Source organism: Hordeum vulgare, chromosome 1H, assembly GCF_904849725.1.
Source record: "Hordeum vulgare subsp. vulgare chromosome 1H, MorexV3_pseudomolecules_assembly, whole genome shotgun sequence".
In the NCBI taxonomy this organism is placed as follows: Eukaryota; Viridiplantae; Streptophyta; class Magnoliopsida; order Poales; family Poaceae; genus Hordeum; species Hordeum vulgare.
Genome location: NC_058518.1, coordinates 511,184,218 through 511,251,198, shown reverse-complemented (window position 1 = coordinate 511,251,198; position 66,981 = coordinate 511,184,218). Strand labels below are relative to the sequence as shown.

General features: G+C 44.2%; 3 protein-coding genes and 1 pseudogene across 3 annotated transcripts in view; all 4 read right to left on the bottom strand.

Moving 5' to 3' along the window:
• Nucleotides 1-8,570: 8,570 nt before the first annotated feature.
• On the bottom strand, nucleotides 8,571-10,171 carry LOC123452269 (protein PLASTID TRANSCRIPTIONALLY ACTIVE 14-like). Its single transcript, XM_045128906.1, has 5 exons — nucleotides 9,850-10,171; nucleotides 9,627-9,732; nucleotides 9,344-9,541; nucleotides 9,193-9,235; nucleotides 8,571-9,087 (listed from the first exon to the last, which is right to left on the bottom strand). The coding sequence occupies exons 1-5, from the start codon at nucleotides 9,916-9,918 to the stop codon at nucleotides 9,009-9,011; spliced, it is 495 nt and encodes a 164-aa protein (XP_044984841.1). The 5' UTR covers nucleotides 9,919-10,171; the 3' UTR covers nucleotides 8,571-9,008.
• A 4,209-nt stretch (nucleotides 10,172-14,380) lies between these two features.
• LOC123402942 lies at nucleotides 14,381-17,034 on the bottom strand (annotated as a pseudogene).
• Nucleotides 17,035-34,808: 17,774 nt separating this feature from the next.
• Nucleotides 34,809-36,939, bottom strand: LOC123452261 (probable pectinesterase 56). Its single transcript, XM_045128893.1, has 3 exons — nucleotides 36,484-36,939; nucleotides 36,019-36,213; nucleotides 34,809-35,739 (listed from the first exon to the last, which is right to left on the bottom strand). The coding sequence occupies exons 1-3, from the start codon at nucleotides 36,878-36,880 to the stop codon at nucleotides 35,201-35,203; spliced, it is 1,131 nt and encodes a 376-aa protein (XP_044984828.1). The 5' UTR covers nucleotides 36,881-36,939; the 3' UTR covers nucleotides 34,809-35,200.
• Nucleotides 36,940-64,655: 27,716 nt separating this feature from the next.
• The window catches only part of LOC123452251 (protein PLASTID TRANSCRIPTIONALLY ACTIVE 14), a 3,998-nt gene continuing 1,672 nt past the window's right edge, over nucleotides 64,656-66,981 (bottom strand). Inside the window, exons 6-12 of the mRNA XM_045128882.1 lie at nucleotides 66,850-66,981; nucleotides 66,509-66,618; nucleotides 65,935-66,003; nucleotides 65,712-65,817; nucleotides 65,429-65,626; nucleotides 65,278-65,320; nucleotides 64,656-65,172 (exon numbers count right to left, since the gene is read on the bottom strand). The exon at nucleotides 66,850-66,981 is cut by the window's right edge and continues 19 nt beyond it. Coding sequence (XP_044984817.1) covers nucleotides 65,094-65,172; nucleotides 65,278-65,320; nucleotides 65,429-65,626; nucleotides 65,712-65,817; nucleotides 65,935-66,003; nucleotides 66,509-66,618; nucleotides 66,850-66,981 — 737 coding nt within the window. The 3' untranslated portion in view covers nucleotides 64,656-65,093. The remainder of the gene's footprint in view (nucleotides 65,173-65,277; nucleotides 65,321-65,428; nucleotides 65,627-65,711; nucleotides 65,818-65,934; nucleotides 66,004-66,508; nucleotides 66,619-66,849) is intronic.

Genomic DNA, 66,981 nt, shown 5'->3' with positions numbered 1-66,981 from the left:
TAAAATGATGCTAGGAACCATGATAGTGCGTGTGAATTGGTTTTCAAATAGAAAAAAACAATTATTGGTCGTGTGAAATTGAAATTTTAATGGTAGATCCCTCGTAGAGAGTTTTGAGATATCCAAACCAATTTTATGACGAGGTCACATTGAACCATTGTATTGATTTGAGATTAGATCTAATATAAGTGTGTACATATGTCCAAGAGTAGTTGATAATGTGCCGCTAATGTTATTCCTGGAGAGGTCCAAAGTTTTATCCATCGTAAATACAGTCCAAAACCGACTAGGTATGGTATGAGCTATGCGATCTCAAACAGAAAAAGGGAAGGAGGTATTCTTTTGTGATTTGAGCCACCAAGGAAATCCCGCCCCAAGACAGCATGATCCCAATCCTAGTGACTGTAGTCTGAACGGAGGGATCCAATCAGAGTTCAGCTCCATGATAAAGGAATTTCCAGATAAGTGCAGCTCATGCAACGTTGTAAGCTTGTGAAAGTGATCTTGGGTGATGAGCCCATCCATTTGATTGCAACCTTAGTGCAGGTAAATCAATATAGAAAGCAAACATATCCCAGTGGTTAGAGCTCCTATAAGCATGTTGTAACTGAAATTGTCATGTGGCCGGTCCAATCTAACAAGGATCTAGTTATATTACTCTGACCCAGAAGCAACACCTGCAAGTGACTCCGAGGACCTCTCGGTGAACTGCCTTCAACATCATTTGATGTTAATAGGAAATGGGTTCGCAACGTTCTGTCTCGTATCAACCTCTTTAGATAGTTACCACTTAGTAGAAGGGCTTCAAGTGAGCTCAAGTTTCACAACTGTGCAATAAACAAGCCATTTATACTCGTAAGCTCAAGGTTGAGATATTTGAGAAGCTAATTCAGGATTGTTAGAGTGAGGGGGCAATGCTCCCCCTCCCATGTATTTTTGTTGAATTAAGACAACCTCATAGCTAAGTGAGGCTATTGCTCCCTCCCCTTGACATGGATTTATATTTAACTAATACAATCTCATAACTAATTAAGACAAACTCAATGCAAATGTCAGTGATGAGAGAAGCAACAACTGATGAAAGTAGTTTGTACCTTCTCACTCGTTGGACCTTCCTGATTGGATTTACACAGACTTTATCTTCGGAAACGGAGCAGCCATTACCATTCTGTAGCCTCTGAGTTTTAATTGACATACATAATGGCATGTGAGATCCTGAATCACTATACAAACATGTTGTGTTATGTGGGATCATTCTTGATCTTGATGCCACGTTTCTGAACATCGAGGGAACTCACATGTTACCATATTATTTCCAGTGTCAAGATATGAAAGATAATTCTAAAATGATGCCAGGAACCATGATAGTGTGTGTGAATTGGTTTTCAAATAGAAAAAACAATTATTGGCCATGTGAAATTGAACTTTTAATGGTAGATGCCCTGGTAGAGAGTTTTGAGATATCCAAACCAATTTTATGATGATGTCACATTGATCCATTGTATTGATTTGAGATTAGATCTAATATAAGTGTGTACATATGTCCAAGAGTAGTTGATAATGTGCCACTAATGTTATTCCCGGAGAGGTCCAAAGTTTTATCCTTTCGTAAATATAGTCCAAAACCGACAAGGTATGGTATGAGCTATGTCGGCCTCAAACATAAAAAAGGAAGGAGGTATTATTTTGTGATTTGAGCCACCAAGGAAATCCCACCCCAAGACGACATGATCCCAATCCTACTGACTGTAGTCTGAACGGAAGGATCCAATCAGAGTTCAGCTCCATGATAAAGGAATTTCCAGATAAGTGCAGCTCATACAACTTTGTAAGCTTGTGAAAGTGATCTTGGGTGATGAGCCCATCCATTTGATTGCAACCTTAGTGCAGGTAAATCAATATAGAAAGCAAGCATATCCCAGTGGTTAGAGCTCCTATAAGCATGTTGTAACTGAAATTGTCATGTGGTCGATCCAATCTAACAAGGATCCAGTTATATTACTCTGACCCAGAAGCAACACCTGCAAGTGACTCCGAGGACCTCTCAGTGAACGCCCTTCAACATCATTTGATGTTAATAGGCAATGGGTTCGCAGCATTGTGTCTGGTATCAACCTCTTTAGATAGTTACCACTCAGTCGAAGGGCTTCAAGTGAGCTCAAGTTTCACAACTGTGCAATAAACAAGCCATTTATACTCGTAAGCTCAAGGTTGAGATATTTGAGAAGCTAATTCAGGATTGTTAGAGTGAGGGGGGCAATGCTCCACCCTTCCATGTATTTTTGTTGAATTAAGACAACCTCATAGCTAAGTGAGGCTATAACTCAATGCAACCCAACAAATATCATAGCCAACTCCCTGCCTAGATCTTCTTTGATGGACCTCCCATTCCTACCTTTTCACTAACCTCCATTGCATCCCCATTCTAGCCTTCTAGCCCCCCCCCCCCTCCCAAAAAAAAAGCCTTCTCTACTTTCTCAGTTTATTTGTGAGCTCCTTTGCCAAAGCTAGTACTTCCTATGTAAACTAATATAAAAGCATTTAGAATAATATTTTAGTGTTCTAAACGCTATTATATTAGTTTACAGAGGGAATACATTTTTAGCGAAATGCTTATGTGGTGTGCATGCATGTTTTCTCCCATGTACATGCAAAGTACTCCCTCCGTTCCTAAATATAAGTCTTTATAGAGATTTCATTACTGGACTACATACGGATGTATATAGACATATTTTAGAGTATAGATTCAATCATTTTGCTTCGTATGTAGACTTTTAGTGAAATCGCTTAAAAGACTTATATTTAAGAACGGAGGGAGTAGTTTGCTTCTTATGACTTCGGTGAACGTCTAAGCTTTGTCTCTGCTTCTCGCAAACCGCACTCAGTCGAGTTCTTGTTTATATTTTGTTTGACTCGAGTTAAAGCTTGGTTGGTTGAGCAAGTACTTCATGAAATTTGCCCGGATAAAATGTATCCAATGTTCATCACAAGTTTGTTTTTATTTTGTGCATGGCAATTGGGCACCTCGATGAAAATAACGGCCTAGCCTAGGGGCGAGGGCTATAATTCCAAGAGATTACACAAGAACAGTGGCATTTTTGCTCCTAGATGTATATACACCTATTATAAAATGTTTATAAAAACCCATTTTAAAATGTTAAAAAAAAAGAAAAATTTCTGCATGTACATCCGGAATGGTTGCTCATAAAATTTCGGTGAAAAATGATTAAAAAAAGCCGCGTGGATAGCTATAATCAAGCATAAAATTTTGTCTTTTTTACACAAATCATAAAAAAATGTCCTTTTCATCAAAACTTGGTGCACGCACATATAATGTCTGCTTTTATACGCATTTTTCTTGATTTTTTTGAAAATTTAAAATGTATATGTAAACAATGTGTATATACACCTATGTGCCAAAGTGAATTTCGAGAAGATATACTTTTTCTACCACAATATTTTTTTTTGGTGAGAGAAGTTACGCCGTTAGATCATATACGAATGATGAGTGCTCGGTATCACATTTCAATTCTTTGAAAGTTACTGAAAATATCAACCTTTTAAGTCGTGCTTACACAAGAGGAAACAAGGTAAGCTAAAGACCTCACACGGTTTCAACTTACTTCGTACATTGTAGGGTAAGTACGGATTGATAATGATTCTATGAAGGGAAACGTTTTCCGCCCGTGCGCCGACCGAACGTTCGACCGGACACACGCGCGTCGTCGATCTTCTCTTTTATCATGCGATCTCCTCTCCATCCCGACGGCTCGCGTGTGGTGCAGCGCATGATCGAAGGGGCCCACCATCTGCGCGCCCCTGCGCTGCTGCCGCCGCTGCACCGGTCCCTGCCCCCGTCGGCCCGTCCGGATCGCCAGTTCCCGCCACCGTCGATCGTCCGTATCGTCGAATCCAGCCTTCGCTCGTCGTCCTCGTCGCCATGGCCGGACGCGTATACAAGTGTTACAAACGTCATCCAAAATTGCTGCAACGACTATTTGAAAAAGCTTCAAAACCCAAAATGAAAAAGCTTCAACCAGGCATATGATAAGCTGCAAGCGGTCATTTGCCATGGCGGAATGTTGCAACCGTTGACATAAAATGCTACAACCATTGATTAAAAAAGTTGCAACCATACATATAAAAAGCTGCAAGTGGTCATTGCCATGGCGGAATGCTGCAACTGTTGACATAAAATGCTACAACCGTTGATAAAAAAAGATGCAACTAGACATATAAAAGCTGCAAGCGGTCAATGCTACGGCGGAATGCTGCAACCGTTGACATAAAATGCTACAATCCTTGAGAAAAAAACTGCAACAAAGACCGACAAGGCGCTCGCGTTTATTGGCTCTACAAGGACGACGACCGATGGCGAGGACGTCCGGCGAGAGGGGGAAACGGGAGAAGGAGCCCTCGACCGCCAGGGGGCAGGGGGAAAGGGAAGGGGTGGGGGGAGCGCCGCTACGTGCTGGATGAGGATGGCCGGCGAGGCGCTCGCGTTTGTGGCTCGAGGTTGAGGACGAAGACGAGATGTGACGGTTCAAGGGCCCCCCGATCCGACGGCTGCTGTGTGACCGGCGCGAGCGCGAGCGCGCCAGCACTGCCCTTCTATGAAACGAATAAAATAATCTAATCATACACATAACAATTTTTAAATTAACTTGTGCACGTAGCTAGCTTTTTTAGGAATGCACGTACATTAGTATTTTTTTAGAAGTTGCCTATTGCAATTACTAAATCTCGCCTAATGCGAGATCTATATTGCACTCGCCTAGAGTGCGAGCCCGTGTAGTCAGGGCCGGTCCATACATATTCGGGGCCCTGGGACGAGACGATAAAATGATGTCTTGTATATAAATAAAAATTAAGAATATATTATATTTCGAAAGAACTATATCAAAATAGTATGAAAATAATATAGTTTTATAAAAGAGGACGCGGAGTATTTGCTCCCGAGCTCATTTGAGCTCGAGTGAACAGTAAAATCACAAAAAAAATCGAAAAATGTTCAAGCAATTCTGAAATTTTTTTGAGACCAACTTTGATAAAAGTTCTAAGTGCATGTAAAAATTTGGCATGAACTAACATTTCTACAAGGACCGGCAAAATAAACAAAATCGATTTGACTGTTCACCCGAGCTCAAATGAGCTCGGGAGCAGAAAGGCACTTTCGTACAAAAGAGCATTCTTTTAAGTTGCACAAAAAGACTATCATCTTGCTCTTCTAAGTATGAAAACATTGTCAAAACTGATAGCAACTTGAACCATTTATGGTTTTTTTTCACTTTCTTTTCTTACAGATAAACATTTGTTAGAACACATGTCACCAAATAATTGCAGAAAAACTGTAAATACATGGAACAAAAGCATTTGGGTAAGGGCATATGGCTTGATGTCGAATTGTCGATGTAGTTTCCATGGATCCAATGAAGGTTCGAAGAACAGGCCAACAAAAAAGTAGGAACTAGAAAGAGAAGAATTGAAGATGTCAGGTGGAGCAATCAGAAGCGAAGAGGCGGGTTGTTTAACAACGAATGAAAAGAGTACTTGATTAGACTAAGGAGGGAGATGTATCATCTCTGATGTGGTGATGCCTCAAACGTCTATTGATGAGGAACACTGAGGATGCTATGAGAGGTTATTGGGGAAGGGAATAGCACCATCAGTCTCCATTAATGATGCATGGGAGCACCATCTCAAATTTGGAAGTGAACGGGAGCGACGACGCTGTTCTCCAGGATTGGAGAATTTGGGGAGGAGCGGAGGAGGCAAGATTTTTTTAGGAGCCGAGGAGGTGAGATGACCATAGGAGATCGATGGAGTGCTGCAGCAACATAGTGAACTAGGAACCGATTCTTTGGGTCCGAAAAACCTAGCTATGTTGTGGGTTTGGGCCTTTTTTCTTTTTCCTATTTTTCTGGGTCTAAATAAAAAAAATACTAATACATATATGTAATATTAAATGGGACGGGCCCCTCCCTCCCAGGGCCCCAGGGCGGTCGCTCGGTTGCCCCTGCTATAGGTCGGCCCTGCGTGTAGTGGCCGTACAGGAGAGCAACGGAGCCACTTGAGCGCGATGATCGGTTTTTTCATGTTATTCCACGTGAGAGTTTTTCTTTGAGAAAAGCTAGCGTCCACATGTGTGGACGTTTGTAATTTGCCTACGTGTCTTTGTTATCATTTATTTTGTTATGTCAAAATAGATGACATCAATGGAATTTATTTTTTTGGATTTTGACTTCAAAATAATTTATCTTTTAATTTAAAATTCAATTAAAAATCCGTTTTCACCATTAAATCCGTCTCGACGAGATCTTCAAAACTAGATTCCAAGTTGATATGTTTCGACGAAAAAAAAATTGGGGCAACAGCTGTCATGATATTACAATGTAGTTGCCATAGTGTTTACACTAAAGCTACCATGACATGTTCTAACTATTTTTTCTTCTAGATTTAAAGCTATCGTTATATATTTTTTCAATTATTATTTTTGGCAATTTTTATTAATTGACCATGGTAAAAAAAATATTAATTAATCACGGAAAATTTAATGAATGGATCATGGTAATTCTTTAGTAATCCATCAAAATTTACTCTTAAAGGTAGAAGAAAAAATACGTGAAACATATCATGACAACTTTAGTTAAACACCATGGTAACTCATGTGCAATAGACATGTCAATTGTTGGGGATATTACCCACCGTATGACCCGTCCTAAGAGGCCGGGTCGGGATAATGGCGGCTCAACGTTCATACCCAAAGATGGGCCCTGATCCATGAAGCGGAAGGCATGAGGCGTGTACCAACGAGAGCCGGTTGCGGCCCAAGACACGAAGATGGCGACTCTTGGCCCATGAAGGAGAAGAGTCGCCATGAATTTCCTTGCTTGAGAGGCAAGACGGTTTAGAAACATACCAGGTCACGAACCATAATGTGACCCGGGCTCTTGTAAACCTAGGGCTCGACCTGCATAGAAAGGCGGGTCTCTAGGGCTGATAGACTTAACTTAGAATCAATCGAGATAGGTTAGGCGAATACGCACACTTGTAATCGATTTCATCATTAATACACACAAAGCGGAACGTAGACTTTTACCTTCATCGGAGGGGCCGAACCTGGGTAAACCCGACTCTCGCTTCCGTTGAGTCGCCGCCTAGGTGCGATGGCTCCATCACTAAGTCCTTTCACGAGGACATCTGCCGTGACAAAACCACGACAACAATTGTTGCCTGAAAAAAAAATCATCGAAACATAACAACATGGGGTCTAGTTTCGAAGATCTCGTCGAGATGGATTTAATGACGAAAACGGATCGTCAATCAGATTTTTCATTTAAGAGCTAAAACATTTTAAAAACTGAAAATCAAAAAATATGCCCACATGCATGCATGCGGTGAAGTGACGCAATGTGTGTGTTATAAGAGTGTGGGCGGATGTTGCTCCCACCACACCTATGGGCGTTAGCACGATCCTTTTCTTTTTATTTGACTACGTGTGTGTTATAGGAGTGTGGGCGGATGTTGCTCCCACCACACCTATGGGTGTTATCACGATCCTTTTCTTTTTATTTGACTACGATTTTGTGGGTGTTCGATCTTTTTTCTGTCCTTTTTTGGTTTCCCTTTCCCATGTTTTTTGTTATTTTATTTTTCATTTTCCTTTTTTCTTCGTATTTTCAGTTATTCCCTTTTTAATACATGCTAATTTAAAAAAATACACATTGAAACTCTTTTGAATACACATTGAGAATTCCTAGATACATGTTAAATATTTTTAAAACTTTAAGATGTTGAAATACATGTTAAATACTTTTCCAAAATACATGTTGAACATTTTTCTAATATATAATAGTGAGAATTTTTAAACACATGAGGAATATTTTTCAAGCACATGTTGAATATTTCACGGCTACACTGTGCACATATTTTAAGATGTAAGTTCAGAATTTCTTAACCACATGCTGAACATTCTTCAAAACATGTACAATTATTGTAAATACACGGTGATTCTTTTTGCAATATCTTGAATTCTTTTAATATGCACATTGAACATTTTTTAAATACATGTTGAACATTTTTTACACACACATTAAAAATTAAAAAAAATAAGAACACTTTTAAAATACACGATTCTTAAGATACTTGGTGACTTATTGTAGTACATGAATATTTTTTATAAAAAATAATAAATTATTAGCATATTTTTTTACACTAATTACATTAAGTTATTTAACAAATAAAAAAGCGAGAAAATGATTTCAAAAGAAAACCGTTCGCTATTTTTGTCCAACACATGTGTGGTGTGTTGCGGGCAACTGGGTAGATTGAGTCACAAATGGTAAGGTCTCGTTTACCGCGAGACCACAACTAGGATCACCTCAAGCATTAATATATAGGGGCGTGCTACATAGGTCTCCATCATTGTAAAGTAGGTCTTGTTGCAGAATTTTATTTCAACTCAAGTTTTGTTGCAGATATTTTTATAACAAAGGTTTTGTTGCAGATTGTTTTTTCATCTTCACCTTTTTACAACATAGCTGATGTTATGGGAAAAACTTGTGAAAACATTTCATGATATCCTCTCTTCTTGTCATCCAAAAACATCACTTTGAACAACCTGATGACTCTGTTAGGGTGCATTTGGAAGTCTAGGAATGATCCATAACAGTCATCAAGAATGTGCAGGAAAGAAGGCTCTCTCTCTCTCTCTCTCTCTTTTCCACTCTTCCAGCCACCTACGACGCTGCAGCCGCCTTGGCAAAGCTCACTTGGCACTTGCTATCCCTCCTTCTGGGCAGGACCCATCCTATTGTCATCTAGCCACTACAGTACCAGTAACCTATATATGAATCTAGGTTTGCTCAAGCCCTTCAAAACAATGCAAGGGTGGTGGTGCCGGTGTCCTTCAGAACACTTGACACACACACCTAGAACTAGCACTATAACCGTCCGAAACGGTTTCCACTCGACACAGGTCCGTACGCTGGCGCCTCCTAAACAGCTATCTAGAACAGAATCCGGTCCTGGTAGATCTCCAGCGAGTCGATGATCTTCTGCAGCAGCAGCTTCCGGTGCAGCCGGTACCTGCGTATTCGACAGCACGAGGAAGGAACCGTTAGGCAAGCCAGCACAGAGAAACTTCAGGGGGCAGCGTCATAAGATGTTTGTTATGTATAGTACATCACGTACTTGATCGCGATTTCGCGGGTTTTCCTGATAGGCTCGTCGGAATCTGGAACACGCATAAAAAGAATCCAGCTTCAGTTTCAGCCGGAGGCGTTTGCAAGACAGCGCCAGTATAAGGTGAATAAACACTTGTGGGAACCAAGAAGCGTGTTACCTAGGATCCCCTCGTCCTGTTGGATCGTGGTCGAGAAAGACTCCGCCATCTTCCGGCATTCCTCCTGCAATGCCTGAGCGGATTTTCTCTCCACGCTCGGTATGGCAGGGAGGTCACCGTCCGACCATGTCGGCAGAGTTCTTGCGGCTGCCACGACTCCTCCGTCGACAAAGGTGCTTTCTCCTGATGTCAATGCAACTGCAAGCAAGCAAACATGAATGAATACGATAGTTTAAGCCAGCTTCTCTGCAAAATGACTTGTAAGAACATTTTGTGCTCCTACCGTTGTGGTACAGCTCATCGTGCAGGCCAGCTATGTTGAAGACTGACAGGAAGGAATCCAGGTGGATCCTTGCAGGGCTCGAGAAGTTTATATGTTCCCAGGGATTCTACAGAATTTGTTGTGTACATAGAGGGCCATGTATAAGTTCAAAAGGTGGGAAAGGAATTTCACTACTGAATTTGCATACAGGGAAATGATAATTAAACTCAAAGGCATGGATTACCGTTGGTGACGAGAAGCCATATCTTTGCATCAATGTGCTGTTCACTGCACTCATATAATCGATCGTCATCTGTGCATGGTCAAATATAAAGATTACATTAAGAAAAGTGGTTTCAATTTTTTTGGGAGAACAGACACAGCGAGAATAGCATACTTTTATGTTGAGTCTGACAGAACAAGGTCCTGCAAAGAACTAGGACTGAACAGACTACTATAGTATCGATTAACTCGCACATGATTACAAAAAAAAAAAACTCAACCTCCAGACACTAGCACCTGAGGATTTTCTTAATTTAAAATTACTACCAAGCACCGTGGGGAGGCCAAGCCTCGAACGCCGATGGGCTGTGAGCATGAAGCAGCCAGCCAACTCAGCGACAGTTAAAAAAGCCAGGTCTTCTTCGGTACAACCCCTAAACGTATAAGGGCAGTATGGTTATTGTACGTTTTGTACCGTATATGTCACGCCGTCCGCCCTCCCGTCGTACGTCCGCCCGTCCGTCGTACATACGCCACGTCACCCACGCGTCGGCGGTTTGGTTGAAAAAAAAAACCTAACTTCGTCACGCCCGACTCCGCCGTCGCGACACTGCCGCCGCTATCTCGCCGACGTGGCTCCCCCCCAACACGTCTCCGCCGACGCCGCGAGTCCAGCACACGTCGCCTCCGCCGCCGACGTCTTGTCTCCGCCGCCGCCGGTACGCCGGCGCACACATCTCCACCGGCGACGTGACCCTCTCCCTCCGCTTCGACGCCGGCGGTTGCAGTGACCGACGTGGCACCGACGTCGATCAACCCTTCGACGACGGACAGTAAGTTTTTTTATTGAATCCATACAATTTTTCACGATTTCATTGTACATTGATACAATACGTATTGAAAGGTTTATTAATAGACCAAGACAACACCGGATATGCTGGCGATGACTCTAGTAGTGATGATGAATCTTCGTCATTGAATGCAAATAAATCACTCGGACACAACTATATGAGTCAGGATGAATCATATAGTGTTAATGTAAGTGTTGTGTACATTGACTATAAATAATGAAAATATGAGACATTAACACTTACAATTGCTATTGAATTTAAATAGGTGCATGCTAATGATGACAATGACGATTATGACAGCGATGATCAATCTTATGCTGAAAGTGGAACCCAGGTATGTTTTAAATATGTTGTTGTATTATTACTAACATACAAATTGTATTACCACTTACACTTTTGAATCTGTACAGAGAAATATCGATGGTGACGCTGAGACGAGAACCTTACATGATGACAATGATGAGAATGATGACAATAATGAGGATGATAACAATGATGAGGATGGTGATAATGATGAGGATGATGATAATGATGAAGATGATGATAATGATGAGGATGATGAGAATGCATCTAATGAAGGAAATATGAGCGAAGTAAGTTATATTACATGTTCAAATTACTCATGAAAACTAACATATCAAAAGACTGACGAACATGGTGATATGTCTTATTTTGGAGGGGGGTGTTGATGGTTCTAATGGGAACGATGAGCATGTTGGCGATCTTGATTTTGACCTTGACATCAGCTGTGATGAATATCAGCAAGAGACATTGGATAGGCATTGGGAAGTCATGGTCAAGACATTCAGGTCAGAAGGAGAGACGTACATGTTCTATAACCAGTACGCCAAAGATCGTGGATTCAGTATCAGGAGGGACTTGAAAAGATTTGGAAAAGGTTCACAAAAAGTTTTACGCATGAGGAGGTATATCTGTTCCAGGGCAGGAAAACGATAGGCAAAATTTTTAACCATGGAAGGCCGGACCCCCAGACTGAGACCGGAGAGTCGATGTTTCTGTGAAGCCCATTTAAAAGTGAAGCTTGATAGAAAGAGTGGACTTTGGTATGTCAGCAGTTTCTTTGATGATCACAACCATGTTCTTGCAAAACCGGACGAAGTCCCTTTCCTACGGTCTCACAATGTAATCAAAGATTTCCAGAAAGCAGAGATTTTAGCTATGGCAGGAGCTGGGATAAGAAAGCATATCATTTTTGGTAACTTCGTCAGCAGGTATGGTTCGTACGCTAAGACAGGGTTTGGAAGGACAAAATTGTATAATATGTGCTACAGGGAGAAGATGAAACTGCTTGTCCAAGGTGATGCTGACACTGCTATAGGAATCATGTTGGCTAGAAAGGATAAGGATCCGGATTTCTTCTTTGAGCATACCGTTGACGCTGAAGGTAGGCTGAACAACCTGTTCTGGTGTGATTCGCAATCACGTCGGGATTATCTTGACTATGGTGATGTCACTGTGTTCGACGGTACGTACAAGATGAATAGGTATGGAATGCCATTTATCCCTTTTGTTGGTCTCAACAATCACCATTGCACTACGGTTTTTGCATGCGCCATTGTTTCAGATGAGACTGAAGGTACGTATGTTTGGCTGCTAGAGACGTTTTTGAAAGCTAACTGCCAGAAGAAGCCCCAGTCTGTAATTACTAATGGAGATGCAGCAATGATAAGGGCTATCAGGAAGGTGCTTCCTGACGTGTGGCATCATCTATGTTCATGGCATATCGAAAAAAACATGCAGAAACACCTCCATCACAAGTCATTGAAGGAATTCAGGTCACTCTTATACTACGCCACCACACATGCAGTTTTCGAGGAGAGATGGGCCACGTTTGTTCAAAAATGGCAGACGGAGAAAACAAAAACATGGCTCCATAGGATGTACAGGAAGAAGAAGCTTTGGGCTGCATCATATTTGTTTGGTGGGTTATTTCTTGGTATGCGTAGTAATCAGAGGAGCGAGAGCCTGAACTCATGCCTGCACCTACATCTGGACTACGGTATGACAATTGTTGATATGATTGTACACTATGAGAATTGCATCATGCGCCTGCGCGAGAATGAATCGCATGACGATTGCGTGGCCTCACAGACTCTACCAGTAGCAGTGACTCAGTGTAAGACCATTGAGGTGTTTGCTGCCAAAGCATTCACGGAGGCAAACTTTTACATCTTGCAGGAAGATTTAAAAAAGGTACATCAGCTTGAGGTAATTGATAGATTAAGAGGAGCAGACGGTCACAGATTCGTGGTTGCTTGGAAAAATAACAGGGATCATAGGTTTAATATGGACTACGCACCAGGTAACTCTACAGAAACTATAAAGTGCGGTTGTCGAAGTATGACTCGCAAAGGCCTTCCTTGCAAGCATATTCTTCATGTTTTGAATGCACTCAACTTACATGCAATACCTAAGTGTTGTATCCTGCGACGGTTCACGAAGAAAGAAAGATCTGGATTGCCCGTGAAGCGCACCAGCAATCTGTTTTCATGGGGTTGGACGGGTAAGGAGGCCAGAGCTAGATATAGTACGTTGAGCAGTGTATCTGCAGAAGCTGCTCATATCGCATGTCATAACTCATTCTTATTCGACAAGATGCTGGCAGCAATGAAAGAAGTTATAGCGAATAAGGACATCTTGAATAATGAAGAACCCAGTCAGCAAAGCTTTGTGAGTAATGATGAATTTCAGCCTAAGCAGAATCATATTCTTATTCGTGATCCAGTGAAGGTGTCCACCAAAGGGGCACCTAAACAGAATATTAGAGGTCAGGGTAAGAATGCTCCTGAGGTGATCAAAAATGGAAGACCAAAAGCATTTAATGAAAAAAGCGGACGTCTATGTAGACTATGCAGACTTCCAGATCATAACAAGGCCACTTGCAACCAAAATCCAGAGTACGTATATGTTTGTTATTTTACTTATGTTGTTTCGTTTCGGTAATTATTTTCTTATAACCTATAATTTATTTCATGCAGTAATTGAGGTTGAAGACAGAAGCGGTGTTATTGTAATCTTTAGATTTTTATATCTACAATAATATTGTGTTACATAAGACAATATGTATATGTTTTTTTTGTTATTTAAGATAATACGTATTTTATATAAGACAATACTACGAGCACTTTAGCAGACATCGATTGTGCTATTTTAAAAATGCAAAATGCATGTACCGACGCCATGACGGCGCTCTGTGTTCTGAGTGAAAACCCGTCGCATCGACCGCATGCGCCGACGTCACGTGGGAGCAGTTAAACCCGTCGCGACGACTGCACGGGGCCGCCGACCCCGTCGTTTCTGGGCAAACAAACGTCGCGCCGACTGCATCCCCCGACGTCACGAGAACGCAGAATGACGTTGGTTTTTTCGTGCAAAAAAAAGACGTCGCCGGGACTGCATGCGCCGACATCACGCGGGGGCCGTTGACCCCGTCGTTTTTCGGCCTAAACCCGTCGCGCCGACTGCATGTCCCGACGCCACGCGAACGCAGAAAACGTCGCGTCGACTGTATGCACCAGAACCTAGCACAGTTGATAGAATTTTCAACAACAAAGCGTAATATTTATATATTACTAAAACTGTATAATTATTATTACGTATAAAATGTTTAAACACAAAATATGATAAAATCATCTACTCCCGTAGTAAACTCAAACACGCATGAATCTCCTCTGATGTCATCTATTTCTTTCTCCTTGCAATCCTAATAACTTTATCTTTAATTTCCCCGAGTGTGTTCTTCAAAGCAAAAATCAATTGCCCTATCATTAGCTCCCTCGAACCATCAATTGATCTGTGCAAAGCAGCAAACAAATTATTTTAGTCCACTATAAATGTTCATAGTAAATAGTACTAATATTAGTTTTGTACCTGTGAAAAAGATCGATCCCATGTATCGCCATTCCAATTTTTAAAGCAATGAAGAACAAATAATCCACATGAGTTCCTGATACATGTAATTAACAATAAATAATTATGCATCACACACATATAATACATCAACGTTATATTCAACTACATACACCACCCATCTTCTTGTTGAGGCATGTCGTAGGTTTTAATAGGCCATGTGGATACATCCGAATACTGCACAGATCCGGTTGCATTTGCTTGTGCAATATCTGTTCCAATTTCTCTTCTCTAAAAATAGCAATAAAACACAAGAAACTTTCAATAAATAATGTAAACACACAATGGTTCCACAATGCAAATATGTATTAAAACATACCAAGTCCTCAACGAGTTTTCTAGTTGTACTGTCAAGTTCTTTTCCCATCAACGAGTCTAGAACCTAGAACTCCTCCTTTTTCTTATGCATGACGACCGTAATCCAATGGGTGTTATCCTTGTTGAGAGCCATATAAGTCTGCATAAAGAAAAAAAGAAAATATTAACTAGATCAATGCAACATTTTTAATAGTAGTGCATTATTTGTATACATTACAACCACAAGAACATACCTTAGGTGCTTTGAAATACTCGTTCATACACCTATTTACGGGTTCATTAGAATTTGACACTTTTTGATACTCATTACCGTTTACATTCTTATCCTTTCTATATTCAAGCAGCCACGTCACCCTCCAAGTAGGTATTATGTAACGTTCGTCTTTAGCTTCCTTCAACAAAAAAGATGAGTATGCATTCATAACCTGAAAATAATATAACAAATGTAATAATTGTACTTTGTTGTCAAATATAATGTTAAAAATATGAATAACTTACATCGCCGCTTATCCATTGGCGGTTCAGAATCTAACAAGCTCTCTCTGCAGTCAAAGCGTCGGTCACACCATCATTGAAAATTTGTGTAGCTTTATGTTTCTTTGAGCGTTCACATGCGCGTACAAACATAACACTCGATTTTATTACATCGACGTGAGCACTACTTTTCTTACCATCTACTTTATTAAACAATTCTGCAAATCACAAATTAAAATTAGTAAGCGTAACTCTACAATAAACTTTGTTCTACGAAAATAATATTGATTCATAACAATCTTACTCGCTTTGGCAGAAAGTTTTGCACGCTTGATGGGTTTAACAACAACAAAAGGAGACTTTATGGCTCTTGATGCAGTGCGTTTACGTTTGACAATCCCCTTTTCCACTTGCTCATCTACTCCATTGTAATGACCCGATTCATGTGATGAAATTTCATTTGTATCTAAAGACGTGACCGCCTTCTCATGTGATACCTCAGGTACTTCGATAGGATCACTCCAATCACCCTTGAAACTATTCAGATATTCTGGAGTGCAATAATAAGGTACATTACCTTCGTCATCGTCCTTTTGCTTATTAATTTTACCTTGAGAAGGTGTGCGATAGTTGTCCTAATCAGACTGATAAACAAACTCTTTATGACCAAATGCACCATCATTTGTAGATTCATTAATGTCACTATATAGATTCTCTTCTTCTTTCTCTATGTTACCGGTTCTATAGAACACACCGGTTTTGTTCATTTTCTCAATCATCCTCTAAAAAAAATATTTATTAACAAGAGTTATTTAAGTCAATGAAATACATTATGCACGATAGTAAAATAGTGTTGCGTCGTTACCCGTGCGCATAACTCTCGCAAGCGATGCATTTCCTTGCGTATTTCCTTCAGCTCATGCCAAATGTGGTCCATAACATTACTCGCGGAAGCCTCTGATGTGTTGCTCTCTTTCTTCTTTCCACTAATAGTAGATTTTTTAGTACTTGATTTTTTATTATTTTTTCAGCTTGTTCTTGAGCAATTTTTTTCACACTATACTCATATGTAATATTGTCATCAATCTACAAAAACAATAATTAGAGATCCATAATTATACATCTAATTTAGACAATAAGTCAAACCATGGAAATGTAACATTAAAAAATAAATTTAGAGAATATGGATTACCATTCCAACACCACGACCATAATCATAGTCGTATTTGTCTCTTTTCTCCGCGACAGGTTCCGTCCAGTTCCTCATCAAGGGGCTCATAAGTGACAACGGATCATATTTTGGACCTATAATTGGTTGTACTTTCTCCCAATAGGCATACTGCAATACACCAAATAATTTAAATAATATATATCATACTACGGTTGTATTATACGTGAGTAATAAATCGAATAATACATACCTGCAAAAAGGCAAGGTTTCCATGTGGCCATTCCCTCACACGGCCATCCTCTAGAACCTTTCCAATCTCCGATAGAAAGAATTTGAAAGTAAAATCGTTCCAGTTGAACTTACTTATCATCCTTTTGTCCTTAACTAAGGCATAATATTCCTTCGGAATATATTCATGGGAGACTGGTGCGATTACTGTTCCCAACAAAACTAGAAACGTCATTCGGACAAAGTCATCATCCGTGTTATCATTCTTCACAATTTTATTGATAAGATCATCAATCATGATCTTACCCTTTTTTGTGTCCACAAAATTAGTTGGTATTCTTTTCATACTTTTTTTTCCTTCTATTCTAATAAAACCAACTACATCAACTCCTTGATTTTTCAATCCAAAAATAGATAACACATCATCATGCCCTATTGAAATAAGGCCTTTACTACCAGCTGACTCTTGAACCATGAATTTTTTGTTATGCCGATTGTAGCCTTGGATCAAAAAGTGAAGTAAAAAATTCACGCATCTTAACGGACGGCATTTGTAACATGCCTTGCAAATCCGTCTCATAAAACGTAAATTTTTGACTTGCTGAAAGTTTATCAACAAGACTAACCCACTTCTCAACAGAACATGGAATCACACCGTCGATTTCCATCCTTCATAATTTAAACAATTTGTCACGTACGATGCAATTTACTTGATATTTCAATAATAACATGAACATTATAAACATACTTACCCAATTATAATGTCGATGAACGAAGAACGGACGGACGAACAGTGAAGGCCGCGGCGACGCACTGACGTACGGTCAATGCCGACAGCGACGGACGGTGAAGAACGACGGCGGACGGACGGACGACCGACGGCGGACGGATGGTGACGGTGATGGACGGCGATGCGCGAACGGACGGGCGACGGCCACGGTGACAGAGTTGTGATGGCGCGGCGTCGCGAGGGATGGAGGGCGGCGAGATCACGTCGGCGTACGGCTAGGCGTCGGGGGGTGGAGAGACCACGTCGGGTGCAGAGCGAGGCGTAGGGGCGCGGCGGCGGCGAGATCACGTCGTTGTGGCTAGGGTATGCAACGTCGCTAGTCCCCGCCGTCGTGGGAAAACAATATCACGACGTCGGGTGTATTTTTTTATTTTTTTTCCATATGAATATTTGCAAGTCTCCTACATGAAATATTTCCATATGAATTTGCAAGTCCCTTTCATGAAAAAAATTCATTTTTTTCACGTTTCACGATGAACTTCACAAGGCGGCACGTCAAATTTTAGAATTTTCTCACAATCCGTGCTTTTTCTATGAATTTTCATTCAAAAACCGGCACAAACAGATGCCGGACGTGACGCAACGTGCGTTTGGTCTCCGATTTCGTTGAAATTTTGCATGGCATCATTGCATGTCCATTCTCAGGTGCCGACAAAAGTTTGGTGAATTTCATGAATTCATGCATGTACTTCATGTGCAAGCCATGGGTGTCGGTATGGACGGAAGTGGTGCTACAACGTCATCTTGCAACTACCCTTCATGAAAAAATTTCATTTTCTTTTCACGCTTCACGATGAACTTCACAAGGCGGCACGTCAAATTTTAGAATTTTCTGATAATCCGTGCTTTTTTTTATGAATTTTCATTCAAAAACCGGTACAAACAGATGTCGGACGTGACGCAACGTGCGTTTGGTCTCCGATTTCGTTGAAATTTTGCATGGAATCATTGCATGTCCATTCTCAGGTGCCGTCAAAAGTTGGATGAATTTCATGAATGCATGCATGTACTTCATGTGCAACCCATGGGCGTCGGTATGGACGGAAGGGGTGATACAACGCCTTCTTGCAACTATCCTTCATGAAAAAATTTCATTTTTTTTTCCACGCTTCACGATGAACTTCACAAGGCGGCACGTCAAATTTTAGAATTTTCTGACAATCGGTGCTTTTTTTATGAATTTCCATTCAAAAACCGGCACAAACAGATGCCGGACGTGACGCAACGTGCGTTTGGTCTCCGATTTCGTTGAAATTTTGCGTGGCATCATTGCATCTCCATTCTGAGGTGCCGGCAAAAGTTGGGTGAATTTCATGAATGCATGCATGTACTTCATGTTTAAGAAAGATTATAAGTTATTTATATATTATTTAAAAAACTTATTTAAAATAATTTCATGAATGTTTATATCGTTTAAGAATTTTTTTACGTCTTAATATAATTTCATGAATGTTTATATCGTTTAAGAAATATTATAAGTTATTTATTTTTGTTTTTTTTTATTTTTGTAAATTTAAATATTTAGTTAATTAATGTAAACAATTTAAATATTTCAAATAAATAATAATAATAATAATAACAATGTAAACAATGAATTTAGATTCATAATAAACTTAGATAAAATTTCATAGTTCCCGATTACATTCGAACATAATTAAAAAACTAAAAATAAAATTTAATTAAACATTACTAATTATAAAAATCCTAATCTAATCGGAGTCGAGGTAGATGACGGTGGGCCCGTCCACCGCACCGTCGTCGTCGTCGTCGTCGTCGGAGCTGTTGGCGAGGGCGTCCCAGTCGACGTCGTCGTCAGGCGGCGGGTTTGCCGCCGCTGCCGCCGTCGCCTGGACCGCCGCCGCGATCTCCGCCTCTTCCCTCGCCGCCGCTGTCGCAGTCGCCTGCGACGCCCTCAGGGCGACGAGTAGCCCCGGCAAGTCATCGGGGTCGCCGTCCTCGCGGAGGATGAACTGCTCCGGCGGCACCTCGTACTCCGCCGGGATAGCCGGGGCCGCCACCGGGGCCGCCGGAGGTGGGTGGGGGATCGCCGCCCGACGGCGACGCGGGACGCCCTCGCCACTGCCGCCGCCTACCGACAACGCCTGATGACGTCGTTGTAGTTTTTCCCGTCCCAGAAGGCGTGCCGGCCGTGGGTGTTGTAGCAGCCACCCGGGTGGACCCGGAGCTGCTCCGGCGTCGCGGGGTTGGTCAGCGTCGGATAGCCGTCCTTGCAAATCCTCCAAGGTTTTGCAAGGCGGCAGCCCGACGGGACGAGGAGGCCGAAGTTGAACAACTCCTGCGTCAACGGCTTGTCGAGGCTTTGGGGCCCGTTGTGTTGGAAATATGCCCTAGAGGCAATAATAAATTAGTTATTATTATATTTCTTAGTTCATGATAATCGTTTATTATCCATGCTATAATTGTATTGATTGGAAACACAGTGCATGTGTGGATACATAGACAAAACAATGTCCCTAGTAAGCCTCTAGTTGACTAGCTCGTTGATCAAAGATGGTCAAGGTTTCCTGACCATAGGCAAGTGTTGTCACTTGATAACGGGATCACATCATTAGGAGAATCATGTGATGGACTAGACCCAAACTAATAGACGTAGCATGTTGATCGTGTCATTTTGTTGCTACTGTTTTCTGCGTGTCAAGTATTTGTTCCTATGACCATGAGATCATATAACTCACCGACACCGGAGGAATACTTTGTGTGTATCAATCGTCGCAACGTAACTGGGTGACTATAAAGATGCTCTACAGGTATCTCCGAAGGTGTTAGTTGAGTTAGTATGGATCAAGACTGGGATTTGTCACTCCGTGTGACGGAGAGGTATCTCAGGGCCCACTCGGTAATACAACATCACACACAAGCCTTGCAAGCAATGTGACTTAGTGTAAGTTACGGGATCTTGTATTACGGAACGAGTAAAGAGACTTGCCGGTAAACGAGATTGAAATAGGTATGCAGATACTAACGATTGAATCTCAGGCAAGTAACATACCAAAGGACAAAGGGAATGACATACGGGATTATATGAATCCTTGACACTGAGGTTCAAACGATAAGTTCTTCGTAGAATATGTAGGATCCAATATGGGCATCCAGGTCCCTCTATTGGATATTGACCGAGGAGTCTCTCGGGTCATGTCAACATAGTTCTCGAACCCGCAGGGTCTGCACACTTAAGGTTCGACGTTGTTTTATGCGTATTTGAGTTATATGGTTGGTTACCGAATGTTGTTCGGAGTCCCGGATGAGATCATGGACGTCACGAGGGTTTCCGGAATGGTCCGGAAATGAAGATTGATATATAGGATGACCTCATTTGATTACCGGAAGGTTTTCACAGTTACCGGGAATGTACCGGGAATGACGAATGGGTTCCGGGAGTTCACCGGGGGGGCAACCCACCCCGGGGAAGCCCATAGGCCTTGAGGGTTGCGCACCAGCCCTTAGTGGGCTGGTGGGACAGCCCAAAAGGGCCCTATGCGCATTGGAAGAAAAAATCAAAGAGAATGAAAAAAAGGAGGAGGTGGGAAGGGAAGGAAGGACTCCCACCCACCAAACCAAGTCCAACTCGGTTTGGGGGGGGGGAGACCTTCCCCCCTTGGCTCGGCCGACCCCCTTGGGGCTCCTTGAGCCCCAAGGCAAGGTCCCCTCTCTCCCACCTATATATACGGAGGTTTTAGGGCTGATTTGAGACGACTTTTCCACGGCAGCCCGACCACATACCTCCATGGTTTTTCCTCTAGATCGCGTTTCTGCGGAGCTCGGGCGGAGCCCTGCTGAGACAAGGTCATCACCAACCTCCGGAGCGCTGTCACGCTGCCGGAGAACTCTTCTACCTCTCCGTCTCTCTTGCTAGATCAAGAAGGCCTAGATCATCGTCGAGTTGTACGTGTGCTGAACGCGAAGGTGCCGTCCGTTCGGTACTAGATCGTGGGACTGATCGCGGGATTGTTCGCGGGGCGGATCAAGGGACGTGAGGACGTTCCACTACATCAACCGCGTTCACTAACGCTTCTGCTGTACGGTCTACAAGGGTACGTAGATCACTCATCCCCTCTCGTAGATGGACATCACCATGATAGGTCTTCGTGTGCGTAGGAAAATTTTTGTTTCCCATGCGATGTTCCCCAACAGTGGCATCATGAGCTAGGTTCATGCGTAGATGTCTTCTCGAGTAGAACACAAAAGTTTTTGTGGGTGGTGATGTGCGTTTTGCTGCCGTCCTTAGTCTTTTCTTGATTCCGCGGTATTGTTGGATTGAAGCGGCTTGGACCGGCATTACTCGTACGCTTACGAGAGACTAGTTTCATCGCTACGAGTAACCCCATTGCTCAAAGATGACTGGCAAGTGTGGGTTTCTCCAACTTTAGTTGAATCGGATTTGACCGAGGAGGTCCTTGGATGAGGTTAAATAGCAACTCATATATCTCCGTTGTGGTGTTTGCGTAAGTAAGATGCGATCCTACTAGATACCCATGGTTACCACGTAAAACATGCAACTACAAAATTAGAGGACGTCCAACTTGTTTTTGCAGGGTATGCTTGTGATGTGATATGGCCAACAATGTGATGTGATATATTGGATGTATGAGATGATCATGTTGTAATAGATAATATCGACTTGCACGTTGATGGTACGGCAACCGGCAGGAGCCATAGGGTTGTCTTTAAACTAACGTTTGTGCTTGCAGATGCGTTTACTATTTTGCTAGGATGTTGCTTTAGTAGTAATAGCATGAGTAGCACGACAACCCCGATGGCGACACGTTGATGGAGATCATGGTGTGACGCCGGTGACAAGAAGATCGTGCCGGTGCTTTGGTGATGAAGATCAAGAAGCACGTGATGATGGCCATATCATGTCACTTATGAATTGCATGTGATGTTAATCCTTTATGCACCTTATCTTGCATAGAACGACGGTAGCATTATGAGGTGATCTCTCACTAAAATTTCAAGACGAAATTGTGTTCTCCCCGACTGTGCACCGTTGCGACAGTTCTTCGTTTCGAGACACCACGTGATGATCGGGTGTGATAGACTCAACGTTCACATACAACGGGTGCAAAACAGTTGCACACGCGGAACACTCGGGTTAAGCTTGACGAGCCTAGCATGTGCAGACATGGCCTCAGAACACATGAGACCGAAAGGTCGAACATGAATCGTATAGTTGATATGATTAGCATAGAGATGCTTACCACTGAAACTATTCTCGACTCACATGATGATTGGACTTAAGATAGTGGATTTGGATCATGTACCACTCAAATGACTAGAGAGATGTACTTTTTGAGTGGGAGTTCTTAAGTAATATGATTAATTGAACTAATTGTCATGAACATAGTCTAATGGTCTTTGCGAATTACGATGTAGCTTGCGCTATAGCTCTACTGTTTTTTATATGTTCCTAGAGAAAATTTAGTTGAAAGTTGAAAGTAGCAAATTTTGCAGACTAAGTCTGTAAAACCGAGGATTGTCCTCGTTGCTGCGCAGAAGGCTTATGTCCTTAAATGCACCACTCGGTGTGCTGCACCTCGAGCGTCATCTATGGATGCTGTGAACATCCGACATACACGTTTCTGATGACTACACGATAGTTCAGTGCAAAATACTTAATGGCTTAGAAGCAAGGCGTCGAAAACGTTTTGAAACGTCACAGAACATAAGTGATGTTCTAAAGAGATGAAATTGTGATTTCATGCTTATGCCCTTGTTAAGAGGTACGAGACCTCCAACAAGATTCTTTGTCCACAAAGTAAAGGAGAAAAGCTCAATCGTTGAGCGTGTGCTCAGATTGTGTGAGTACGACAATCGCTTGAATCAAGTGGGAGTTAATCTTCCAGATGAGATAGTGATGGTTCTCCAAAGTCACTGCCAGCAAGCTGTGAGAGCTTCGTGATGAACTATAACATATCAAGGATAGATACAATGATCCTTGAGTGATTCGCGATGTTTGACACTGCGAAAGTAGAAATCAAGAAGGAGCATCAATAGTTGATGGTTAGTAAAACCACTAAGTTTCAAGAAAGGCAAGGGCTAGAAGGGATACTTCGTGAAACGGCAAAACCGTTGCTGCACTAATGAAGAGACCCAAGATTAAACCCAAACCCGAGACTAAGTGCTTCTGTAATGAGGGGAACAGTCACTAAGGCAGAGCAACTCTAGATACTTGGTAGATAAGAAGGCTGGCAAAAGTCGAAAGAAGTATATTTGATATGCATGATGTTGATGTGCACTTTACTAGTACTCCAAGTAGCATGAGGGTATTGGATACCGGTTCGGTTGCTAAGTAATTAATAACACGAAATGAAAGCTACGGAATAAACGGAGACTAGCTAAAGGCGAGGTGACGATACGTGTTGGAAGTGTTTCCAAGGTTGATATGATCAAACGTCGCACGCTCCTTCTACCATCGGGATTGGTGTTAAACCGAAATAATTGTTATTTGGTGCTTGCGTTAAGCATGAACATGATTGGATCGTGTTTATTGCAATACGATTATTCATTTAAAGAGAATAATGGTTATTCTATTTGCTTGAATAATCACCTTCAATGGTTTATTGAGTCTCGATCGTAGTGTTACACATGTTCATAATATTGGTGCCAAAAGATACGAGGTAATGATGTTAGTACCACTTGCTTGTGGCACTGCCGCTTGAGTCATGTTAGTATCAATTGCATGAAGAGACTCCATGCTGATGGATCTTTATACTCACTTGATTTTGAATCACTAGTGACATGCAAATCATACCACATGAGCAAGGCCTTGTTTTCATTGAGATGAAACAAGATAGTAACTTGTTGGAAGTGATACATTTTGATGTATGCAGTCCAATGGGTGCTGAGGCACGCAGTGGATATCATTATGTTCTTACTTCAATGACGATTTGAGTAGATACAAGAGTATTTACTTAATGAATCACAAGTCTGAAATATTGAAAAGTTCAATTCTGTTTCAGAGTGAAGTTCGTCGTAACAAGAGGATAAACTGTCTACGATATGATCATAGAAATGAATATCTGAGTTACAAGTTTTGGTACGCAGTTAAGATAATGTGGAAATTGTTTCGCAGTTCATGCCACCTGGAACATCATAGTGTGATGATGTGTCTGAACGTCATAGCCACGCACTATTTGGTATGGTGCATGCTATGATGTCTCTTATCGAATTACCACTATCGTTTATGGGTTATGCATTAGAGACAACCGCATTCACTTTAAATAGGGCACCGCGTATTTCCGTTGAGATGACACAGTATAGACTGAGGTTTAGAGAAATCTAAACTGTCGTTTCTTGAAAGTTTGGGGCTTCGACACTTATGTGAAAAAGTTTCAGTCTGATAAGCTCGAACCCAAAGCGGATAAATGCATCTTCATAGGATATCCAAAACAGTTGGGTACATCTCCTATCTCAGATCCAAAAGCAAAGTGTTTGTTTCTAGAAACGGATCCTTTCTCGAGGAAAGGTTTCTCTCGAAAGAATTGAGTGGGAGGGTAGTAGAACTTGATGAGGTTATTAAACCATCACTTCAACCAGTGTGTAGCAGGGCACAGGAAATTGTTCCTGTGGCGCCTACACCAATTGAAGTGGAAGCTGGTGATGGTGATCATCTAGCATTGGATCAAGTTACTACAAGCCTCATAGGTTGACAAGGTCGCGTACTACTGCAGAGTGGTACGGTAACCCTGTCTTGGAGGTCATGTTGTTGAGCAACAATGAACTTACGAGTTATGGAGAAAGCAATGGTGGGCCCAGATTCCGACAAATGGCTGGAAGCCATGAAATCCGAGAGAGGATCCATGTATGAAAACAAAGTGTAGACTTTGGAAGAACTACTTGATGGTCATAGGACTATTGAGTAAGGATGGATCTTTAAAAGGAAGACAGACGACGATGGTGATAAGTTACTATTAAGAAAAGCTCGACATGTCGCAAAGATGTTTTCGACAAGTTCAAACAGTTGACTATGATGAGACTTTCTCACTCGTAGCAATGCTAAAAGTCTATTAGAATTATGTTAGTAGTTGCGGCATTATTTATGAAATATTGCACGTAGGATGTCAAAACATTGTTTCCTCGACGGTTTCCTTGAGCAAACATTGTATGTGATACAACCAGGAGGTTTTGTCGATCCTAAAGATACTAGCAAGTATGCAAGCTCCAGTGATCCTTCAAAGGACTGGTGCAAGCATCTCGGAGTTGGAATATACACTTTGATGAGGTGATCAAAGATTTTGGGTTTGTACAAGGTTTATGAGAAACTTGTATTTCCAAAGAAGTGAGTGGGAGCACTATAGAATTTCTGATAAGTATATGTGGTTGACATATTGTGGATCACAAGTAATGTAGAATTTCTGTAAAGCATACAAGGTTGTTTGAAAGGAGTTTTCAAAGGAATACCTGGATTGAGCTACTTGAACGTTGAGCATCAAAGATCTATGGAGATAGATCGAAAGCGCTTAATGAAAGTTTCAACAAGATGCATGCCTTGACAAATTTTTTGAAGGAGTTCAAAATAGATCAGCAAAGAAGGAGTTCTTGGTTGCGTTGTAAGGTGTGAATTTGAGTAAGACTCAAAACCCGACCACGGCAGAATAAAGAGAATAGACGAAGGTCGTCTTCTATGCCTTAGTCGTAGACTCTAAAGTATGCCATGCTGAGTACCGCACTTGATGTGTGCCTTGCAGCAAGTCTGTACACAGAGTGATCCAGGATTGAATCACTGATCAGCGGTCAAAGTTATCCTTAGTAACTAAATAGACTAAGGAATTTTTCTCGATTATGGAGGTGGTTAAAGAGTTCGTCGTAAAGGGTTACGTCGATACAAGCTTTGACACTAATCCAAATAACTATGAGTAGTGAAACGGATTCGTATAGTAGAGTAGATATTTGGAGCATTTCCGAATAGCATGTAGTAGCAGCATCTGTAAGATGACATAAAGATTTGTAAAGAACGCACGGATCTGAAAGTTTCAGAACCGTTGACTAAAACCTCTCTCACGAGCAAGACGTGACCAGACCCCAGAACTATATGGGTGTTGGATTCGTTGAAATCACATGGTGATGTGAACTAGATTATTGACTCTAGTGCAAGTGGGAGATTGTTGGAAATATGCCCTAGAGGCAATAATAAATTAGTTATTATTATATTTCTTAGTTTATGATAATCGTTTATTATCCATGCTATAATTGTATTGATTGGAAACACAGTGCATGTGTGGATACATAGACAAAACACTGTCCCTAGTAAGCCTCTAGTTGACTAGCTCGTTGATCAAAGATGGTCAAGGTTTCCTGACCATAGGCAAGTGTTGTCACTTGATAACGGGATCACATCATTAGGAGAATCATGTGATGGACTAGACCCAAACTAATAGACGTAGCATGTTGATCGTGTCATTTTGGTGCTACTGTTTTCTGCGTGTCAAGTATTTGTTCCTATGACCATGAGCTCATATAACTCACTGACATCGGAGGAATACTTTGTGTGTATCAAACGTCGCAACGTAACTGGGTGACTATAAAGATGCTCTACAGGTATCTCCGAAGGTGTTAGTTGAGTTAGTATGGATCAAGACTGGGATTTGTCACTCCGTGTGACGGAGAGGTATCTCAGGGCCCACTCGGTAATACAACATCACACACAAGCCTTGCAAGCAATGTGACTTAGTGTAAGTTACGGGATCTTGTATTACGGAACGAGTAAAGAGACTTGCCGGTAAACGAGATTGAAATAGGTATGTGGATACTAACGATCGAATCTCGGGCAAGTAACATAATGAAGGACAAAGGGAATGACATACGGGATTATATGAATCCTTGACACTGAGGTTCAAACGATAAGTTCTTCGTAGAATATGTAGGATCCAATATGGGCATACAGGTCCCGCTATTGGATATTGACCGAGGAGTCTCTCGGGTCATGTCAACATAGTTCTCGAACCCGCAGGGTCTGCACACTTAAGGTTCGACGTTGTTTTATGCGTATTTGAGTTATATGGTTGGTTACCGAATGTTGTTCGGAGTCCCGGATGAGATCACGGACGTCACGAGGGTTTCCGGAATGGTCCGGAAATGAAGATTGATATATAGGATGACCTCATTTGATTACCGGAAGGTTTTCGGAGTTACCGGGAATGTATCGGGAATGACGAATGGGTTCCGGGAGTTCACCGGGGGGGCAACCCACCCCGGAGAAGCCCATAGGCCTTGAGGGTGGCGCACCAGCCCTTAGTGGGCTGGTGGGACAGCCCAAAAGGGCCTTATGCGCATTGGAAGAAAAAATCAAAGAGAAAGAAAAAAAAAGGAGGAGGTGGGAAGGGAAGGAAGGACTCCCACCCACCAAACCAAGTCCAACTCGGTTTGGGGGGGGGACCTTCCCCCCTTGGCTCGGCCGACCCCCTTGGGGCCCAAGGCAAGGTCCCCTCTCTCCCACCTATATATACGGAGGTTTTAGGGCTGATTTGAGACGACTTTTCCACGGCAGCCCAACCACATACCTCCACGATTTTTCCTCTAGATCGCGTTTCTGCGGAGCTCGGGCGGAGCCCTGCTGAGACAAGGTCATCACCAACCTCCGGAGCGCCGTCACGCTGCCGGAGAACTCTTCTACCTCTCCGTCTCTCTTGCTGGATCAAGAAGGCCGAGATCATCGTCGAGTTGTACGTGTGCTGAACGCGGAGGTGCCGTCCGTTCGGTACTAGATCGTGGGACTGATCGCGGGATTGTTCGCGAGGCGGATCGAGGGACGTGAGGACGTTCCACTACATCAACCGCGTTCACTAACGCTTCTGCTGTACGGTCTACAAGGGTACGTAGATCACTCATCCCCTCTCGTAGATGGACATGACCATGATAGGTCTTCGTGTGGGTAGGAAAATTTTTGTTTCCCATGCGACGTTCCCCAACACGTTGCTCTCCGGCGCGCCGCCGCCGGAGCTGCTGCCGCCGGCATGGTCCATCGCCGGGTCGTCGGAGAACGGGGAAGGAGGAAGAGAGCTTCGGGGCGACGGGGACCTGCGGCTGAACGACGAAGAGCGGGGGAGAGAAGGGGAGCAGGGGAGCGACGGGTGTGCCGACGAGCCGCGGGACGACGGGTATATATAGCGCCGCGACAGGAGGGGAGGCGACGGGGCAGCTGGCCGGCGTAACTCCCCTGGAGTGAATGCGCGTCGCCTCGGGAGCCGTCGAACCAACGGGCCAGCGGCGACGGCCTCGGGAACCGACGCGACTGGGCTCTGACGACGGGGCCGCCATTAATGGCGTCGCCTCGGGAGACGTCGAACCAACGGGCTAACGGCGGCATCTGATGACGCTGACGCGGTGGTTAATGGCGGCGGCTTCGGGAACCGACGCGTCGAGCTGGCGACGCGGTGGTTAATGGCGGCGGCTTCGGGAACCGACGCGGACTGGCGACGCAGCGCGGGATTAATGGCGGCGGCGTCGGGATCCGACGTGAACTAACGATGCAACGCGGAATTAATGTCGTGGTCTCAGGAACCGACGGATTGACCGCGGTCAGACGGACGTGGCGTCGCCACGTCGCAGCGGGCTGGGACGCGGGTACGACGCGGGTACGGGGCTCCTGTACGTCGCCCTTTCATCAGCTGGCACCCGTCGGGCTGACGCGCGTACGTCGGGACGGGGAAAAGACAATCCTACCCTTTGTTACGAAGGGGTATCGTTTAATCTCAGCCGTTCTTGTGTTTGGGGGGTTGTACCGAAGAAGAAGTGTAAAAAAGCAAAGAGGGAGACTACAGATGAATCTGCCAGTAATTGATCTTGAAATGCAAGGATTGCCCCTCTCAAGTGCTATAAAACCTTTTTCTACCAAGGCATAAGTATTGGTCCTCTGAAAAGCAAAATAAATGTTCTGCAGCCAAGGTGCATCTGCAGCTTGTGTACAGTCTACTCTTTAAACAGTACCTCATCTCCTTTTTTGATAGCATGCCCCGCCTTAATCATAACTTCAAGCATTCGATCTTTGAAACGCCAATGCAGGAAACAGTTAGCATCAGGTGAGTGATTCAGCATATCTGGAGCGAAAAGAGAAATTGTAAGTCATCTTTCAGGCTTGCAGTTCTAAATTTTGTGACCACGATTTCAAACCAATTCATATGCTAGAATTATGAAATAATGAACAATCATACAGTATTCACCGATACAAATACACAAATAAGAAAGTGTAAGTATTTACTAAAAGAGTTTTTTTTTCAGACTGAAAATAGTTAAATTGGTGAAAGAAGAATAAACATTAAACAAGTACCGGCATAAGGAGCCAGGACATTTGCATCTTGAATGAGAGCTCCCATTCTCATATTCAAGTTGAAAGAGCGAGACTGAACAATGCTCAATGCCCAGAGAAATCTCTCGTGGTCAGGGGCAAGCCGCTTTAGCTTGAGAGGGATTGCTTTATGCTGGACATTACCCATCAAGCTAGTGTTAGAGGTATCCAAGCCAGCAAAGTGGATAAAATAGCACAAAAGTGTACCAGTGTTAGAGCTATCGCGATTCTGACAACTTTGGCTGCGGTCGAGCAGAGGAATGATGAAACAGCTGGTATCGATCCGGAGTTTGTTGCACTATATGGAGAAGCGGCCAAGGCTCATGGCATGTCTATTGATGAGTACTTAAACCATATGTAGGAATTCGCTGACATAACATATGTGTATCGGCACGGGTCTCTTTTCGTCAAACCTGAGTTAGTTAACGAGCTACCAACAAAAATGCGAAGATTGCATGACTCGTACATGCGAGCATATGCTGAACAGCAAAGCTGGATCTACTGTGCATATAAAAACGAGCATTTTGGGCATAGAGATGGCGTGCTAATGATTGAATTCGACGAATTATTTCAGTTATACAAACAAGACGCCCTCGACAAATCTATCATCGGTGCTTATTGTTTGTAAGTATTATTTATTTATGTCATTAAGTCTTACTCAGCTCAAACGTTGCATGTATAATCTTACTCATCACTATATTGGTTTTGCAGAATGAAGATTCTCGAATGCAAAAGAGGATGAATATATGATATTGGATTCATTGACCCATATTTCATTCATGAAAAAAGTCTCGCACTGGATCCCAGCAAGACAGAGAATAACTTGGTACAAGGGTTAAGGTTTTCCGCTAACAAAAGGGAAATACTGTTTTCTTACAACTTCAAGTGAGTGTTACTATACACACATTCTATTTTCTCTTACTCGATGTTATTAGGTGTAAATTTGACTCATTATGCGTGCGCAGGTTCCACTTTATTCTGTTAATCATTGTACCTGACGAGGTGCTAGTAGAACTCATGAACCCAAAACGCACACCCCTTGCTGAGTGGGCGAGCATGCAGGAATGCCTCCAGAGGTAATTTCAATCATTATGGCACTATATCGACAACTTTTCTTTCATTTCCTGATAACAAGTAATTAATAAAGAACTCCATTATTCATTCCCAGGGCTTGAAAACGGTTCACCGTCAAGTGTCGGGGTGTTTAGAAGCCAGAGCTTACATTTAAACAAATGGATGTAAGTAACTACTAGCTAGATCCGCGCATCACTTTATTCTAGTTTCAATACCATTATCATTCTTGATTATGTTTTTGATTGAACTCTAATCTCGTAAAGTTCTTGAGGCAGGAACATGAGAACAATTTATGTGGATACTATGTTTGCGAGTTCATTCTCCAGACGACCCATGAGACGGGCAAAAATCGGAACATAAAAAAATTGAAGTACGATAAACAATACTCACAACTTTATTTTATTACCGTCAATTGTGTTCGGTTTCATTGATATATATTGACCCCTTCTTTAAATTAGATCGAACGGTTGTGGGACGGTCTTTTACCATAGGAATGTGTACGAGCAATTCAAGAGGAAATTGTTGGATTCTTAGATGCAGAGGTCCTAGATGTGAAGGAAGAATATTTATTGCCCGTCGATGCAATTCAGATGAAATATTAAAATGTAAAAGAGATGCATATGTGCATGTAACTCGTGTCTATGTGCAATATAGATGGTGTAATATATACGTGACGATGATGTGCAATATAGTTGTTCCTTTATTATTATGTATGCACCATCCAATTTAGTGCAAAACAAGAATTAAAAAGTGCCCAAAACAAATAAATGGGAAAAATAGGGGGCAGCAAAATAGCCCCATCCAATTTAGTGCAAAACCCTAAACACTGAAAAGTGCTCAAAAAAAAGGCAGTGAAGCATTAGGCCCGCTTTGTTAGCCCCGGTTCGTGAACCGGGGCTAAAGGCCCAACCAAACCGGGGCTATAGCCCCTTATTCTACTAGTGATGCCTTGAATTAGAAATAAAAGATAATTCAAAAGAATTGGGTTCATTCGACGGATATGAAGGAACACCGTGCTGTCAAACGGAACCATATGGCCTCTACGCGAAATTTGTTGAGCAGGTGAGCATGCCAATGGTAGGCATCTGTGCTAGGTATGAACGACTTCGTATGCAAGCTGCGACACGCCCGGCCATTTATCGGCCTTTTTTTACCAAGAAAACTCAAAAGAAATTCGCAAAACTTGTTGAAAATCCAAGAAACTTGGTATGGTGCCATGAATTGGTCATACAATGCCATGAAAAATGTGTTCACAAAATTAAAATATGTCCGGGGAGTTTCAAATAGCGTTCCCGCTTTTCAAAAAAAAAATGGAATTCTACACACTTACAAATTTTTTATGGTAAATTAAGAAAATAGTTTCAACTTTTTGTTTGTATTTTTCTGATTTTTAATTCCTAATTTGTAATGTTTTTCGAGAACATTGGTCTAAAAAATCAAACAATGTGTTCATTGTCTCCACTTGCTCCGTGGTTTATTGCCAAAAAAATAGCTATTCTCTCAGCATGCATGCATTTTGATTGATTAATTCTGTAAAAGAGCATTCTTTCAAAGGGCCTCCCCAAGCTTGCTTAGCTTACTTTTTAGTATGCTCGATCGATTGATCTTTATATAATTTCGAAAACGTTAGTTAGCGTTTTGTACTTGCCTTAATTGGGTTAATTAGGAGTGGAAGTGTTATCAAACGGCCGGCCACCGTGCACGCATCAAGTATACTTCCTTGGTTCCTAAATATAAGTCCTTTTAAACATTTCAACATGGGACAAAATATATACGAAGCAAAATGAATGAACTTACATTACAAAATATGTCTGCATACATCCGTATGTAGTTTAATATATAGTGAAATATCTAAAAAGACTTATATTTAAAAACGAAGGGAATACATTACTGGCACGGCATTGCTGAACAGGCCCGGGCCCACAGTGGTGCCACATGTGCAGCCCGCACAGGGCCCACGATTTTGGGGGGCCCCAATATATATATATATATATATATATATATATATATATATATATATATATATATATATATAGCATATACCATATAGTTGTATTAAGAAAAAGTCAAAAAACGCTGGATGTCGTGGCCTGGTCGTGGACTCGTGGGCGATGCGCGCCGTGGCGCCTCGAGCAAGCTGGGCGCTTGGGCCAGTGGGCCGTTTGCCTCGAGCGACCTGGGCCAGTGGGCAGGTGCGTAGCAGCGTAGATCTCCCGTCTCCCAAACGTGATCAGGTGCGTAGCAGCGTAGGTCTCCCGTCTCCCAAACGTGATCGGATCTACACAAGTACTGTCATGCAACACATCTATATATATGTACGTAATTGGTGCGCAGGTCTCCTGGTCTATGTAGACGACGCACGTCGCACGGATCCCATCGATCTGTAGACGAGTAGACGACGCACCATCGCCTGGTCTCTGAAGGATACGCGCCGGCGCCGGCAGGCCATCGGGAAAGCTTGTGATCGGCTCGTCGCCTTTGTCGTTCGCATCATTACTGATCACTTCATCTGTTCATCAGATCGACCCCGCGATCCGATTCAGGCCGCCGCCGACAGTCGTCGGATCGATCCCAGTTCATCCGTGCAGGACCCAAAATTAGGTGAGTTAGACACTTCGTCTAAGTATCAAACATTGATGCATGATCTCCAATTAATATATGCTACTGTATAACTTTAATTTCATCGTGTTCATCTTTTTAATCTTGTGTTTCAATAATATAGATTTGAGTCATCATGGGAAAACATCAGTCTGGTGCCTATAAGCGCAAGAGAAAAGCGAAAGAACAAAGTTTAATTAATAAATCTTATAAAGGCGGCATGGAGTTCTGTTGACCATTCCTGTGACAGTTGCATCGGCAGAAAGAAGTTTTTCTAAATTGAAACTATTGAAATCATATATGCGTACTACTATGACACAACAAAGACTCAATGATTTGGCCACAATAGCACTTGAGAGCGAAGTCTTGGAGAAGATTGATTACGAGGATATCATTGAAGATTTTATTTCAAAGAATACTGAAAGAATGAGGATGTTCAAATAAATAGCAATCAGGAGTTGCATAGGTTTGCCTTTTTTATATGTCCAATTTTATGTAAGAAATTATATTATATACATTATATTTTTTTCTACGAGATATATATACATTATAATTGCTTGTTAGTTCATATTTTTTATGAGATAGGGCCTCATTTTTCCGTTCCGCACGGGGCCCCAGATTTTGTCGGCCCGGCCCTATTGCTGAAAACCAAGCACTGAGATAGTCTTGTGCACAATTATCAACACATAAGGATCAATCTTTCTAAAATGAAGGTGCACATACTTTCACCCACAAAAAAAGGTCGATCATACTTAGGTGTCAAGAACCAATGCATCTGATCTTCAGAAGAAGAAGAAAAAAACAATGCATCTAGATTTATTTATTTTTTGTTTATGCAGGGAACCAGTGCATCTAGTTTGTTAGCAGAGGAGATGCGTGAGCTTGACTAGCTAGTGTATGTATTTTCAAACAAGATGCATGCATGAAAATTATTTTGTTCCCTTTGCTGTTGGTTCCTTTTTCTTGAGTAAATAATTAAATCAATAGCATGCATTTACTCAGTGGCGGTGCCAGGATCCAATATTTGTGATGTCACATTAGCTTGTGTAATCAGCTTCCTGAAGTAGTTTGTTGTAATATGCATTGCCTATAGTGACTTGATTTACCAATTTCCTGTGTAGTCATATGACTACACAGCTACAAACGTGGCTTCGCCACTGCATTTACTGTACAAAGAAAGAAATCCATCACAAGCAAACACATTATTTATCACAAACATCACCAACACAAATACTAGCTCAACAATGGATACATCACAGGTCTGATCACACGCACAAACAACACTGAACACAAGTTTACTATGGACTGCTGCCCTAGCTCGTAGCTAGCTAGGGGGTCCCACTCCCATCCCATGCATGCAGTGTTCTTACGTTACTTTATTGGGCCAATGGTGCTCAGAAGCTAGCTAATTGGCCGACTGACAGCTGAAGAATCCATCACATCCTCCTCGACACATTCTCGTACAATACTGATGCAGTACTGCATGCTACTCCTGCTGCTCTACTACCACTATACTTACTACAGGTACAACAAATAACACGATATTCCACTAGAGAAACAAACAGATTGCTCCTCAAATTAACTCAAACGGCAGCAGCAGGCAGAGGCAGGTAGGATGGATGGATGCACGGGAGGCTACTCACCATCACGGAGGCCAAGATAGTGTGGGACCCCTGTCTGGGGAAGCCAGGCGCCTCCCTGGATGAACCTCCCCGGCGTGTACAGCCTAGCTTGTGCCTCGCTGAGGCGATAGAACCCATGCCAGTCGACGCGGTGGTCGACATTGGCGCCGGCGCCGTAGTTTCCGAATTCGCCATAGAAAATGTGGTCCTCGTGGCCAGGCTTGACGCCGCCTTTTACGCGTTCCGTGGGCTTGTCCTTGTTCCAAGCCACCCACCCGTCCGCGTGGATGATGTCGTCGATGCTGCATAACATGTACACCACGGTTGCATGATCTTTCCAGGGACGCCCCAGGTAAGTCTGCACGCCCTTAAGACTCTCCCCGGGCGCTGTGGTGATGTTGCAGTTCTGCAGCACGAACCCTGAACCACCGAGATGTGCTTCGCGGCCTTGAGCGGTGATGATGTCGTGTTCGCCCAGAACCGGCCGGCGTGCGTAGATGAGGCAGTCCTGGAACACGGCTGTCGCGTCACCGAATATGAAATCGATTGTACCTGCTCATGGTTTGTTTTCATTTTCAGTAAGATTTCAATTAAATTCACTGAATTTTATTAATTTCAGTAGACACTCAAATATTACGTTTCGACTCAACAATTCCAGTAGACGCTGAAATATTACGTTTCGACTCAACAATTTCAGTAGTACACTGGAAATCAAATATTTTTCGAAAACTCAAGTGAATATTTCGGTCCTTTGGCCGAATTACCGAATTTCGTTTGGTGCTGAATTTTCTTTTCTAGTAAACTGGAATTGAAAACCATGCATTCATGTACCTGATATTTCGCACTCGCGGTAAAACTGGAGGAATTGTTTAGCCATAAGGGTGTCTTGATACCCTTGGATTTGGCAGCGGTAGAAGACGGATTGGTTCGACTCGACGAGGAGAGCTGCGGCTTGATGGTCATCCGGGTCACCGGCTGTGTTCCTGATCGTCACGTCGCGTGCCAAGAACCGGTCTCCCATCACAGCTGCAACAAAAACAAAAACAAAAAGGACAAGAATAGTTAGTGCACGTGTCTTACCAAAGAAGAAGAAGAAGAAGAAGAAGGAGGAGGATAAGGATAAGGAGAAGAAGGGGAAGGAGAAGGAGAAGGAGGAGAAGAAGAAGAAGAAGAAACCTAGTCTGTACATGCATGTAGTGAAATTCTGAAAGAGCTAGTAGCAAGAGTAGTATTTATTAAGTATATATGCCAAGGGAGAAAGAGCTACTGTACTTAATTAGTGTGGCGCGTGCTTACTTAATGTGGCAGACTCTGTCACGATGTGACCGGTTTTGTTGGATAACCTCCCCGTGATGATTGTCCGCCCCATGCCGTCGCCCAGCAGCACGACATCTTCGGATTGGACGAGGATGTGCTCGTCGTACGTACCTTGCATGACGTAGATGATGAAGTGTTCTTGTCTGACTCTGGGCTTGGCCGCCAGCACCATCGCCTCAGCGATGGTGGCAACGTCGCCGGCGCCCACCTTGGAGACCCTCACGTCCGGCTTGAGCCGGCGGACGGGGGTGCTCAGGATGCCGCGGTGGTGGTGGTGCTTTCCTCCGCCGAGGACCCCAGGAGCGGCCGTGGTGGTTGCGTCCAAGCCCACGACCACGAGAACAAGGAGCAGCTTCAACGTGGTAGGCAACGCCATGGCTGGCGGGCGCTCGCTCTCTTGGACGGACTTGGTTGTGACTTGTGGCAGTGGCAGTGGCAGTGGCAGTGTGTGGATGAAGGAATCGGATGTGGCTCTTGCTTTAAGTAGAGGGGGAGGGAGGAAGCAGCTGGCCGGCTCAATATACATACGTAGGAGTACCCAGTATTGTACGCTTTGTGTGTGTGTGTGTGAGAGAGAGAGAGGGGGGGGGGGGGGGGTTGGATACATGAGCCCTCATTTGTTCTGCTTCCATTCAATTCAATTAGACTGGCACGACACAACACACAAAATCAATTAAGTAGGCAGGCAGGCAGGCATGCATGCACTTCTGGCTTCCATTCGATCAAGCCTTTGCATACGTATAATGAGCTACCTAGATACGTATAGAGCGCTGTTGCTATCTAGCTCCATCGGGCAAGAATCTTCACCCGAAACTCTCTCATGCGGGACGTCTTCAAGAAAAAAAACGACACCGTTGTCGCCGGCGCAAAAGCACGGAGCTTTCGCTCAGCACCCCACCCATGCCACCGAGGCCCTAGAGCGAACGCGACGTCCCCAAACTCCAGATCCATATCTCGGAGATGTCCAACAAAGGATGCGCCCGAGCCACCAACCGCTACCCCTTTTGTAACCCGCACGACCAAGACGGAAGCCACCACCGTCGTCATGGTGCCCGCTAGAGAGCTAACCATGCGAACCGCCATCCGGAGCCGCCGTCCCGACATCCATGTCCAAGACCTCACCCACCGCCCACACCATAGAGTAGCGACCACGATAGTAAAAGGGCCCACTTTTCACTCCTAGCCCGGCATGAGCGACGGAGGCTGGGCCGGCGCCATCATAGTAGGGGTCCCAGCCCCATGTGCCCATCTAGTCCCGGAGGACTCGGGGAGACACACCCCCGTGACCCTCGAGGGCCGTCGCCGAGCACACTTGAACGGCGCCATTTTCGTCGCCCTTGACTCCGTGTGGCCTGGCGGTATCGTGAAGTCCTAACCACCACGAACGACCACCGCATGCACGGAGGAAGGGACCTTCCCACCCGTGGGCACAACCCGAATCAAGCCCAATCTCACCTAACGGGAGCAGTAACGCCGACATGCCTCAGGTCCCAAGCAGATCCGCCCGAGCATGCGCCCCGAATCATAGCCACTCCAAAGGCATAGATCAAGGAGAAGGGAGATCACATCCGCCACGTTGCGCCACTGGCGAGGAACGCCCACCAGAGAACGCCACCGCCCACATGCCTGCTCCATCCACGCGCCAGTCAAGCTGGTCACCACAACCACCCCACTGGACACACCTGACTAGCGCACACCACCACGCCACACCACCATCGGCGCCCAAAGTCATCGGAGACGGCCGGCCCACGCCACCAGAGCATGCGTCACCCACGAGCCAGCAGCAGGACGAACCCCCGATATAGTCCCGGAAGGTCCACCGTCGCAATCCCAAGCATGCCCCACCTCCCCAGGACATCCAGCAGCCGCCACTGAACCCCGTCGGACCACCACAACTAGCCACCGACACCCTCAAGGACCTGCATCGGTCGTCGGCCCCACGTCGCCCATTACACCATGTGCAAGATCTATGCGGGAGCGGCAGCAAGCACGCCCCCACCAGCAACAGCCCGACATACCGTGAAAGTCACCTGAAGTCGTCGCCGAGAGGACGCCGCCAGGAGGACACCCGTCGCGCCTCCGCGAATCACGGCGCCCCTGGCCAACGGCAGCGGCCCGTGCCGACGCCACATGCGAGAGGACGAGGAGGCCCGTCGACGCCGGCACCGGCCAGGCTTTGCCTAGGCGCGTCCTATGACGGTGGGTGGGGTCGGAAGGGGGCGGGAGGAGGGACGAAGTCCGAAGGCGGATAGGGTTCCCTCTCCTTGGCCCGCGGGGGCGACGCGGGAGGGCAGATGGAAGCGTTTTTCTTGCTCCTCCCAGAACAAGGTAGATAATCTCTGAGAGATTCTCACGTACGTAGTACTCCCTCCGTAAATTAATATAAGAGTGTTTAGATAATTAAAGTAGTAATCTAAACGCTTTTATATTAGTTTATGGAGGGAGTGGTACCTAGCCTTAGCTTGTTACACCCCGCCCCGTGTCCGGGTCTTGCAATAAAATCCGTACTGTAATTTTTTTTTTCTCCCTAGCCACACCCACACCTTAGAATGAAAATGAATCAAGTACGTACGGTACATGCTCCTCCTAATGAATCAAGTAGGGTACATACTCCTCCTAATGAGGAGGAGAGGAGAGGAGATAAGATGAAGGACCATGCATGCATTTGCATTTGCAGTATAACTTACAAATAAGGTCAATTGTTTTACTACACACACATTTTTGTTACTACTGATCCACTATTAATTGTTGATTAAAACAAAAACAAAAAGGGCATGCATGCATGTACGTACTATCATGATCAAGCCCGTTTGTAATTAGGTGGTATATACTACTGGTAGTAGCAGCTAGCCGGCCCGCTAGCTAGGTAGGACGACGTTGCAACCATCGCCCATTTCACGTGCTAACCCGCCCGCTCGGTAAGCGTGTACGTACGGGACGCCGGCTCGCTTCGTAAGCGTGTATGTACGGGTCGACGCCGACGCCGGCATAAGCGTCTACTTACGGAACGCCGTCCCTAGCATGCATGCATGCTTCTACTCCATCCATCTAGTGTACTCTACTCCATCCATATCTAAATACTGAGAAATTAAGTGGTACTTACGTACGTACGATAAAAATTAAAAATTAAAATGGTCAATCCAAGCTATATATATATATATATATATATATATATATATATATATATATATATATATATATATATATATATATATATATATATATGCATGTAGTATCATGCTATGCTTGCTGGGGAGGAGAGGAGAGGAGAGGAGAGCCATCCATTTTTTTTCTTCTTTCTTCTCTTTTCTTCTTCTTCTTATTATTAAACATATGTATATTCCATGCATGAACTAGTATATATGCTAGCTGGTTAGAGAGAGAGGGACTCGAACGTCGTTTCTTCCTGGCTTTGACAATGACACTGACTTGCATTAATTGCAGATGACTACTGACTAGTAATTGAGTAAGTACATATATAAACTAGACTGACACATATGATGATGATGATGATGGCGGTGGTGAGTAATAATAAGAAGAAGCTAATTAAGCTGGCTAGCTTTTCCATTCCGTTCCATTCAGCAAGAGCAAGAGCAAGGCCATCTTCGTCTCATTGCAAATTAGTTAGTTAGAAGCTGCCTAGGCCGATCACCTTTTCTGCTCTACTGTACCGGCCTAGCGCCCTATTGATCGATAGCTAGCCAGCAAGGCAGGCATCTTCACACACACACACACCATTCCACAAACCTGCCCACTCGCCCTCTTCTACACAAAGTAAGTAAAGAAGAGCTGCTCTGCTTACTTACACCAGGATCGGAGGCAGGGAGAGAAAAAAAGAGTCTCTTCATTAATTTAATTGGAGTGAAAGAAAGCACAAAAAGGAACGCTATTATTTTATATATATATCTCAAACAACAAGCACATGCCCCATGCCAATGCCCGTGTTGCATATTAATTCTTGCATGCATATTGGGAGTACTCCAATATGTAAACTACTAGCTACAGCCAGCTTTCAGTGAAATTAGTGCAAGCATGAATGGGGGGTGTTTCTTTCCTTGCAACGTCCTCTCTCTAACAACACGATGCAATGCACAAGCAAAATGGCAAAGGCACATGGATGTGGACGTGAGAGAGAGGGAGAGAGAGAGAGAGAGCTGCTTGTTGCATGCATATGAGTTATGTGGACAAGGACCGGCCGGCGTGTGGGTGTGGATCGAGAGATGCTAGCTACTCTAGTTATCAGTTGAGAATGTTGCACTGCATCTCATCTACAAGGATATATATATAGCGTTGGACGACACCATTGCAGTTTTGCAGGACTCATGAGCAGTAGCATCCACATGCATCCACCCACACACGGGAAAGCTCAAGCGCTCGCCTAACCTACCACGTACTTACTAGTACTACACTACTACCTAAAGCATGCATGCAAGCTGGCTAGCTGCCCTTGAGTTATTTCGTTGCTGCCTGCAATGTACTACCCCCTCCGATTTTTAATATAAGACTTTTTAGCAATTCCAAAATAAGTATTAATATGTGTTTATATAGATACATACGAATCAAGAGCCAGTATTAGGGGACGTACGAAGGGAGTAGCTAGCTAGCTCGTGCCGGTGCATGCCACAGGTCGATCTCCTCTCTTGTCCTCCTGCGATAGATAGATAGATAGATAGATAGATAGATGAATTAATTCATGTATAGTGGCAGAGGCTAACTGCAGGCAGCAAGGCTTGTGTGGCCTTGATCAGTTTGCATTGCATTGCGTTGGATTCGGTTGGTCCATACCCATCCATCTTCTGTCCTCTCCACTCCACCCCGGTCCATTAATTTAACGGTTTTGCTTAAACTCAGCTAGCTGAGTTTTTAGTTTGGCATCATTCACCACGTGAATCGTTGATTTTATTCACGTCGCGGTTCATCCGTTTCCTAGCTGGGCAAATTGTGTTGCCGCGGGGTAACACGGCCCATGCTGCGTTTTGTATGTCTCGAGCGGTTTCACTCTCGGCAAGCAGCCATTGACTTCCTGGGCCGAGTTGCATGCATGTAACCATTCGATTTGAATTGCATGCAGACTCTAATGTCTAGCTATTAACTGTTGTTCCAGCGACGTAGAAACGACCTGTTCATCTTTTCTAAGTTGCTTGTTGCTGGACTAGTTCTGACTCATTTGAATTGTATGAGCCAGCCCTTGGTTTTGGCGGCCTATTTCTTTTCCCTTTTCTATTCATGCTAGACTTGTTATTTCCTTTTTTTTTTGCTTATTGTTAGGCTAGCCTTGTTATTATTGTTTGATGCACTAGGCCTTGTTTACCTTTTTTATGCCTTTTTTTGGGTAGTTTTTATTTTTTTTCATGCGGTGCTTTGTCACTATTTGAAATTTTTTAATTTTTTTAGGCGAAACAATGTTTGTAGATTTTTATGTCTGGTGTTTTTTTTAATTTTTTAGTCCTTGTTTTATTTAATGTTTTGGTGTTTTTTTGTTTTCTTTTTATATTAATGACATTAATATTCAAAGTCGGATCGCAACTGCAAGATTTAAAATGTGTCCGCAACTGTAAATATTTAAATTGAGGCCACAAATGCAAGTATTCAAAGTCGGGTGGCAAGTGCATATATTCGAAGTCGGGTCGCAACTGCAAGTATTCAAAGTCAGGTCGCAACTACAAGTATTCAAAGTCTAATCGTAACTGCAAGTATTCATAGTTGGGTCGCAATTGCATCTATTCATAGTCGGGTCGCAATTACAAGTATTCATAGTCGGGTTGCAATTGCGAATATTCACAGTTGGGTCGCAACTGCATATATTCGAAGTCGGGTCGCAACTGCAAGTATTCAAGGTCGGATCGTAAGTACAAGTATTCAAAGTCTAATCGCAACTGCAAGTATTCATAGTTGGGTCGCAATTGCATGTATTCATAGTCGGGTTGCAATTGCAAGTATTCATAGTCGGGTTGCAATTGCAAGTATTCACAGGTGGATCGCAACTGCAAATCTTATTTATGCAACAACTACATGAAAAAGCTAGAATCAAGTTGTTTTTACTAAGAAAAAAAAACAAATTATTACATCACAATTCATATAATAAGGACACACTACTTCCTAGTATTCAAAGTCGGGTCGCAATTGCAAGTATTCAAAGTCTAATCGCAAATGCAAATATTCAAAGTCAGGTCGCAATTGCAAGTATTTGAAGTCGGGCCGCAACTGCAAGTATTCAAAGTCTAATCGCAACTGCAAGTATTCAAAGTCGGGTCGCAATTGCAAGTATTTGAAGTCGGGCCGCAACTGCAAGTATTTGAAGTCGGGCCGCAACTGCAAGTATTCAAAGTCGGGTCGCAATTGCAAGTATTCAAAGTCTAATCGCAACTACAAATATTCAAAGTCAGGTCGCAATTGCAAGTATTTGAAGTCGGGCCGCAACTGCAAGTATTCAAAGTCGGGTCGCAATTGCAAGTATTCAAAATCTAATCGCAACTACAAATATTCAAAGTCAAAACGCAATTACAAGTATTCACAGTCAGTGCGCAACTGCAAGTATTTATAGTCGGTGCGCAACTGCAAGTATTTATAGTCCATTTTTTATTTTTCATCTTTTTATGTCACCCTACAAGTTGTATGTGCGCAAGTTACACGTGATACATCCATACACAATTGTAATGGACACTCACACAACTGGTGTTGGCCCTGTTTTTTTTTTTTTTACTAGTCACAATTTGTGCATGCCATAGACAAATGTACTTTATTCTCATTTTATTTATTTTATTTTATCTTTTTTCTCATTCTTTGTGTCCAAGAACACAAATACACAAGATTCCTTTTTTTCTTTTTGCCTTCTCGTAATTTACTGGACAGGTGGACACGCTCGTGATTTATTGAACCAGGTGGACGCGAGTACACTCTGAATCTTCTGGGTCGGGTTAATACGACGCATAGCAACAACAACATGCCACGAGGTTGACAAGGCGCGAACCACAACAGACTAAACGCAATATTGGTGACGTGTGGTGAATGAGACCTAATTGTTTCTCAGCTAGATGAGCTCCAGGCGCTCCCATATTTAATTAGGCTTAGTGGGGGCTGGGACCCATCCTGAAAATCAGGAAGAGGTGTTTAGTACGTAGGAAGGAAGGTTTTGTAAGCTTGTGTAACACTGTACACAAGTGTAGCATTTTCGCCTTAAAGACCCACGAGAGTCGCAGCTGCCGTTGAAGGACATCCCACTACCGAGGCCACATCGCAACAACAAAAGTCACAAAAGCCACCAAAGGCCAATGTTCCACCAAGACGAGCACAACACCTTTGTTAGACGTATTGGCTTTGGACTCTCATGTAATCTCAACCTCCTCCCGTTCTTGTTGGACTCTTTGTAACGATCTGATCAGGAGATCAGATTGGTTCTTTCTTGTACGCCACAACAAGGGCTTCTTGTCCCAATATAAATAGATATCACACGGCTCCCTCTGGGAGTAAGAACGCTTCCTCAATTCAATCTTACATGGTATACAGAGCTAGCCTCTTTCCTATCATCTAGCAACTACAAAACCCAAACACCCTTCCATCGCCATGGCTGCGAGCTCAAGCGCCGTCGGCCTAAACCTCGGTGCTCCACCCACAGAGAAGCTCGCAAGGGGGAACTACCTCCTATGGAAGGTGCAGGTCACGCCGGCACTGCGAGGCGCGCAAGTGACCGGCCTTCTCGACGGCAGCAATGCCGCACCGTCGAAGATGGTAGAAGTTACCAAGGCAGATAAAACCATGGCCATAGAGCTCAATCCTCTGTACGACCCATCGTTATCGAAGGATCAGTAGGTTCTGAGCTACCTGCTGAACTCTCTCACCCAAGAAGTCCTTGCGCAAGTCATCGGTAAGGAGAGTACCTTTGATCTCTGGACTGCTCTTACCACCTTGTTCGCTGAGCAGTCACAATCCCGAATAAAAAATCTGAGGATAGCCATCGCCAACACCAAGAAGGGCAACATGTCCACCAACTCCTTTATCGCCAAGATGAAGAGCCTTGGAGACGAACTTGCAGCAACATGTCGTCCAGTATCTGACAGGGAGATGATCGACTACATCCTCGTCGGCCTCGATCGGGACTATGATCCCATCGTTGCAGCAGTCGGCTGTTGGGGAACGTCGCATGGGAAACAAAAAATTTCCTACGCGCACGAAGACCTATCATGGTGATGTCCATCTACGAGAGGGGATGTGTGATCTACGTACCCTTGTAGACCGTACAACAGAAGCGTTAGTGAACGCGGTTGATGTAGTGGAACGTCCTCACGTCCCTCGATCCGCCCCGCGAACTATCCCGCGATCAGTCCCACGATCTAGTACCGAACGGACGGCACCTCCGCGTTCAGCACACGTACAGCTGGACGATGATCTAGGCCTTCTTGATCCAGCAAGAGAGACGGAGAGGTAGAAGAGTTCTCCCGCGGCGTGACGACGCTCCGGAGGTTGGTGGTGATCTTATCTCAGCAGGGCTCCGCCCGAACTCCGCAGAAACGCGATCTAGAGGTAAAACCGTGGAGATATGTGGTCGGGCTGCCGTGGCAAAGTTGTCTCAAATCAGCCCTAAAACCCCACTATATATAGGAGGAGGAGGGGGGAGCCTTGCCTGGGGGTCCAAGGACTCCCAAGGGGGTCGGCCGAACCAAGGGGGAAGGTCTCCCCCTCCCAAACCGAGTCCCACTTGGTTTGGAAGGTGGAGTCCTTCTTCCCTTTCCCACCTCCTTCCTTTTTTTTCTTGGATTTTTTCTTCCAATGCGCATAGGGCTCTTTTGGGCTGTCCCACTAGCCCACTAAGGGCTGGTGCGGCACCCCCAATGCCTATGGGCTTCCCCGGGGTGGGTTGCCCCCCCCCCCCCCCCGGTGAACTCCCGGAACCCATTCGTCATTCCCGGTACATTCCCGGTAACTCCGAAAACCTTCCGGTAATCAAATGAGGTCATCCTATATATCAATCTTCGTTTCCGGACCATTCCGGAAACCCTCGTGGCGTCTGTGATCTCATCCGGGACTCCGAACAACATTCGGTAACCAACCATATAACTCAAATACGCATAAAACAACGTCGAACCTTAAGTGTGCAGACCCTGCGGGTTCGAGAACTATGTAGACATGACCCGAGAGACTCCTCGGTCAATATCCAATAGCGGGACCTGGATGCCCATATTGGATCCTACATATTCTACGAAGATCTTATCGTTTGAACCTCAGTGCCAAGGATTCATATAATCCCGTATGTCATTCCCTTTGTCCTTCGGTATGTTACTTGCCCGAGATTCGATCGTCAGTATCCGCATACCTATTTCAATCTCGTTTACCGGCAAGTCTCTTTACTCGTTCCGTAATACAAGATCCCGCAACTTACACTAAGTCACATTGCTTGCAAGGCTTGTGTGTGATGTTGTATTACCGAGTGGGCCCCGAGATACCTCTCCGTCATACGGAGTGACAAATCCCAGTCTTGATCCATACTAACTCAACGAACACCTTTGGAGATACCTGTAGAGCATCTTTATAGTCACCCAGTTACGTTGCGACGTTTGATACACACAAGGAATTCCTCTGGTGTCCGTGAGTTATATGATCTCATGGTCATAGGAACAAATACTTGACACGCAGAAAATAGTAGCAACAAAATGACACGATCAACATGCTACGTCTATTAGTTTGGGTCTAGTCCATCACATGATTCTCCTAATGATGTGATCCCGTTATCAAGTGACAACACTTGCCTATGGTCAGGAAACCTTGACCATCTTTGATCAACGAGCTAGTCAACTAGAGGCTTACTAGGGACAGTGTTTTGTCTACGTATCCACACAAGTATTGTGTTTCCAATCAATACAATTATAGCATGGATAATAAACGATTATCATGAACTAAGAAATATAATAATCACTAATTTATTATTGCCTCTAGGGCATATTTCCAACAGTCTCCCACTTGCACTAGAGTCAATAATCTAGTTCACATCACCATGTGATTCCAACGAATCCAACACCCATATAGTTATGGGGTCTGATCACGTCTTGCTCGTGAGAGAGGTTTTAGTCAACGGTTCTGAAACTTTCAGATCCGTGCGTTCTTTACAAATCTTTATGTCATCTTATAGATGCTGCTACTACGTGTTATTCGGAAATACCACAAATATCTACTCTACTATACGAATCCGTTTCACTACTCATAGTTATTCGGATTAGTATCAAAGCTTGCATCGACGTAACCCTTTACAACGAACTCTTTAACCACCTCCATAATCGAGAAAAATTCCTTAGTCCATTAGTTACTAAGGATAAATTTTGACCGTTGCTGGTGATTCAATCATGGATCACTCTCTGTACCTCTCAACAGACTTTGAGTCAAGGCACACATCAGGTGCGGTACACAGCATGGCATACTTTAGATTCTACGGCTAAGGCATAGAAGACGACCTTCGTCTATTCTCTTTATTCTGCCGTGGTCGGGTTTTGAGTCTTACTCAAATTTAAACCTTACAACGCAACCAAGAACTCCTTCTTTGCTGATCTATTTTGAACTCCTTCAAAAACTTGTCAAGGCATGCATTTTGTTGAAACTTCCATTAAGCGCTTTCGATCTATCTCCATAGATCTTTGATGCTCAACGTTCAAGTAGCTCAATCCAGGTATTCCTTTGAAAACTCCTTTCAAACAACCTTGTATGCTTTACAGAAATTCTACATTACTTCTGATCCACAATATGTCAACAACATATACTTATCAGAAATTCTATAGTGCTCCCACTCACTTCTTTGGAAATACAAGTTTCTCATAAACCTTGTACAAACCCAAATCTTTGATCATCTCATCAAAGTGTATATTCCAACTCTGAGATGCTTGCGCCAGTCCATTGAAGGATCACTGGAGCTTGCATACTTGCTAGTATCTTTAGGATCGACAAAACCTTCTGGTTGTATCACATACAATGTTTGCTCAAGGAAACAGTTGAGAAAACAATGTTTTGACATCCTATGTGCAATATTTCATAAATAATGCATCTACTAACATAATTCTAACAGACCTTTAGCATCGCTACGAGTGAGAAAGACTCATCATAGTCAACAGTTTGATCTTGTCGGAAACATCTTTGCGACAAGTCGAGCTTTTCTTAATAGTGACTTATCACCATCATCGTCTGTCTTCCTTTTAAAGATCCATCTTTACTCAATAGTCTTCTGACCATCAAGTAGTTCTTCCAAAGTCTACACTTTGTTTTCATACATGGATCCTCTCTCGGATTTCATGGCTTCCAGCCATTTGTCGGAATCCAGGCCCACCATTGCTTTCTTCATAACTCGTAAGTTCACTGTTGCTCAACAACATGACCTCCAAGACAGGGTTACCGTACCACTCTGCAGTAGTACGCGACCTTGTCAACCTACGAGGCTTGTAGTAACTTGATCCGATGCTCGATGATCACCATCATCAGCTTCCACTTCAATTGTTGTAGGCGCCACAGGAACAACTTCCTGCGCCCTGCTACACACTGGTTGAAGTGATGGTTCATTAACCTCATCAAGTTCTACTACCCTCCCACTCAATTCTTTCGAGAGAAACCTTTCCTCGAGAAAGGATCCGTTTCTAGAAACAAACGCTTTGCTTTCGGATCTGAGATAGGAGATGTACCCAACTGTTTTGGATATCCTATGAAGATGCATTTATCCGCTTTGGGTTCGAGCTTATCAGACTGAAACTTTTTCACATAAGTGTCGAAGCCCCAAACTTTCAAGAAACGACAGTTTAGATTTCTCTAAACCTCAGTCTATACTGTGTCATCTCAACGGAAATACGCGGTGCCCTATTTAAAGTGAATGCGGTTGTCTCTAATGCATAACCCATAAACGATAGTGGTAATTCGATAAGAGACATCATAGCATGCACCATACCAAATAGTGCGTGGCTATGACGTTCAAACACATCATCACACTATGATGTTCTAGGTGGCATGAACTACGAAACAATTTCCACATTGTCTTAACTGCGTACCAAAACTCGTAACTCAGATATTCATTTCTATGATCATATCGTAGACAGTTTATCCTCTTGTTACGACGAACTTCACTCCGAAACAGAATTGAACTTTTCAATATTTCAGACTTGTGATTCATTAAGTAAATACTCTAGTATCTACTCAGATCGTCATTGAAGTAAGAACATAATGATATCCACTGCGTGCCTCAGCACCCATTGGACTGCATACATCAAAATGTATCACTTCCAACAAGTTACTATCTTATTTCATCTCAATGAAAAACAAGGCCATGCTCATGTGGTATGATTTGCATGTCACTAGTGATTCAAAATCAAGTGAGTATAAAGATCCATCAGCATGGAGCCTCTTCATGCAATTTATACCAACATGACTCAAGCGGCAGTGCCACAAGTAAGTGGTACTATCATCATTACCTCGTATCTTTTGGCACCTATATCATGAACATGTGTAACGCTACAATCGAGATTCAATAAACCATTTGAAGGTGATTATTCAAGCAAATAGAGTAACCATTATTCTCTTTAAATGAATAATCGTATTGCAATAAACACGATCCAATCACGTTCATGCTTACGCAAGCACCAAATAACAATTATTTAGGTTTAACACCAATCCCGATGATAGAGGGAGTGTGCGACGTTCGATCATATCAACCTTGGAAACACTTCCAACACGTATCGTCACCTCGTCTTTAGCTAGTCTCCATTTATGCCGTAGCTTTCATTTCGTGTTACTAATCACTTAGCAACCGAACCGGTATCCAATACCCTCATGCTACTAGGAGTACTAGTAAAGTACACATCAATATCATGTATATCAAATATACTTCTTTTGACTTGTGTCAGCCTTCTTATCTACCAAGTATCTAGAGTTGCTCCACCTCAGTGACTGTTCCCCTCATTACAGAAGCACTTAGTCTCGGGTTTGGGTTTAATCTTGGGTCTCTTCATTAGTGCAGCAACTTTTTTGCCGTTTCACGAAGTGTCCCTTCTAGCCCTTTGAAACTTAGTGGTTTTACTAACCATCAACTATTGATGCTCCTTCTTGATTTCTACTCCCGCAGTGTCAAACATCGCGAATCACTCAAAGATCATTGTATCTATCCTTGATATGTTATAGTTCATCACGAAGCTCTCACAGCTTGGTGGCAGTGACTTTGGAGAACTATCACTATCTCATCCGAAAGATTAACTCCCACTTGATTCAAGCGATTTTCGTACTCAGACAATCTGAGCACACGCTCAACGATTGAGTTTTTCTCCTTTACTTTGTGGACAAAGAATCTTGTCGGAGGTCTCATACCTCTTAACAAGGGCACAAGCATGAAATCACAATTTCATCTCTTTAGAACATCACTTATGTTCCGTGACGTTTTACAATGTTTTTCAGCGCCTTGCTTCTAAGCCATTAAGTATTTTGCACTGAACTATCGTGTAGTCATCAGAAACGTGTATGTCGGATGTTCACAGCATCCACAGACGACGCTCGAGGTGCAGCACACCGAGTGGTGCATTAAGGACATAAGCCTTCTGCGCAGCAATGAGGACAATCCTCGGTCTTACAGACTTAGTCTGCAAAGTTTGCTACTATTAATTTTCAACTAAATTTTCTCTAGGAACATATAAAAACAGTAGAGCTATAGCGCAAGCTACATCGTAATTTGCAAAGATCATTAGACTATGTTCATGACAATTAGTTCAATTAATCATATTACTTAAGAACTCCCACTCAAAAAGTACATCTCTCTAGTCATTTGAGTGGTACATGATACAAATCCACTATCTCAAGTCCAATCATCACGTGAGTCGAGAATAGTTTCAGTGGTAAGTGTGGCCCAGGGAACTGAAACTCTCACTCACGCGACAATGGCGATCAAACGAAAATGTGAACTGGAGAACACACACGAGGTTTTGCGCTGTGAACTACTGACAGCCTTTTCTGTTTCTCTTTGCTATTTATTCAGTGATTACAAGATCTAACTGAAAACTAAAAACGAGGACATGCACGGGGCCATGACGCTGCCATCCCAACGTCTCCGCGCAGCTCTCGCAACGACGCCACGATCACTTGGTTCGTGCCATCCCACGATGGACCAGGGCGTCGATCTAATCTCCTACTAAACCGGAGCTAATGACTGAGTCGCAGCTCAGATTATTTGCAAAAGGAAATAACTTCTAACTGTCGAAACTGACAGTGTTTCCTAACTGAAACTTTCTGAAACTTTCTGAAACTGCAGCTGTCAACCAATAATCTCCCCCTTGATCAGCTGCCAAGGTTGACGATGCCCAGCTTCCCGCGCAGCTCCTGGAACCTAGCTCGAGGTAGAGCCTTGGTCATGATGTCCACTAGCTGCGCGTTGGTGCTGACGTGCTCGACGTTGATCCTTCCGTCCTGCACGCACTCACGAATGAAGTGGTACCGGGTCTCGATATGCTTGCTCCTGTCATGGAATACAGGGTTCTTGCACAGCTGTATCGCAGACTGATTGTCGATGAGGATCGTCGTGCTTCTCTCTTCTCCACGCAATTCTCTGATCATGCGTCGAAGCCAAACACCTTGACATGCCGCCGTGGTTGCAGAGATGTACTCGGCTTCGCACGTTGAGAGTGCTATCCCTTTCTGCTTCAGGGACTGCCAGCACACCACGCTCCCCCCAAGGAAGAAGACCATGCCGGAGGTGCTCTTTCGATCATCGACATCCCCGGCCCAATCAGCGTCGCTGTAGCCGAGAAGACGTGGCTCCCCCTTGCCACGCTCATACCTGCATCCGTAATGCAGAGTGCCAGCAATGTAGCGGATCAGCTGTTTCACTGCCGCCCAATGTTCAGTCGTTGGAGCTTCCATGAATCTGCTGATGAAACCGACGGCGAAGGTGATGTCTGGCCGTGTGTGAACCAAGTAATGCAAGCTTCCAACGATGCTTCGGTAAAGGGTCACATCCACCGGAGGATTTGAGCTGTTCTTGCTTAGCTTGAGCCGAGGCTCCATTGGGATGCCAACAGGGTTGCAACCTGAGAGCCCCGCCCTGTCAACCAGCTTTGCTGCATATGCTGCCTGCTTGAGAGTAATGCCACTGGAGCTCTGCTGCACTTCAATACCGAGGTAGAAAGACAGCAAGCCCAGATCACTCATGGAGAAGGTGGACAGCATCTGCTCCTTGAATCGCGCCACCACCTCTGTACTTGATCCTGTGATGATCAGATCATCCACATACACCCCCAGCAGCACCCTTTCTTCGCCGTCACGCCGCACATACACTGCATGATCTGATGGACTACGCTGAAACCCAAGCGACAGTAGTGTGGTGTCAAGCTTGGCGTTCCACGCCCTCGGCGCCTGGCGCAGCCCATACAGTGCTTTGCTAAGACGCAACACTTTCTCTTCCTCGCCGGCTTGCTCAAATCCCGGCGGCTGCGTGACGTAGACTTCCTCTTCAAGCTCCCCATTCAGGAACGCTGACTTGACGTCAAGATGATGCACTTCCCAGCCACAGTGTGCAGCAATGGCGAGGAGCAGCCGGACGGAGTCGAGCCGTGCCACTGGTGCGAAGACCTCGTCGAAGTCCACACCTGCGCGTTGCACATACCCCTTTGCCACTAACCTTGCTTTATGCTTGATCACCTCGCCGGCAGAATTTCTCTTGAGTTTGAACACCCACTTCAGGCCGATCGGCCGCTTGCCGGCGGGAAGCGTTGTCAGCGTCCAAGTCTTGTTTTCTTCTATGGAGCCCATCTCGTCCATCATCGCTGCACGCCATGCCGCGTGTGGCTCTGCCTCCTCGAAGGAGCTTGGCTCGTCACCCGTGGCGAGGTGCAGCTCCTCAAGAGTGACAGTATCAGACTCGCTGATGACATTCTCCATCGTGCGGTACCGGCGTGGCGCTTCTTCTCCATCCAGTTCAGAGTCCGGCGTGGCTCCGTCCGGTGGGGATACATATCCGGCCGCCACCCCCCTGCCCCTGAACGCCTCCCGCGCAGGTGTGACAGTTGACGAGAGCGGCGTGAGCGCAGGTGCAGGTGATGATGCCGAGGGCGTCGTGTCCACGTCCTTTTCCCCGTGCGACGCGGGTGCTTGAGTCACGCCGATAGGTGCCGCGTAGTCGATGATGAATGAGCCCGGCTCCTGCTCCGGAGTCTCCCAGCTCCAGCTTGCTAGCTCGTCGAAGACGGCGTCCCTGGTTATGTGGACGCGCTTGCCGACGGGGTCGTACACGCGCCATGCCTTGGAGGTGCCGTGCTCATATCCTATGAACATAGTCCGGAGACTGCGATCATCGAGCTTCTTCAGTCCAGGCTTCGTGATCTTGACGTGAGCGATGCAGCCGAACGTTCGGAAATGGCCGACGGCGGGCTTTGCTCCATGCCACGCCTCGTGCGGCGTCGCGTCGCGCACGGACTTGGTGGGAGCACAGTTGAGCAGATGCACTGCTGTGTTCACGGCCTCCCCCCAGAACTCATTTGGTACGCCCTTTGCCTTCAAGAGACATCGCGCCGTGCCAACCACGGACTGATTTCGCCGCTCGACGACGCCGTTCTGCTGCGGCGAGTAGGGAGCGGTCAGATGACGGCGCACCCCTCGATCGGCGCAGTACTCGTCGAACTCCGTCGACGTGAACTCGCCTCCTCTGTCCGTGCGCAGCACGCGGAGCTTGATCTTTGTTTCGACCTCGACGCTGGCCTGCCAGCGCTTGATCGCCGCCGGCGCCTCGTCTTTCCTGCTCAGCAGTACGATCCACATGTACCGAGTCTTGTCATCTACCAGGAGCAGAAAGTACCTCTTCCCACCGTGCGTCGGCGGTGAGATTGGGCCGCAGAGATCTCCGTGCACCAGGTCCAGCCTCTCCGTGGCCCGGTAGTTCGCCTCCGCCGGGAACGGTGTGCGCCTCTGCTTGCCGATCAGACAGCCGTCGCAGATTTGACCGACGTGCTTGATCGCGGGCATGCCGCGCACCATGCTGCCCTGAGACAACTTCCGCAGGGCGTCGAAGTTCAGGTGGCCGTACCGTGCGTGCCACCTCCATGCGTCGTCACCGGTCGAGGCGGCTAGACACACCGGGCGCGTGATCTTCAGTTCGACGGTGTACAGGCGATTTCCCGTCCGTGGCACCTTGGCGATGAGATCCTGCTGCCGATCGCGCAGCACCATGAACCCGCCCTGCACCAGGGCGGAGCACCCCACCTCGTCGAGTTGCCCGACGGAGACGATCGACGTCCGAAGGCGCGGGATGAAGTAGACCCTGGAGAGAACTCAGTGGTGACCACCGTGCGCGACGAAGACCACCGTGCCGCGCCCCTTGATCTGGACGACGGAGCCGTCGCCGAAGCGAACAGTGCCGCTCACGTTCCGATCCAGCTCGCTGAAGACGGTGTCGTTGCCGGTCATGTGATTGGACGCGCCTGTGTCCATGTGCCACCTTGGCTCCTTGTGTTCGTCCTCCGCACCGAGGCATACCTTGGCGCGTTCTTCGTTGAGGTGGACGACGATGTCTCCTTCCTCGTCCGTGCCCAGCTCCCCCGGAGACGGCGTCACCTGCACCATCAACAGAGCTGGGTCCTCATCTTCGGCCTCGGCGACGTGAGCTTCGCCACCGGCCTCGTCGCGCTCCTTCTTGCGGCACTCGCGGGCCCAGTGGCCAGCTTTGCCGCAGTAGCGGCAGTTCCCTTCGCGCCGCGGACCGCCCTTGCCGTTGCCGACACGACCGCCGTCCCTGCCGCGGTAGCTTGGCTTGCCACGCGGCTTCTTGCCGCCGTTCGAGCCGCCGCCAGATGATCCACCGCTCTCGCGGCGTCCAGCACGTGCGCACCACTCCTCCTCCGTGAGGTAGAGCTTGGTGCCCCCTTCTTCTTCCGCGTCCTGCTCGTCACGTTCCTCCGCCGCCTTGAACCGCCCCACGATCTCCTCGATCGAGGTTGTGTTCAGGTCGACAAGGTTGTCGATGGAGTGAGCGAGCTGGGAGTAGCGCTTGGGGACGATCCGAAGCCACTTCTGGATCACCCTCTTGTCAGACTCCGGATCCCCGAGCTCCGCAAGTCTTGCTGTGAGGCCTGTCAAGCGCATCGCGAGATCGTCAACAGACTCACCAGGTCTGTGCCGCAGCTGATCGTACTCCGATCGGAGTGATTGTGCCTTGGCGTCCCGCAGCTTCTCGGAACCGGCACGCATCTTGCAGATGGCGTCCCAAGTCGCCTGCGCGGACTTGTGCTTCCGAAGCACCGGGAGCATCGCCGCCGGCACCGATCGGTAGATCAGTTCCAGCGCGCCCTTGTCGTTGCGGTAGCCGTACTCGTCGTCGAGATCCTCCAGACCCATGACCGCACCCCACAGGCCTCGAGCCTGCAGGCTAACCTCCATCAGGAGGCTCCACTCCGCGTAGTTTGAGCTTGTCAGCGTCGGCACGTTGCTGGACCCCGACACGACCGGCGCGTACTGCCGTGGCACCGCCAGCTCGCGCCCTGAGGCGGCTGCGGGAGGATCCCCGATCCTCGCACGAGGCGAAGTACTGCCGTCGTCGTCGCCGGCCTTCTTCGGCGGTGACATTGTCCGGGCTCTGATGCCACTTGTGGCCCAGGGAACTGAAACTCTCACTCACGCGACAATGGCGATCAAACGAAAATGTGAACTGGAGAACACACACGAGGTTTTGCGCTGTGAACTACTGACAGCCTTTTCTGTTTCTCTTTGCTATTTATTCAGTGATTACAAGATCTAACTGAAAACTAAAAACGAGGACATGCACGGGGCCATGACGCTGCCATCCCAACGTCTCCGCGCAGCTCTCGCAACGACGCCACGATCACTTGGTTCGTGCCATCCCACGATGGACCAGGGCGTCGATCTAATCTCCTACTAAACCGGAGCTAATGACTGAGTCGCAGCTCAGATTATTTGCAAAAGGAAATAACTTCTAACTATCGAAACTGACAGTGTTTCCTAACTGAAACTTTCTGAAACTTTCTGAAACTGCAGCTGTCAACCAACAGTAAGCATCTCTATGCTAATCATATCAACTATACGATTCATGCTCGACCTTTCGGTCTCATGTGTTCCGAGGCCATGTCTGCACATGCTAGGCTCGTCAAGCTTAACCCGAGTGTTCCGCGTGTGCAACTGTTTTGCACCCGTTGTATGTGAACGTTGAGTCTATCACACCCGATCATCATGTGGTGTCTCGAAACGAAGAACTGTAGCAACGGTGCACAGTCGGGGAGAACACAATTTCGTCTTGAAATTTTAGTGAGAGATCACCTCATAATGCTACTGTCGTTCTAAGCAAGATAAGGTGCATAAAAGGATTAACATCACATGCAATTCATAAGTGACATGATATGGCCATCATCGCGTGCTCCTTGATCTCCATCACCAAAGCACCGGCACGATCTTCTTGTCACCGGCGTCACACCATGATCTTCATCATCATGATCTCCATCAACGTGTCGCCATCGGGGTTGTCGTGCTACTCATGCTATTACTACTAAAGCTACATCCTAGCAAAATAGTAAACGCATCTGCAAGCACAAACGTTAGTTTAAAGACAACCCTATGGCTCCTGCCGGTTGCCGTACCATCGACGTGCAAGTCGACATTATCTATTACAACATGATCATCTCATACATCCAATATATCACATCACATCGTTGGCCATATCACATCACAAGCATACCCTGCAAAAACAAGTTAGACGTCCTCTAATTATTGTTGCATGTTTTACGTGGTGACCATGGGTATCTAGTAGGATCGCATCTTACTTACGCAAACACCACAACGGAGATATATGAATTGCTATTTAACCTCATCCAAGGACCTCCTCGGTCAATTCCGATTCAACTAAAGTTGGAGAAACTGACACCCGCCAGTCATCTTTGAGCAACGGAGTTACTCGTAGCGATGAAACCAGTCTCTCGTAAGCGTACGAGTAATGTCGGTCCGAGCCGCTTCGATCCAACAATACCGCGGAATCAAGAAAAGACTAAGGAGGGCAGCAAAACGCACATCACCGCCCACAAAAACTTTTGTGTTCTACTCGAGATTACATCTACGCATGAACCTAGCTCATGATGCCACTGTTGGGGAACGTCGCATGGGAAACAAAAATTTTCCTACGCGCACGAAGACCTATCATGGTGATGTCCATCTACGAGAGGGGATGTGTGATCGACGTACCCTTGTAGACCGTACAACAGAAGTGTTAGTGAACGCGGTTGATGTAGTGGAACGTCCTCACGTCCCTCGATCCGCCCCGCGAACTATCCCGCGATCAGTCCCACGATCTAGTGTCGAACGGACGGCACCTCCGCGTTCAGCACACGTACAGCTCGACGATGATCTCGGCCTTCTTGATCCAGCAAGAGATACGGAGAGGTAGAAGAGTTCTCCGGCAGCGTGACGGCGCTCCGGAGGTTGGTGGTGATCTTATCTCAGCAGGGCTCCGCCCGAGCTCCACAGAAACGCGATCTAGAGGTAAAACCGTGGAGATATGTGGTCGGGCTGCCGTGGCAAAGTTGTCTCAAATCAGCCCTAAAACCCCACTATATATAGGAGGAGGAGGGGGGGCCTTGCCTTGGGGTCCAAGGACTCCCAAGGGGGTCGGCCGAACCAAGGGGGAAGGTCTCCCCCTCCTAAACCGAGTCCCACTTGGTTTGGAAGGTGGAGTCCTTCTTCCCTTTCCCACCTCCTTCCTTTTTTTTCTCTTTGATTTTTTCTTCCAATGCGCGTAAGGCTCTTTTGGGCTGTCCCACTAGCCCACTAAGGGCTGGTGCAGCACCCCCAATGCCTATGGGCTTCCCCGGGGTGGGTTCCCCCCCCCCCCCCCGGTGAACTCCCGGAACCCATTCGTCATTCCCGATACATTCCCGGTAACTCCGAAAACCTTCCGGTAATCAAATGAGGTCATCCTATATATCAATCTTCGTTTCCGGACCATTCCGGAAACCCTCGTGACGTTTGTGATCTCATCCGGGACTCCGAACAACATTCGGTAACCAACCATATAACTCAAATACGCATAAAACAACGTCGAACCTTAAGTGTGCAGACCCTGCGGGTTCGAGAACTATGTAGACATGACCCGAGAGACTCCTCGGTCAATATCCAATAGCGGGACCTGGATGCCCATATTGGATCCTACATATTCTACGAAGATCTTATCGTTTGAACCTCAGTGCCAAGGATTCATATAATCCCGTATGTCACTCCCTTTGTCTTTCGGTATGTTACTTGCCCGAGATTCGATCGTCAGTATCCGCATACCTATTTCAATCTCATTTACCACCAAGTCTCTTTACTCGTTCCGTAATACAAGATCCCGCAAGTTACACTAAGTCACATTGCTTGCAAGGCTTGTGTGTGATGTTGTATTACCGAGTGGGCCCCGAGATACCTCTCTGTCATACGGAGTGACAAATCCCAGTCTTGATCCATACTAACTCAACGAACACCTTTGGAGATACCTGTAGAGCATCTTTGTAGTCACCCAATTACGTTGCGACGTTTGATACACACAAAGCATTCCTCTGGTGTCCGTGAGTTATATGATCTCATGGTCATAGGAACAAATACTTGACACGCAGAAAACAGTACCAACAAAATGACACGATCAACATGCTACGTCTATTAGTTTGGGTCTAGTCCATCACATGATTCTCCTAATGATGTGATCCCGTTATCAAGTGAAAACACTTGCCTATGGCCAGGAAACCTTGACCATCTTTGATCAACGAGCTAGTCAACTAGAGGCTTACTAGGGATAGTGTTTTGTCTATGTATCCACACAAGTATTGTGTTTCCAATCAATACAATTATAGCGTGGATAATAAACGATTATCATGAACTAAGAAATATAATAATAACTAATTTATTATTGCCTCTAGGGCATATTTCCAACATCGGCGCCATCAAAAACTCCATCACCGTTGATGATCTTTTTGCATAGATTTCTGCCTTCGATCAGAGGATGGAGATGTTAGGCGACGGACCTACGGGTTTCCGATCGTCAGCCAACACCGTGTACAGAGGGTGCGGCCAGTCTCGTGCCAGAGGAGGACGCGGGCGAGGAAATAGGGGTCGTGGTCACTCTGATCGCCAGGCCTCTCCTTCTCATGTTCGCGCTGGTGGAAGCGGCGGTTTTCAGCAGCGTCACCGACAGCAACCACCACAGCAACATCAGCAACAACATGAAGGTGACTACCCCGAGTGCCAGATATGTTACAAATATCATGATGGTGGTGCTAGAGCGTGCTGGCATCGGTATGAGGAGGATCGTGAAGAGAAGAAGAAGGCAAATATCATCACCAACTCCTACGGAATTGACACCAATTGGTATGCATATTTCGGTGCTACCGAGCACATCATAGGGGAACTCGACAAGTTAACGACACGAGAAAGGTACCACGGCAGTGACCAAGTGCATACGGCAAGTGGAACTGGTGTGGATATTTCTCACATTTGTAATTCAATTGTTAAAACCCCTCAAAGAAATATACATCTCAATAATGTCTTACATATTCCTCATGCCTCAAAAAATCTTGTCTCCATTCATCGTTTTAGACTTGACAACAATGTTCTCATAATCTTCTATCCTTACTCTTTTGTGATTAAGGACTTGGCAACGAGGAGAGTCATCCTTAGGAGGAAGTACGAGGGAGGCCTCTACCCAATCACATCACCATCTTCTTTATCATGGTCAAATAAACTGTTGGAAATATGCCATAGAGGCAATAATAAATTAGTTATTATTATATTTCTATGTTCATGATAATCGTTTATTATCCATGCTATAATTGTATTGATTGGAAACACAATGCATGTGTGGATACATAGACAAAACACTGTCCCTAGTAAGCCTCTAGTTGACTAGCTCGTTGATCAAAGATGGTCAAGGTTTCCTGACCATAGGCAAGTGTTGTCACTTGATAACGGGATCACATCATTAGGAGAATCATGTGATGGACTAGACCCAAACTAATGAACGTAGCATGTTGATCGTGTCATTTTATTGCTACTGTTTTCTGCGTGTCAAGTATTTGTTCCTATGACCATGAGATCATATAACTCACTGGCACCGGAGGAATACCTTGTGTGTATCAAACGTTACAACGTAACTTGGTGACTATAAAGATGCTCTACAAGTATCTCCGAAGGTGTCCGTTGAGTTAGTATGGATCAAGACTGAGATTTGTCACTCCGTGTGACGGAGAGGTATCTCGGGGCCCACTCGGTAATACAACATCACACACAAGCCTTGCAAGCAATGTGACTTAATCTAAGTCACGGGATCTTGTATTACGGAACGAGTAAAGAGACTTGTCGGTAACGAGATTGAAATAGGTATGCGAATACCGATGATCGAAACTCGGGCAAGTAACATGTCGAAGGACAAAGGGAATGACATACGCGATTATATGAATCCTTGGCACTGACTTTTTTTAGAAGTTGCCTAGTGCAATTACTAAATCTCGTCTGATGCGAGATCTATATTGCACTCGCCTAGAGTGCGGGCCCGTGTAGTCAGGGCCGGTCCATACATATTTGGGGTCATGGGGCGAGATGATAATATAGGGTTCTTGTATATAAATAAAAAATAAGAATATATTATATCTCAAAAGCAATTATATACACAGTATAGGTTGATGGTCGAGAGAACTACATCATAATAGTATGAGAATAATATCTTTATCTTTACCTACTAATAAAGCAATTAATGTTTCTGTCATCCGTCATTAATATTACCTATAAAGTTGACATAAATTACCCATTGTGTCATCCATAAGTAAAGAAAACGTTTCAGATTTTCCTAAAATTGACGTGATATTTGTTATTATAAAGTGCTGATACGAACAAAAATCACAGACACTCGTTCGTCATAGTGGCTAAGCCATTGCTGTTCTACGCACGTGACCCGGGTTTGATCCCCACCCTGTACAATTTTTCCTTTTCATTTTTCTCACGCAGTGTCCTTCCTTAATGAGCTTGGCCGGCCGTCTGCGGGGCTGGACTCTTCTATTTTTTTTCATTTCATTTTTTCTTTCTTCTTTTCTCATTTTGTTCTCATCCGTCTACTCCCTTCGTTTTTAAATATAAGACCTTTTTTTAGATTTTACTAGGAGACTATATACAGAGCAAAATAAATGAATCTACACTATAAAATATGTCTAATACATCCGCATATAGTTCATAGTGCAATTTCTAAAAGGTCATATTTATGAACGGAAGGAGTATAAATTAATTTGGCATTTCCAAATTTCAAAAGTAGTGAATTATAAAAATAGTCGCAAAATTATAAATTGTATGTGAATTCATTTTTTTAGGACATCATATTTTTTTTGTGGATTCAAACAATATTGGTGTATTTGTAAAAAAAACACGATTTGAAAAAAATAGTCGGGAAATGATCATGCTGATGTTTTTGAAAAAATGATCATGTGTTCAAAACATATTCGGGAATCTGAAATAAGTGTCCATCAAATTTAGAAAATGTACACAAAAAGTAAAAAACAAATTTTTTACAACTTGTTCCCTGATTTTAAAAAGGTTGAGTGATCTAAGTGTCCATCAAATTTAGAAAATGCACACAAAAAGTTTTTTTAAAAATGTTCCCTGTTTTTTAAAAAGTTAAGTGATCTAAAAATTGTTTTTTGAGTCAAAAAATGCTCATGAATTGAAAACTTTTTATGCATTTCAGAAAATCTTCGTAAATAAAATTAATATTCGCGATTTTTTTTTGAAAATCCAAAATTGTGTGAGGGTATTGAATCAATTAAAAAAGCGTTTATATATCTATAGCACATAATTTTTTTGTCTCTGTTGCAACGCATGGGAATATTTGCTAGTAGTTCTACAAAAGAGCATTCTTTTAAGTTGCACAAAGAGACTATCATCTTGCTCTTCTAAGTATGAAAACATTGTCAAAACTGATAGCAACTTGAACCATTTATGTTTTTTTTTTACTTTCTTTACTCACAAATAAACATTTGTTAGAACACATGTCACCAAATAATTGCAGAAAAACTGTTAATACATGGAACAAAAGCATTTGGGTAAGGGCATATGGCTTGATATCGAATTGTCGATGTAGTTTCCCTGGATCCAATGAAGGTTCGAAGAACAGGCCAACAAAAAGTAGGAACTAGGAAGAGAAGAATTGAAGATGTCAGGTGGAGCAATCAGAAGCGGATAGGCGGGTTGTTTAACAGCGAATGAAAAGAGTACTTGATTAGACTAAGGAGGGAGACGTACCATCTCTGATGTGGTGATGCCTCAAACGTCTATTGATGAGGAACACTGAGGATGCTATGAGAGGTGATTGGGGAAGGGAATAGTACCATCGGTCTCCATTAATGGATGCATGGGAGCACCATCTTGAATTTGGAAGTAAACGGGAGCGACGACGCTGTTCTCCAGGATTGGAGAATTTGGGGGAGGAGCGGAGGAGGCAAGATTTTTTTAGAAGCTGAGGAGGCAAGATGACCGTAGGAGATCGATGGAGTGCTGCAGCAGCATAGTAAACTAGGGACCGATTCTTTGGGTCCGAAAAAGCTAGCTATGTTGTGGGTTTGGGCCTTTTTTCTTCCTCTTATTTTTCTGAATCTAAATAGAAAATATATTAATACATATATGTAATACTACCTGGGAGGGGGGCCCTCCCTCCCAGGGCCCCAGGGCGGTCGCTCCGTTGCCCCTACCTATGGGTCGGCCCTGCGTGTAGTGGCCCTACAGGAGAGCAACGGAGCCACTTGAGCGCGACGATCGGTTTTTTCATGTTATTCCACGTGAGAGTTTTTCTTTGAGAAAAGCTAGCGTCCACATGTGTGGACGTTTGTAATTTGCGTACGCGTCTTTGTTATCATTTATTTTGTCATGTCAAAATAAAAAATTATTTTTTTGGTTTTTGACTTAAAAATATTTTATCTTTTAATTTAAAATTCAATTAAAAATTCGTTTTCACCATTAAATCCGTCTCGACGAGATCTTCAAAACTAGACCCCAGGTTGATATGTTTCGATGAAAAAAAATTAGGGCAACAGCTGTCATGATATTACAATGTAGTTGCCATAGTGTTTACACTAAAGCTACCATGACATGTTCTAACTATTTTTTCTTCTAGATTTAAAGCTATCGTTATATATTTTTTCAATTATTATTTTTGGCAATTTTTATTAATTGACCATGGTAAAAAAATTATTAATTAATCACGGAAAATTTAATGAATGGATCATGGTAATTCTTTAGTAATCCATCAAAATTTACTCTTAAAGGTAGAAGAAAAAATACGTGAAACATATCATGACAACTTTAGTTAAACACCATGGTAACTCATGTGCAATAGACATGTCAATTGTTGGGGATATTACCCACCGTATGACCCGTCCTAAGAGGCCGGGTCGGGATAATGGCGGCTCAACGTTCATACCCAAAGATGGGCCCTGATCCATGAAGCGGAAGGCATGAGGCGTGTACCAACGAGAGTCGGTTGCGGCCCAAGACACGAAGATGGCGACTCTTGGCCCATGAAGGAGAAGAGTCGCCATGAATTTCCTTGCTTGAGAGGCAAGGCGGTTTAGAAACATAGCAGGTCACGAACCATAATGTGACCCGGGCTCTTGTAAACCTAGGGCTCGACCTGCATAGAAAGGCGGGTCTCTAGGGCTGATAGACTTAACTTAGAATCAATCGAGATAGGTTAGGCGAATACGCACACTTGTAATCGATTTCACCATTAATACACACAAAGCGGAACGTAGACTTTTACCTTCATCGGAGGGGCCGAACCTGGGTAAACCCGACTCTCGCTTCCGTTGAGTCGCCGCCTAGGTGCGATGGCTCCATCACTAAGTCCTTTCACGAGGACATCTGCCGTGACAAATCCACGACAACAATTGTTGCCTGAAAAAAAAATCATCGAAACATAACAACATGGAGTCTAGTTTCGAAGATCTCGTCGAGACGGATTTAATGATGAAAATGGATCGTCAATCAGATTTTTCATTTATGACATAAAACATTTTAAAAACTGAAAATCAAAAAAGACGCCCACATGCATGCATGCGGTGAAGTGACGCATTGTGTGTGTTATAGGAGTGTGGGCGGATGTTGCTCCCACTACACCTGTGGGTGTTATCACGATCCTTTTCTTTTTATTTGACTATGATTTTGTTGATGTTCGATCTTTTTTCTATCCTTTTTTGGTTTCCCTTTCCCGTGTTTTTTGTTATTTTATTTTTCATTTTCCTTTTTTCTTCGTATTTTCAGTTATTCCCTTTTTAATACATGCTAATTTAAAAAAATACACATTGAAACTCTTTTGAATACACATTGAGAATTCCTAGATACATGTTAAATATTTTTAAAACTTTAAGATGTTGAAATACATGTTAAATACTTTTCCAAAATACATGTTGAACATTTTTCTAATATATAATAGTGAGAATTTTTAAACACATGAGGAATATTTTTCAAGCACATGTTGAATATTTCACGGCTACACTGTGCACATATTTTAAGATGTAAGTTCAGAATTTCTTAACCACATGCTGAACATTCTTCAAAACATGTACAATTATTGTAAATACACGGTGATTCTTTTTGCAATATCTTGAATTCTTTTAATATGCACATTGAACATTTTTTAAATACATGTTGAACATTTTTTACACACACATTAAAAATTAAAAAAAATAAGAACACTTTTAAAATACACGATTCTTAAGATACTTGGTGACTTATTGTAGTACATGAATATTTTTTATAAAAAATAATAAATTATTAGCATATTTTTTTACACTAATTACATTAAGTTATTTAACAAATAAAAAAGCGAGAAAATGATTTCAAAAGAAAACCGTTCGCTATTTTTGTCCAACACATGTGTGGTGTGTTGCGGGCAACTGGGTAGATTGAGTCACAAATGGTAAGGTCTCGTTTACCGCGAGACCACAACTAGGATCACCTCAAGCATTAATATATAGGGGCGTGCTACATAGGTCTCCATCATTGTAAAGTAGGTCTTGTTGCAGAATTTTATTTCAACTCAAGTTTTGTTGCAGATATTTTTATAACAAAGGTTTTGTTGCAGATTGTTTTTTCATCTTCACCTTTTTACAACATAGCTGATGTTATGGGAAAAACTTGTGAAAACATTTCATGATATCCTCTCTTCTTGTCATCCAAAAACATCACTTTGAACAACCTGATGACTCTGTTAGGGTGCATTTGGAAGTCTAGGAATGATCCATAACAGTCATCAAGAATGTGCAGGAAAGAAGGCTCTCTCTCTCTCTCTCTCTCTTTTCCACTCTTCCAGCCACCTACGACGCTGCAGCCGCCTTGGCAAAGCTCACTTGGCACTTGCTATCCCTCCTTCTGGGCAGGACCCATCCTATTGTCATCTAGCCACTACAGTACCAGTAACCTATATATGAATCTAGGTTTGCTCAAGCCCTTCAAAACAATGCAAGGGTGGTGGTGCCGGTGTCCTTCAGAACACTTGACACACACACCTAGAACTAGCACTATAACCGTCCGAAACGGTTTCCACTCGACACAGGTCCGTACGCTGGCGCCTCCTAAACAGCTATCTAGAACAGAATCCGGTCCTGGTAGATCTCCAGCGAGTCGATGATCTTCTGCAGCAGCAGCTTCCGGTGCAGCCGGTACCTGCGTATTCGACAGCACGAGGAAGGAACCGTTAGGCAAGCCAGCACAGAGAAACTTCAGGGGGCAGCGTCATAAGATGTTTGTTATGTATAGTACATCACGTACTTGATCGCGATTTCGCGGGTTTTCCTGATAGGCTCGTCGGAATCTGGAACACGCATAAAAAGAATCCAGCTTCAGTTTCAGCCGGAGGCGTTTGCAAGACAGCGCCAGTATAAGGTGAATAAACACTTGTGGGAACCAAGAAGCGTGTTACCTAGGATCCCCTCGTCCTGTTGGATCGTGGTCGAGAAAGACTCCGCCATCTTCCGGCATTCCTCCTGCAATGCCTGAGCGGATTTTCTCTCCACGCTCGGTATGGCAGGGAGGTCACCGTCCGACCATGTCGGCAGAGTTCTTGCGGCTGCCACGACTCCTCCGTCGACAAAGGTGCTTTCTCCTGATGTCAATGCAACTGCAAGCAAGCAAACATGAATGAATACGATAGTTTAAGCCAGCTTCTCTGCAAAATGACTTGTAAGAACATTTTGTGCTCCTACCGTTGTGGTACAGCTCATCGTGCAGGCCAGCTATGTTGAAGACTGACAGGAAGGAATCCAGGTGGATCCTTGCAGGGCTCGAGAAGTTTATATGTTCCCAGGGATTCTACAGAATTTGTTGTGTACATAGAGGGCCATGTATAAGTTCAAAAGGTGGGAAAGGAATTTCACTACTGAATTTGCATACAGGGAAATGATAATTAAACTCAAAGGCATGGATTACCGTTGGTGACGAGAAGCCATATCTTTGCATCAATGTGCTGTTCACTGCACTCATATAATCGATCGTCATCTGTGCATGGTCAAATATAAAGATTACATTAAGAAAAGTGGTTTCAATTTTTTTGGGAGAACAGACACAGCGAGAATAGCATACTTTTATGTTGAGTCTGACAGAACAAGGTCCTGCAAAGAACTAGGACTGAACAGACTACTATAGTATCGATTAACTCGCACATGATTACAAAAAAAAAAAACTCAACCTCCAGACACTAGCACCTGAGGATTTTCTTAATTTAAAATTACTACCAAGCACCGTGGGGAGGCCAAGCCTCGAACGCCGATGGGCTGTGAGCATGAAGCAGCCAGCCAACTCAGCGACAGTTAAAAAAGCAAAGAGGGAGACTACAGATGAATCTGCCAGCAATTGATCTTGAAATGCAAGGATTGCCCCTCTCAAGTGCTATAAAACCTTTTTCTACCAAGGCATAAGTATTGGTCCTCTGAAAAGCAAAATAAGTGTTCTGCAGCCAAGGTGCATCTGCAGCTTGTGTACAGTCTTACTCTTTAAACAGTACCTCGTCTCCTTTTTTGATAGCATGCCCCGCCTTAATCATAACTTCAAGCATTCGATCTTTGAAACGCCAATGCAGGAAACAGTTAGCATCAGGTGAGTGATTCAGCATATCTGGAGCGAAAAGAGAAATTGTAAGTCATCTTTCAGGCTTGCAGTTCTAAATTTTGTGACCACGATTTCAAACCAATTCATATGCTAGAATTATGAAATAATGAACAATCATACAGTATTCACCGATACAAATACACAAATAAGAAAGTGTAAGTATTTACTAAAAGAGTTTTTTTTTTCAGACTGAAAATAGTTAAATTGGTGAAAGAAGAATAAACATTAAACAAGTACCGGCATAAGGAGCCAGGACATTTGCATCTTGAATGAGAGCTCCCATTCTCATATTCAAGTTGAAAGAGCGAGAGTGAACAATGCTCAATGCCCAGAGAAATCTCTCGTGGTCAGGGGCAAGCCGCTTTAGCT

Coding starts and splice junctions, on each gene's coding strand:
- LOC123452269 (XM_045128906.1), bottom strand. CDS start 9,918: ATGACGATCGATTATATGAGTGCAGTGAACAGCACATTGATGCAAAGA. Junction 9,542..9,626: donor CGATGAGCTGTACCACAACG/GTAGGAGCACAA, acceptor GCTTGCTTGCAG/TTGCATTGACATCAGGAGAA. Junction 9,236..9,343: donor ACAGGACGAGGGGATCCTAG/GTAACACGCTTC, acceptor TGCGTGTTCCAG/ATTCCGACGAGCCTATCAGG.
- LOC123452261 (XM_045128893.1), bottom strand. CDS start 36,880: ATGGCGTTGCCTACCACGTTGAAGCTGCTCCTTGTTCTCGTGGTCGTG. Junction 36,214..36,483: donor GACAGAGTCTGCCACATTAA/GTAAGCACGCGC, acceptor TTTTTGTTGCAG/CTGTGATGGGAGACCGGTTC. Junction 35,740..36,018: donor CCGCGAGTGCGAAATATCAG/GTACATGAATGC, acceptor AACCATGAGCAG/GTACAATCGATTTCATATTC.